The sequence below is a fragment of the Chanodichthys erythropterus genome, chromosome 10 (genome assembly GCF_024489055.1).
Source record: "Chanodichthys erythropterus isolate Z2021 chromosome 10, ASM2448905v1, whole genome shotgun sequence".
NCBI classification, from domain to species: domain Eukaryota; kingdom Metazoa; phylum Chordata; class Actinopteri; order Cypriniformes; family Xenocyprididae; genus Chanodichthys; species Chanodichthys erythropterus.
Window position 1 is genome coordinate 27,130,300 of NC_090230.1, and position 72,089 is coordinate 27,202,388.

Sequence of the window (72,089 nt, forward strand, 5' to 3'; positions counted from 1 at the left end):
TAATCCTGGAATGTTTTCATCAAAAACCTTCATTTCTTTTCGACTGAAGAAAGAAGGACATGAATATCTTGGATGACATGGGGGTGAGTAAATTATCAGGAAACTTTAATTTGAAAGTGAACTAATCCTTTAAGTCATCTGATCGAATAAATCAATTATTATAATAAACATAATTCTAAAAAATATGGAAAACTTCCTAATAGCAATATATTAGTTATATAACATTAAAAAGTATCATTAAATCTGATTTAATTGAAGCTTGACTTTTATTTTGTCGGTCGTCTCCCCACAATCCCATCGCACCGGAAGCAGTCGCTGGCTGTTTGCTGCAGGCGAGGGCAGAAAGAGACGCTGCTGGGCGCCTCCCCTTCCCCAAACCAACACAAAAAACTACACAAAATCACCCGTATCCAGCAGATAACAGCCTGGAAAGCAGCAGAGGGGCTCCCGCGTGACCTCGCGCCTCTCCGCGGACAGAGCAGCTCCTGTTTAACGCGCTCGCGCGGCTCAGAGTGAAGTTTGACTGCAGTTTCACAGGTGAGTCGCGACAAAACCCGAGATTCCCTGGCTGCGTCTCAAACCCTGGAGTGCTGCCTACATAGACAGCATGTGTGGCCTCGATGTGAGCGCGCGAATGCCCTGTGGTGAGGTGCTCGCTGCTGTCTGTGTAGGGAGCGCTCTAGGGTTTGAGACAGACTCTGTTATTATATTCTGCATATGTCTGTGTGTTTATAGCAGCTTCTGCTTCTGGATCAGGTTTCTCTCTGCCTGTGCTGCTTCAGCTTACTGGGGCAAATCCTGTCTGAACATAAACACAACACCAGTGTGTCTGCAATATATAATTATTAAACTGTGCTGATAAAGAGCTGAAGGTTTGAGGAATTCTGGATTGTTGGGATTCAAATATAATAATAAAAAAAAATCATTTAAATAAGATGGTGTTTTATTTGGAAAATTATTGGCATTGTTATTATTTAATAGAATAATTATTAGTAATTTTAGACTGTTAGAATTCATTATTTTCTTTATAATTAAGCAAACTGGTTAAAGAAACAAATTATACTTTTATTTAAATGAAAATTGTTTTACATAACATTATTATTATTTAATAGTAATTTTTAGGACTGTTAATTTATTGTGGCATTATTTTCATGGTAAATAAGTAAATATGGTAAAATGGTTTCCTAAAATTTTTTTAATTGTTTTATATTTTTCCTCGTTTATATTAATTTATTATTATTTAATAGTAATTATTGTTAATAATTATTAATTTTTAGGACTAATTGTGGCATTATTTTCATGGTAAATAAACATAAAAAAGCCTAACATTTTGTATGCAGAACATTAATTTTTATTTTTTCCTCATTTATATTCATTTATTATTATTGTTCATTTTTAAGACAATTATTAATTTATTGTGGCATTATTATTTAAAAAGGTTCTGATGGACCTAAAGTTTCTTTATGCATAGTATAATTTGTTTTCATTCTTATTCATTTAATATTTACTATTTTCAAGCAAACTAATTAAAGAAATAAATTATATTTTTCATAAATTAAAAAAAAAAATGTTTTACATATTATTATTATTTAATATTCATAATTATAAATTTTTAGGACTGTTCATTTATTGTGGCATTATTTTCATGGTAAATAAACATAACATTTTGTATGCAGAACATTAATTGTTTTATTTTTTTCCTTGTTTATATTCATTTATTATTATTTAATAGTAATTATTGTTAATTTTTAGGACAATTATTAATTTATTGTGGCATTATTATTTAAAAATAGTTCTGATGGACCTAAAAAAGTATATATAATTTGTTTTAATTCTTAAGCAAACTGATTGATTAAATAAATAAATTATATTTTGCATAGATTAAACGCTTTTTAAAAGTTGATTTTACATAGTAATAATATTACTATATTATTATATAATTATTAATTAATAATTACAATTTTTCTTTTGTTTTCATAAATATCAAGCATAAAATGGTTAATTAATAAATAGTTAATACATAAATTAATAGTTAATTAATAAACAATTAACTGATGGTCCTAAAAATCTTCTGAAAATTGTTTATGCAAAATATTATTTTCCATTAATATTAATCTATTTTTTTTTTTTTTTTTTTATTATGATGAGTGCAATTTTTTTTTACATTATTTTCCTACGCGTAAAATAATTCTGATGGTCCTAAAATCATCTGAATATTCTTTATATAAAATAAAAAAAATTATTATTCCTTTTAATATTTATTTATTATTTCATATAAAACGGCAGCTCTGCAGAATGTGTTTTTGTGTGTCTGTTGCGTGTGCGTCGCTCATCTCTCCGTTGTGCTTCCCTCTGCTCTTCCAGCTCTAACTCCTCCTTTTCTTTATCTCCACCTGCAAACGTTCCCCCTCAACCCACTCCTCCTTTCTTTCCTCTTCTCCTCCTCCCGGACCATGTGTGATAATGGGGATCTGGAGGACAAGCCGCCCGCTCCGCCCGTGAGGATGAGCAGCACGATCTTCAGCGGCGGCGGGAAGGACCACGCCCTCGCCGCCAATCACAGCTCCAAGCCCCTCCCCTCGGTGCCGGAGGAGCGCAAGCGCAACAAGATCATCTCCATCTTCTCTGGAGCCGAGAAGGGTGCGTATGCAAACATGTCACATCGCACTCACTCAACTGCATTTATATGTCAGAAACGCGCTTGTTGGGCTAAAATAATATGAGAAAGTAACTCAGATGCAAAAAAGTGACTTTTTTTAATTGAATGTTGGAAATAAGTTGATAGACTTATTATTTGTCACCTCTCCAGGGTGCAGTGTGCTTATTTTTTAGTGTTTCCTCTCACATAAACCATTTTTCACATCTGCAATAGAATCTAAGCACTTTCACTTTGACTCAGCGATGTGTTTCATGTCTTACTGTACATGTCGTTGTCTCAGGAGATGCATCACCTCGAGTCACGCTTGGGGTGTTTTAATAGCATTGCATCTCAGAGACGTGTGATCTGATCTGTGTGACTCTCGTTCACTCTGATGTGTGTGTCGCCTGACAGGAGGTCGAAGGAAAGACCGAGATAAAGAGCGGCCGGAGATCTCGCCGCCCTCAGATTTCGAGCACACCATCCACGTGGGATTCGACGCGGTTACTGGCGAGTTTACGGTTGGTAAACATCTATACTGTTATCAGTGCTTTACTAGGAGATAAAGCATAATTAATGATTATAGTAATTGTATTTATTATATTTTTTTATATTTTACTAGTTATACTTACAGGGCTGTTGAATGCTCGAATGTGATTGGTTGACGAACGTTCTAAGGTGTGCAGTTATTTTCAGGGAAACGCACGACTAAAGTAGTTCCAGGCAGGTTTTGACCGCATTACAGTCCCGTATCACTACGCCAAATGATTTGAAAAGATCCTTACAGCCTGCAAAAGAAACATAAACACACAACGACACCAACCAAGCAGATAAATATAGTAGGGCTGGGTAAAAAATATTGATTTTAATCGATTCTCATTTTTATGAACCGATATTGATTCTTAAATCCCAAGAATCGATTAGTCTTGTCTGTTTTCAGTTGATGAATGAGCAGAATATGTAGCGCCTCCCATCCAATAAATCGCAATAATCTTTGTTACTTTTGATATGAAGCAAAGTCTCAGATTTCAAATGACGTCCATCTTATTATGAGATTCAAAAAATAAATACCGTTTTGGCGCTGTTTAATGTGGCGTGACGGATCGCTTTAGCACCTCAGTTAAAGAGAAGCATGTGATCATCCTCTCCTCCGCTTTAATACCAGTTACAGCGAAATAAACATGAACATCTGAAGGTATGTTAAAATATACAGTACAACTTACTGAAATCCGTATCATGTCTCGTGTAATCGCTCAATCAGTGCTTCAACCTCGGAAATACGTCAATAAAACAGCTTCAATGTCACGTGACGTCACATTTACCTCAGAAAAACATATTCAGTGACCATAAACTCATTAGTCAGCTAGAAAAATTAACTCTAGAAAGCAGCGTTCTGATAAATATAGCTATGCACCGTTACAGACATTGGAGATGGTGTGTTATTTTCCCACAGGGAATGCCGGAGCAGTGGGCCAGATTACTGCAGACCTCCAACATCACCAAGTCTGAGCAGAAGAAGAACCCGCAGGCCGTTCTCGACGTCCTCAAGTTCTACGACTCCACGGGCAACGGCCGGCAGAAGTACCTCAGCTTCTCCTCAGGTCTGCTGGAGCTCGAGTGTTTGATGCTGATGTTAGTGTCACGTCGTACTGACCGCTTTTCTCTTCTTTATCTACAGAGAAGGACGGATTTCCCTCTGGTGAACAATCGGTATGTTATTTTACAGTCGTTGAGGTGCTGTTTTAGTTCATTTCATAATTAGTTTTTATTTTTGTGTTAAAGTTTTAGTAACTTAGTTATTTTTGTTATTAGTTCTTACTTTTTTTTCCAGTTTTAGTTCTTTTAGCACGTCAAGTAAGAGAAATATTGCTTACTGAGCAATATTTGGTATATTTTCCGTTTTCGTTGTAGTTATTTTGTGTTTTTTGTCATTTTTATTAAAACTTATTAAGTTATTTTATTTAAATCAACATTTTTTTGTTTTTAGTTTTTGTTTGTTAATACATTTAACCTATTAATTTTAAGTTAATTTCATTTCAAGTAATGTATAGTAAGTTTTTGCATTTCAAAAAAAAAATTATCTATAATTTTTATACGTTTTTATGTCAGTTTTAGTTATTTTAGTACATTAAGCTAAACTATATGATAATAAATGTTGGCAACTGGCTGAAATAAAATATTTTTAAGTTTTTAAAAATATTTTCTGTTAATGTTTATTTTATTTTAAGAAACATTATTTTCTGGTTTAGTTTTAGTTAATAAATTTAACTTATTAATTTTAAGTTAATGTTTATTTTATTTCAAGTAATATATATTAAACTTTTTCATCTTTATAAGTTTTTACTTTTTAAAAAAAAAGTAGTCTAGTTTTATACATTTTTATTTCAGTTTTAGTTATTTTAGTACTTAAAATTTAAACTAAATGATCATGAAATATTGGCAACTAGCTAAAATTTTTACATTGTTTTGTTTCTGTTAACATTTATTTTATTTAAAACAACAAAAATGTATTTTTTTATGGTTTAGTTTTAGTTCATTATAATAACCCTGATATAAACTTTATTTTATTTCAAGTAACGTAATTTATTAGTTTTTTTGTCATTTTTATAAGTTTTTTTTTTTTCAGTTTGTTCTTCTTTTTAGTTAAAGTACATTAAGTTAAACTAAATGATAATGAAACATGTTAGCAACTGGCTGAAATAAAGTATCTCTAAGTTTTTTTTTATATTTTATCTCTGTTAACATTTATTTTAAGAAACGTTTTTTGGGGTTTAGTTTTAGTTTCAGTTAACTGTAATAACCCTGATATAAACTTAAACTTATTTTATTTTACGTTAATGTTTGTTATTTCAAGCAACAAAAATTTTTTTTAGTTTGATTTTAGTTTTAGTTAACTATATCATCCCTGGTATGAATAACAGAAACGCTGACCGAACCAGGTCAAGCTTCTTTCCGTGTCATAACTACGCTGCTTTCCTTCCCTAAAACCTAAGCCTGTGAAAAAAACACCGGAGCCTTCATCCCCAATCAAAACAGTGGATGACGATGATGAGGATGATGATGAGGAGGCGCCACCACCTGTTGTCGCACCCCGACCAGAACACACCAAGAGCGTAATAAGCCATTAGAGTTCATAGTTCACCTAAAATAGTCTATATAAACCAGTGTTATTTTATTATTATTAATCTTTGAGATACCGTTATAGTTTTTATTAACGTTTAGAATTATTTCAGGTATACACTCGACCATCGGTCATCGACCCCCTCCCTCCCCCCGTGACGTCTCCGGACAGCGAGGTCGCGTCGAAGGCCACTGACCGACAGAGACCCAAAAAGGGCAAGATGACCGACGAGGAGATCATGGACAAGCTCAGTACGTCACTTTATATGTAGTTCTTTGTGCAATTTTACTTTTTTGTGAGACTCAAACCTGTCCTCTCTTCGTTCTCCGACAGGAACCATCGTCAGTATTGGAGATCCAAAAAAGAAATACACACGATACGAGAAGATCGGACAAGGGTAGGTCTGACAATTCTGCACAGCATGTTCATGTTGATGGATGAGGATCTATAACTGTGTCTTTCCACAGAGCTTCAGGAACAGTGTTCACCGCCATCGACGTTGCCACTGGACAGGAGGTAATGCAAAAGAGAGGAATGGATTTGATTTTCTTTGTTTTTCCACACTCTCGTCATCGCAGCGTGTTTTTGTCTTTTAGGTGGCCATCAAACAGATCAACCTGCAGAAGCAGCCCAAGAAGGAGCTAATCATTAATGAAATTCTCGTCATGAAGGAGCTGAAAAATCCAAACATTGTCAACTTCTTAGACAGGTAAATGTTGAACTTGGCCTCCAGTCCCTGTCTAAAAGTTTTGGGTTGACGGTAATAATTGAAAAGTTTTTGTTTAACAATAGCTATGTTTCAATCAATGGATTTTATGTGAATTTTGAGATATGCATTAAAAAAAGTGCTGCACAGAAGTGCCAAAACATGCTTAAAATGTGCATAAAAACCCTTTTTATTTGATACAAGACATGCACTTAAACTGCTTTGGAAACGTATTTTTCTCTATGTGCAACAAAAAACTTTTACTTCAACGGTTCATATGAATACATAACCGGACTGACCTCATTGCACACTATTTCAAATATTGTTTTAGTTATTCTGAAATGCCTGAATGCTAGATAACATGACAGTATTTGATGACGTGTTTTTTTTTTTTATTTTATTATTATTATGCTATTGCGTAATTTATTATGTACGAAAAAATTCACGAACCATTCAGAAACGTCTAAAAGTTGTAACTTCTTCCTGAGTCTCTCCATCAGTGTCGACTCCGGTTTGAACAATGTAAGGCTGAACACTTTCCTCATTTTGGCTGCGTGAGATTCTCCAGCTTTGTTGTTGTTGAGCTATTAAAGCTCCACCCTCTTCTGGAAAGTGGAGCTCATTTGCATTTAAAGGGACACACACAAAAATGGCGTGTTTTTGCTCACACCCAAATAGGGGCAAATTTGACAAGCTATAATAAATGATCTGTGGGGGATTTTGAGCTGAAACTTCATTCTGGAGACACCAGAGACTGATATTACATCTTGGAAAAATCGGTCCCATTTTAATATCGCGAGATCTTGTGGCACAAAAGCTCGTCACGCCCCTATTTTCTAAATTCCTTCATGCGTGACAAATACTTTAGTGTCTTTTACCTCAACAGATCATATAATTGAATAACTGCATTTCTAATTGTTTAATTTATTATGTAGGAAACATTATTGTTAATGCGTAATGTATTATGTGGGGAAAATGAGCCACAGAAACTTCCATTTTTATTATTGATACTTTACACCAGTTTCCCAAAGAGTGACCATTTTGAACACATGGGATGGAAACAGTGCTTTATTCGCGAACGTTTTATGCAATATTTCAGTTTTTTTGCACAAATTAAATTCGTAACTTTGGATGGAAACAGCCATGAAGTTTCAAGAGTGTTAATTGTGTCTCTGCTACAGTTTTCTGGTGGGTGAGGAGCTGTTCGTAGTGATGGAGTACTTGGCTGGCGGCTCGCTCACAGATGTCGTAACCGAGACATGCATGGACGAGGCTCAGATTGCCGCTGTGTGCCGAGAGGTGCGTTAAAAATATATATATATATATATAATTTTTTTTTTTTTTTTAGGGGGAAACCCTGATTAATGCACAACTGAACTTTGCTCTAAATTAAGCCTAGTATGTGTTAACAGGAAATAACCAAGTCGCTTAACTAATGAACTTCCTCTTGTCTGTTATCTTACAGTGTTTGCAGGCACTGGAGTTTCTGCACGCTAATCAGGTCATTCATCGAGACATCAAGAGTGACAACGTGCTTCTAGGAATGGATGGTTCTGTCAAGCTCAGTATGTTCTTGGTTCTGCACACTAGCACTTTTTACGAGTAAAAACAGACTTTGCTTTAAGCATGAAGCTCAGTTAGATCACAGAACAAAGAGTTTGATTGTGGTGCCTTCACACCTGGTTCTCCTAGATGCATAAAGCGTCATGTTTGGTTTGCTTTATAGTCACCTAGTTTTGGCTCTACTTTTCACAGCAAGCTGCTAAAGAAACTGCAAACCCTAGACATGCAGTGTGAATCAAACTAGCCCAAAATAAAATCAATAATTGACTTTAGTCAAGGTAGATGGCATTTAGACTCCAGTGAAGGCAAAACTGTGAGTGGGCCTTAATCATGAAACAAGCAAAACAAACTTCTGTTTATAAGTTGGTTATGAAACAAGGGGTCTCATTCATGAAACACGAGCAGAACGAATTTTTGTGTAAATCGTGTGTAAAGTGGTTCTGGCGTAAATTTTCGGATTCATTAAAATGTTCGTATTTTCCAAATGTTAGTTGGTACGAAAGAAATCTACACCTGCTCCCAGCCACGCGTAAATAGTGCGTTTAACATCCGAACGTTTTGCTCATTAATAAGGCTGCATTTTAATTCACCTTAAGGTACATATTTACACAGCATTTTGAAAAAATATTATATACAGTAATTACATACGTTTTTTCTTTTTACTTTTATTGTGAGAGCCAGTAATAGCATCTGCAAATGGAGCACTTTAATCAAATAATGGATAGATTTCAATATGGTTGGGCAAACTAATGGCCCCTTATTTGTTATGGAAATTGTTTCCTATAAAATGTCCAAAATCCTTCGTTTGGTGTCATAATATGATGCCCATATATAGTTGTCAGTCGGATTTAATGGGCGGGATTTATGGTAATTGAGAATGAGCGTGCACGCGCGTCCCATTTACGACTGATTGGAATTCATTAACACACACACATTTCACTATCACTTCTGACGTTTACGAAGTATTTGTGAATCAGGAGGAGAGTTTTCGGGAAAGTCTCTTTACGCGCAAATCACTCGCATATTTACTCGTATATTTACGAATGTTTCATGAATGAGACCCAATATTTTTGTCAATTGTCCCATTTAATTTACATACTTCAGGTTTTCTGAACAATTTGCTCTTGTTTCATAAATGGGGCCAATAGTGTATCTCTTGTGGTCTTGGGGTGCATCTAGTTTCCCCAAGTCCATTGGAATTGTTTTGGAATGAGGTATTTTCGGTGTTGCACCATCTTGATTGATCAGCAACACCAAATGATGCAACCGTATTACTTACTAAACAAGCTGTCCTTCAATCCATCACATCCTTGTTGTCATTGGCGTCAAATATGGCATCTACTGAGACTGAGTACTGAGGTCTATAAGATTCATCTAATAGTACAGTCAAATTTGCGTGCAAAAAAAAAGGTCAATAGCTTAGAGATGTATTAAGCACTGCTTACACTGAAGACATTTTCAAACCAATCAGCTTTCTGTTATTTAGCACTGCAAATTTGTGTATCAACTTGAACATGAACAAAATCTGTGTTTCCCTCACATGAAACTCCTGATTGCATTGATTTCCTATTGGAATGAATGGATTTTGCTCAAGTCCTAAAGTCATCAATGAAATTACACAAACCAGGTCTAGAAATGTCTCTAACGTGATTTTGTCTCCTTCGCAGCGGACTTTGGATTTTGTGCCCAGATCACTCCTGAACAGAGTAAGAGGAGCACTATGGTGGGCACGCCATATTGGATGGCTCCGGAGGTCGTGACGCGCAAAGCCTACGGACCCAAAGTCGACATCTGGTCCCTGGGCATCATGGCCATCGAGATGGTGGAAGGAGAACCACCGTACCTCAATGAGAATCCACTGAGGGTATGTTGGTGTTATCGATTCTCCAACGAGTTCAATTTTAATTGCCAATTTGCGACTTACAGCGTCTGAAATCTTGAACTCTTTCTTCCTCAGGCGCTCTACCTGATTGCCACCAATGGGACTCCAGAGTTGCAGAGTCCTGAAAAGTTGTCGCCCATCTTCCGAGACTTCCTAAGTCGCTGTCTGGAAATGGATGTGGAAAAGAGGGGTGGAAGCAAAGAGCTTTTGCAGGTAAACCAGTCAGCAACTAGTACTAGAGATTAAGGAATAGCATGACTTGTGTGAACTTGTTCATTGATCAAACCTGATGTTGTCTTCAGCATCCCTTCCTGAAGTTGGCCAAACCTCTCTCGAGTCTCACTCCTCTCATTTTGGCTGCCAAGGACGCCATGAAGAACAACCGCTAGCCTCCCGCTCCGAACGAGCTGTGCCCGCGAACGCAGCGGACTGCTGAACACTCTCGAACTCTGTGCCAGGTGTTTTTACCAGTGTGTCAACAACATATCAATGTTGCCAAAACAAAACTCCAAGCATTTCATTTGGGTCTTTGCCTGTTTTTAAACCTGTATTGGCCGCTGTGGTATTGAGGGCAATTAGATGTCCTCCTTGTCCTCATGCACTCATTAGATTCTTGTGGGACTTTGTCTGTGTTTTATGTATGAACTCTTCCACTCTTTGGCTTCTGTAGACCTCGTATGCTCCATAATTGATGACCAAAGTCAATTATGGTGATTTCAGATCCAGCTGGAGACCTTTTGTTAGTCTTTCTGTAGCCAGAATCATGACTGAAAACTGTGTAGCCTACTCCTGTTCTTGACCTGAAGGGAAGAGCACCTTACTGATACACACCAACTGCGAGCAGTGAATGATTTTTGTAGTCACTTGTGCCTTTGTTGTTATTCCAGCAAACACCTTTATACTTTGTCTAAGGCAGATTTTTGCCATTGAACTTCCTCTAACCTGAGACGAAACTTTCATGTGATGAAATGTGTATATGACGTACTTCGAAGAAGCGTAGCATTTCAGTTGTAGTTAACCAAAAGCAGGACACGTAGATTAGATGTGTATGTTTGTGTACATGAACACTTTTCTTGATGTTTTAGTAACTAACAGTTTATTATGAAGTAAATGCAGTTGTCGATAAGTCATGATGTAAGAATTGATAACTATTTTTATGCTTTTCAGTCACTTGTTTTGCAAGTAAAAGCCGGATTCCTGCAGATTCTGTGATCAATACAGTCATTGCAACATTGTGTACATCTCTTGTTCTTCATTAAAAGAGGACTTGAAACTTGAGATTAGAATAAACTCTCTCTAGGGCACTTTTACAGTCTGTTTAAACCTCGTCATGAGTTAACATGGTCATTCCTGTTATACAAAACCATTTGAGCTCTCTAACTTGTACTACTAAATTAATATCCTTGCATGTGTTTAAATTTAAGGATTTTTTTCTTTAAAGAGGCTTAGTTGCCTTTCAGGGATATGTTAATTCATTAGTTCATTTTCATGGGGAATGTCAACTTGAAGCTATTTTTACCTTTTTTTATATATATATATATTTAAAAAATGTTTACGTTGACTTTTCTTTGAATTTGATATATTGATATCTGTAATTTCAACTAACAGGGTGTGGGCTAGTGGGACAAACTAATATCACACATCATAAGGAAGTTGATAAAATCAATACTTCATGTTTGTGCTGTTGTTTTCCCATCATAAAATTACTAAACTTTCTGGAAGTTGATAACATGAAGGGACTTTTGTTAGTTAAAAACATCTGCTCTAAACAAAAACATTTTTAATTCACTTATTAATAAAAAAATATGATTTTCATATACATGAATATTATATTTTATCAATTTATTAAAACATGATAGGGTCATGAAAAGGTACTAAATGACTATATTTGTTAATATTCAATGCCTTTAGGTCACGTGTTTTTTAATATCCATTTTACATTTTCATGTTACTTTTAATATCCATTTTACACTTGCAAGAAATAATAAAATAAAAAGTCAAGTAGTATTATATACAAAAAAAGTAAATCTGGGTTGATTTTGTTGGCGCTACTGTTCAATTTAAATTTCTTTCCCGCCACAAAAATACAAACGTCAACGGTCGCACGCGCAGTCAGGGCCACCAGCAGCATCATCACGACGACTGGCGAAGATGAAAATCATCGATTATTTCTGTATAAAGTTGTCCATTCTTATCTCGAATTGACTCCTGAACGGAACAATAAGGTTATTTAAGTAATTGGTCGTCGAAATCTGCATTTAGTTTGAGATGAAAAATATATGAATAACACGGGCGGCTTGGTGAGTACCTGAAAATGTTTACATTTGTTCGAAAACTAAAGTGGCAAAGTTTTCTTATTAGCTACGGTAGTTAAAGGGGTTTCTGTAAGACAAAGGTTGCTATTCATCTTCATTTAATAAAAAAAAAAAAAACGTCATTCAGTTTTGTTTTAAAGCGATGGTGCGTAGGCAAAAGATGGCCTGTTTAAACATGGTCGTGCCTCGTGACTTATTTTGAATATAATTATTTAGTATCCTTTAATGAGCTCTTGATGTAAATGTAATTGTTTATTTCATTAAGATTTCTTGTGACTGCTCGACAGATCAGATTGAATATACTTTATTACACGTTTCATGATTAAGATTGTCGTTAGATAGATCAATCTCAAAGCAAGTTCTCCCATTAGGCCCACCTTCAACTAGTGAAATAACCACGAATCTCTATTTCTTTTGTTTTTGTTGTTCTTTTATTTTGTTTTTCTTTATGGGTTTTAAACTTATTAGTATTATTCCAAGCCTGTAAGAGCAGCCAAAGTGCAGCTATCATCGTAAATAACGTGTTTTCTTCTATTAAATGTTTTATTTTGCCCTTTTTTTATTATTACAGCAGATTTTCTTGGATAATTGGCATTGTTACACATGTTTAAGTAAAGTTTAATTTTGCTCAGTTGATCAAATTGCAAATATTGATCTCAGTTAAGAACTGAAAGATGTTTATAGCTGTCAAACGTTTGGTCTGTTTGTGAAAGCCATTCACATTAAGTAAAAAAATACTCACTGTTGTCATTTAATGTGAGATCAAAGTATAATAATAACAACCTTAATCCAATAGTTAGTATAATAAGCATTAGAAGTAGACTGTAGCATATAAACCTTTGGTTTGGAGCGCCACCTAATGGTTGATTAATACCAAATTCAGTCCATAAACGTTTCTCTGTAAAGATAGATTGACTTTAGTTTTTCTTAACAGTTTTAACAACTGTTTATAGGTTTGGGACACCATTGTTTAAAGTCAGTAGGCACATAATGCTATTTCTAAGTTTTTCATGTATTATTTCTCTTCTCAAAGGGGAAGCAGCCTGTTGGGACATTGAGACGTCTGTTGGAGGTGAGTATTTTTGGGGTTAGTCCTTTTGTGTAACCGTGTACTGCTGAGATTTATAGTGATGAGTAAATGCTTAATGCACATGCTTACTTGTAATGCAGTACTGATACTGGACAACACAAAACGCTCCGAGCGAAAGATGCTTTCATGCGAGCATTGGTGGTTCAGTGGTAGAATTCTCGCCTGCCACGCGGGAGGCCCGGGTTCGATTCCCGGCCAATGCAGTAGCTCCTTTTGAACATCTTTTACACACATAAAAACGAGTGCTTTTATTTTGTTTAAGCGTGTAGTGTTATGACTTAAAAACAGAGTCCAGATTAAGCTTTTTAGTGTGCCAGTATGTAGGCTTGTTACAGTATACAGTAAAGCTGGCTAGCATGAGGGGCGATATTAGTATGGAAATTTATGTCAGTTTAAAGGAGGGAAAGCATTACTGTGTGCAAATTATGATATTGTGGCCAAGTCAGATTTTATCTGCCTATTTTAAATAAAAACATTTAAACACATTTCAGTTTATTTAAATTTCATTTTATTTTTTGTTTAGAAATAAGGAGTGCTTCAATGTAAGAGATTCATCAGGAGACCTCAAATTAAGAAGTGTTCAAGGTAAGATTTGAGTTAAAACAGTGTTATGTTGTCACTGCAATACTACTAAACCTGTTTGCTGTTTTGTTAATATCAAGCGTTGTATGAAGCAAATGGGCATTGTGATACACAGACCATCACTCCTCGTTAGTATAGTGGTAAGTATCCCCGCCTGTCACGCGGGAGACCGGGGTTCGATTCCCCGACGGGGAGAAGTCACTTTTTTCTCCACGTGTATTAACTGGAGAACTTTCATTTTTAGACTCTCCTTTGTAGATGTAAACCTACGATCACCGCCAAATAACAAATTGTTTAATTCTTAAAATAGACAAAATCTCACTTGTAGATCATTTTATTTAAGAAAAGAAAAAGATCTTTGCTACTCTTTTACTTGACTTATTTTTCAAGGATCTTGAATGTCCCATTTTGTTGTTTTACTGACTTTAAAGACAAAATACTACTTTTTCAAAAACAATTTGGGTATGAGTAGTTAAAATCAGCACTATTGTGTTATTTTTAAACACCGAATTCTTAGCTTGCTCTCCCAGGCCGGTTAGCTCAGTTGGTTAGAGCGTGGTGCTAATAACGCCAAGGTCGCGGGTTCGATCCCCGTACGGGCCAATGCTTTTGTCTCTGCGACCATTTTATTCATATTTTAGCTTCGAAATTCTCATTCACAATAAGAGGAATATTTTAACTGGTTATGTGTGATTTTGCTGGCACCGAGGAAATGGAAATTCGGTAACACTAAAAGGTCTTATTTGTTAACATTAATTAATGCATTAGCTGAACATGAACTAATAATGAGCAATTTTTTTTACATCATTTATATATAGATATTATATTTTCCATTTTAATTTTAGTTCAGGTTAGGTAATTTTGTTGTGTGTTTTTGTCATTTATATAATTTTATATATATATATATATATATATATATATATATATATATATATATATATATATATATATATATATATATATATATATATATATATATATATATATAAAATATATATTTATTAATCCTTATTTTTTTTGTTATTTTAGTTTAATTCATGTACCATTATAGTTTTTATTAATATTTTGATTTGAATTTTAATTTCACTTTTAGACATTTTTTCGATATTTGAATTGAATGAATTATTTACAATTTTGAGAAATGTTGCCTTGGCACCTAGCTGAAATAAAATAAGTTTTATATTATTTTTTTATTTCAAGTAACAAATGTTTTTTTTTGCTTTTTTGCTGATGGTTTTAGGTAAGAGACCCACTAGGTGGCAGTGTTTATCAGTAATCTTGGTATAAAAAAATCCCAATGCTTAAGTAGAAATGTCTGAATTTCACTCTAGTAAGTTTCCATTGACCGGAACATTAAATAACATTAATAAATGTCATTGCTCGTGCAAAATGAAAAATTTTGCCCCGTGTGAGGCTCGAACTCACGACCTTCAGATTATGAGACTGACGCGCTGCCTACTGCGCCAACGAGGCTTGATGTGCATGTGTGCAGTTGCTCATTATGTTACACGAGGTGCTGTTTTTCCAACTCATCAGGTAAGGCTGAGTTTACATTTCAGTAACAGTTGTACTTGATATGTTTGTTTGTGTATCTACTACAATCCCAAAAGCTAGTTTGTGCAAACATGATTGAGCAACAATAGACCAGTTTAAACAATGAGATCCATGCTCTTCCACTAGAGGGAGCCAAGGAGAATGGCCACTTTGAAAGGTGGCCTTGAATAGGTCAGTGTGTTTTTTTGGCCTAAGGTTTGTGTCAAAAAACCCCTTTGATAAGAACACGGCATCTCCGTGTGCCACGTTATCACATGCTTTGAGCAAATACAGTGTTGGTCAGCTCATATCTTTCTTTCTGTTCAGCACAGCTAGCTGTGCACTACACCGTTTGAACATCATGTCAGGGCTTAATGCCTCGCTGGGCTACTTCTTAACTATAGTAGGTGTAAGTGCGGTCGGAAGGGTGCTGTTCGCCCGATGGAGGCCGCGATGGACTTTCCTGACAGAGTTCATCGCCGCCTTTGCACTCGCCGCCTGTAGGCTTGAAGTGGACACCATTGCGGAGGTCGGTCAGTGGGCCGGTGCGCTTGGGCCCGATGTGGCCATCACTATGCTTTTCCTATCCATCACCGTTCATGCTATCGTCATGCAAGGCGTAAGCGGAAATCCATCAGTGACTTTAATGGATCTCCTCCAGAAGGACATCAGCGCCGTGGCAGGCGTCCTCAGTGTCGCCGCGCAGTTACTCGGTGCATACTTTGCGCTCGTAGTTGCCGGTAAGTACTGGGAGATGGAGCTGACCGACATGCACATGATCAAGAATCTGATGATGGCCGAGTGCAGTACGTCGCTGCGGGTCTCGCCACTACAGGGAGTGTTCGCTGAAGCCCTCGGCGCCATGACCTTTCACCTGGTTTACCTCGCCCTGAAGAACCGGTCACAGCTGCTGAGGATTCCCATATTCGCTGTGCTGCTGACGTTCATCGCCTATGCAGGTGGGTCTGCTGTGGACAGTGATTGGCAGAATGAAGTTTACATTTAAAGTGAATACATTAACTACAAATTGTAGATTTAAAAATGCATATATTAAACTAAATTAAAAATTGTAGATTAAAAAATTGAATGTGCATGTTTTACATAAAGATTGTACCTTTAAAATGTATATATTATAAATTGTAAATTTCAAATGCATTTATTAAAAATTGTAGATTTCAAATGCATATATAAAATAAAGAATTTTAGATTTCAAATATATATAGAATAATTACTAATTAAAACGCATATTTTAAACAAGGATTGTAGATTTAAAATGCATTAAGTAAGGATTATGCACTTCAAATGCATATATTGAATAAGGATTATGTATTTCAAATGCACCTATTAAGTTTAAATATTGTAGGTTTCAAATGAATATAATACATTCAAAATCGTAGATTTCAAGTGCATATATCAATGACTGCAATTTAAATGCATATATTAGATAAGGATTGCAGCATTCAAAAAGTATATACATAAAATACAATTTAAATAATGACTTTATAAGGATTGTAGATTTCAAATGCATTTATTTAGGGGTACACTAGCATGTACATGAACTTAATAACATACAAAATAAATAGCATTTTTTGAAATGCAAACTAAAGTTATCTCCTGTAAGGGCTGCACTTTGTTATTCTGGAGAACATCATCACACTTCATTGGCAATTATGTGTTGAAGTATTATTTTTAATGCCTTCATCCTCACAAATTTCTCTGTTGCACTAGGAAACAACTACACATCTGGATATGTGAATCCATCCCTCGCTTATGCGCTAACATTCACCTGTCCTGGACACACTTTCTTAACATATTCTCTCGTCTTCTGGCTCGGGCCTCTTATTGGTAAGTCCTTGTAAATGTCAGAAATATTCATTAATGCCAAGTATTCAAATAATACATCCAAAGTTTAAGTCAATGTATAGAATTGTACTGTTTAAAGAATTACATCATGTATTTTCCAGGCATGAGTCTTGCGCTCTTCCTGTACTTGGGAAACATCCCACTGCTGTTCAGCAGGAATCTACTTTACTCCAAGAAGGCACGTTTCCGGGTGCCCAAAGGGAAAACTTCTGAAGACAAGACAAACTGAGACGACTGACAGACAGTAAAACCAGCACTGATATGGTCTCTTTGTAAAACATATTTTACTGTCACAAAACATATGATTAAATGTTAAATCTGTTCGAATGGGTTAAGCTGCAGCCAGTTGCAACAAACACCTTAAGTTAGGAAAACACTTTGTTCATTATGTCAGGTGTCTACTTAAATCTATCCTGTTACAGAGTAAAAATGTTGAGTTTGTTCTGGTTGTCAAATTTCTACTAACATCTATGAGCCAAAGAATAGACAAGCTGGCTTAAGTTATATATACATTTAATTTAATATATAGCAAATAATATTTAATGAGCAGGTGGCATTATACTCAAGTTGTCAAATTTAGTACCTGATTGGCTGGTTTGCTAATGAAAAAAAGAGAGACAAATGGTAAAAAAGAAATGGCATATAAAATCACAAGTATGAACATTGTGATAGGTTGTGTATAAATGGCACTCATAAAACATTGCGAGTGTGTCACAATGTCACAATAGCTACAATAAAACATTTGTGCATTTTTTAGTCTTCCATAATTGCTGGTCTTCTTCATTCCGGCCTGTTTAGAGAATATAGAATAAACAAAATCGCTTATCAATTAGAAAATGCATTTGCAAAACATGACATTTGTTGAAAGAAAAAAGCTTGTCTACACTTCAGACAACAGTAACCTTTATCACTGTTATGAGTGCAGCCCAGAACAACTGATAAACTAGCACTCTTGATTTATAATTTGTATTACAAAAATAATTGCAAAAATTATTATTCTGTAACTTTGGTGATTTTTAACCAAACGTTTTTTTTAATTAATCATCTGTTGGTAGGTCCATCTTAAAGCCCAAAGTATATTTTTTATGCGTTTTAGTACGTGTGACGCAAATTTTGTCACCAGACCGCGTGCTGCCCGATTTTTGTGCGCTAGCATACGCATAAAAAATTAAGTATACTTTGAGCTTCAATTTTTCTAATAACATTTTAGGTTTTAGTTTCAGTTAACTACTGGCGCTTTTCCAATTTCCAATTCCGAGTCGTTCCAGCCAGTGAAAAAGCGCCTAAGATAACCCTGCTTAAAAGTGATGGTGTAAAGTGTCATCAGAAATGTCTTTTTTTCCCATCCAACATGGTGAGTACTAGTAAATTATTATTTATTGTTTGTAGACTATTTTTAATCAATAAATATGTGGTCAAATAGGTCAAAATGTAATAAATAATTATTTAAATGTACAATAAGTGATTTCTGAGAAACGCTGTTTAAAGTGGATCGGACCAAGCACCAAAACACTTCGACAAAGACGTTTCAGAGACGTTTTCATTCAATACTTTTTGTATTGCTTAATACAGCAATAAAGTTCAATATGACCCAGCATTCTGACATAGAACCCGGAAATGCTGCACTGTGTGTACGTCAACTGTGTAGGAGACTGACATAGAAGAGAAGAAATTGTTGAATGAAGTCAATATTTGTGTTTTGTTTTGCCTAAGATAACCCTGATTAAAAGTGATGGTGTAAAGATGTCCAACATGGTGAGTACTAGTAAATTATTATTTATTGTTAATAGACAATTTTTAATCAATAAATACGTGGTCAAATAGGTCAGAATGTAATAAATAATTATTTAAAGGTACAATAAGTGATTACTGAGAAATGTTGTTTAAAGTGGATCGGACCGAGCACCAAAACACTTGGACTATTTTAACGATGTCTTTAATACCTTTGTGGGCCTTGAGTGGTAATTGTGTTTCAGTCTATTGGAGGCCGGTTCAGTTCTACTGAAACTGTGATCTAATTGGTCGTCTTTGCTCTGGTGGGTGTGGCTACTGTCACTGCACTGTTTTATGACACCAGATCTGGAGGAGTTTAACAAGACAGGAAGTTTCTAATCGAACATGCAGATCGTGAGATCAGTGATTTTGTATTATTATTACACACTTTCTTGGTTCTGGGTCAGTGTGAACAGCAGTAGCACACAGTTAAGCTGCGACATAAAGTCACACGCCTTAGTGTTCTGGTTGGTGTGCAACTTTTGAGTATCAGCTTTTACCATCAGAGAGACGTTAAGAGTTTTAATGCATCAGCATCAATTTGTAGATCTTATGTGTGTATCATTGTGGCCGCTTGGCTCCAAAATCAAGATTTTTTTATTTTATTTATTGAAAAACTTGCATATGTTTGGAAGCCTAATTTTGGCTTTGTAGTCAAAAAGGTTGAGAACCACTGACCTAACCTGTTGCACTAAAAGAATATATATGTATGTGAGATCACTGAATACGAATTTTAATAGACTAAGCGGGATGTTTTGAGTTTTCCATAACCAAATAAGCTCTTATTATTTGAAATATGTCCATTGGACAGACTCGTTCGACTGTGCAAATTAAACTTTTCTGCCCCCTTGTGGTTCATGTCAGTCTGATTTCTCAGTCTTCTGGTCTGGCAGTAAAACACACAATCACACCTTTAGACAACTTAGCATGTGTAATTCACACATCTTTGGATTGATTATGTATTTTTAGACTTTTTTTTCATGTTTATATGTAAAATAAAATAAAAACATTTACAGATACAAAACTCTGTTTGGATTGATGCTGAAATGTACAACCAAATCCTGAACTCATATAAACACTGCTCAGTGTTTATATTTACAGATTAAAACTCCAAGATAAGTCACAATAATTCTGTTATCTGTTTCTCGTCTCCTCTTGTGGATCTGATGTCATAAACCAGAACGCCAACAGTAGCCACGCCCACCAGAGCAGAGACGACCAATCGGATCACAGCTTCAGTAGAACCACAGCTACAGGCGTGGACTTCTGTGGAAAACCAATTAAAGCAATATTATTGCTTTTATAAAACGTTTATCAAACAATACAAATATTAAAGCCAAAAACTGTGTATCAATGCAACTTTCACGAAGTAACATCATTAAAATAGTCCCTGACCGTGAACAGCAACAGAAGTTACATTTATTACACCATTAGATTGTCTTCAAGAGAGAGTCACTCAGTCACAAAGACTTTTATGTATATGACTACTCACCATATACAGAAACATTGAATGTTTTTGATGACAGTTTAGATGCGATGTTCTTTACTTCATACAGTCCAGCATGTTTCATTGTGGTGTTTGTGATGGTCAGAGATCCAGTTTGATTGTCCAGCTTCAGTCTGTCTCTGAATCTCCCATCAGGAATATCATATGTAGACAAGATTCCTACCCCTCTATTGATTTTAGCAATGAGAGACTTTTCAGCTCCATATTTCCACAGTATGTCATCATGTTTATATATTTCAGTAATATCAGTGTGAAGAAGCACAGAATCTCCCTCCATCACTGACACTGACTGTATTTCATTCGTTTCAGCTCCAAACACACCTGAAGAACACAAACAGGAACATATTAAAACATTTGTTGGTTTACAGTTTTGTTTAAATGTGAACTGCTACAAAATGTGAAGAGAATCCGATGAAAAAATGCCGACCTACACATAGGTTGAAACAACCCTGCAAATTCATTATTGTAATTTCTATTATTCACATCTCACAATTGTAATTTTAAGTTTAATTTCGAATTTTATTTACAGTTTTAGAACTGCAAGTGAAAATCATCTTAGCTTGTTACTAATATTAAGATGTGAAAATGTTTTCTAACTTACAGATCAGACGCCGACAGCACAAACAGAACAAAGCAAGCATTTGAAACATTTTCTTCAGTTGTTCATTAAAAATGATCTAATAAGATCATCCGCTGAAAATGATTGGGCTGTTCATCTGATGTGTGTGAATCCTCTCATGAGTTTGACCCTCCTACACACACACACACACACACACACACACACACACTGAACGCATGTAATAGCCTATATATAAATATTATTCAGACTATTATTATATGGAGTTCAGCTTCTGAGAGAAACCGAAACCTGCTGCGGTTTTATTTCCTTAGAAACATGATTCGTTCTATTGGAAAAATATCTTATTCAGAAGAATTACCATATATGCATGTTTGAAGGTCATCATCTTCCTGTTTTTATCAACATCCTGTCCTATTTATGAACCTCACAGTCTGACTTCACAGAACTGAAAAAAACCCATCTCCATCAAAACAAATCGAGTCAATACACCATAAATACTTTTTTTGTTTTACCATGGTTCACTATGGTCGGATAAAACTAGGGTCTTTGGGGTGGTAGTAAGTGTTTCGACCACAAGAAACAGGGTCTAAATAAAGTTCCTCCCCAAAAAAAATCCCCCTCTGAAAGTATCTGCTTGCTAGGTAGTACTTTTTCAATGTTCCAGAACTTTTGGGGGTGGGACTTGGGCACTGAACATGCTGATTGGTTGAGTTCACGCATTATTTGGATTGGTTTTATTTCAACCATCTTTTTTAAAGTCTGTTGCAGTGCGTGCATTAAGAGTTGTTTACTATTCAAATCAACGATGGAGTTTAAAAAATACGACAGATGGACTGATGATGAAGTTCTGGCTTTATTAAGCTTATATGTGGAGGACGAAATCCATTGGGAACTGGATAGTTGTGTGTAGTCCTACGTCACTGGACTATATTCATGGTACTATAGACCGCTATGTTAGTGTTTATATCTTAGACAGAGTCTATCACTTGCCTGTATGTGTCTCGTAATATCCATAAATAGAGAAAAGTTGCTCCTCCTTTGACTGTCTGGTGTGGGAGTGGCAGAGGTTAGTTGTCATCAGAGTTGGGAGCGTTACTTTTCAGATGTATTCTGTTACCGTCACAAATTACTTCATGAAAAAGTATTCAGTAACAAGCACCACAATATGAAAGTAATGTAATCTGATTACTTTTGGATTCCTTCAAGGTCACATACTGTTTATAAATAAAGTCAAATAAAAAGCAATATCATCAAATTACTTTATTTAATATGAATTTAAAATTAAAATTATACAAAATAGATTATTAAAACTAAGTAATCGTGTCTTGTTTCACCAACTAGAGATTACGCTGCCCCGTATATATATATTTTTATTTTTTTATTTCTTTAACATGCAAGGGGAAAAAATATATAGTTTACACACAACATTAAAAAAGTCTACACCATCTACATATTAGTCTATTTCAGAATACATGTTGATCAAGGCCGTGATGTTTATTAACCCTTGACCCTGAGGTGTTAGTGGTGGGAGTTCCCCTTTGTGGAGACGCCCATGTTAATTTTGACATTTTCCTGCATAATATATGCTGTACATCCATGTTTCCTTTTTCCTCTGTAAAAAAAAAAAAAATGACTGAAATTTCCAGACATAAAAGTTTTTTTCCTACAGGAAGCATCGTAATTACTCTGACAGAAATACTTAGACAGAGAGTCAGTCTGGTGAGTAGAGTCACGACTGGCAGCAGAACAGGGATTTGAAATGTTGTAAAAGCGACAGGGAGATGATGGTGTTTTTAGGTGTTTTACTGAACAGATAAATTGCCATAGCTCTCTAACAGAGTTGATTATAAAGCATTAACTGTTGTGAAGCTCATTTCATTATGGTTGCTGTAGATGTGCTGATTTATTTTCAAGGAAGTACCGTGTCTATTAATGGGTAAAGATACATTAACATCTTCAGCTAGTCAGCTTGAGATCCTTTACATCTATATTGGTTATATCTCTGAAGAATAGTAGTGAATGATTTATTAGTACGATAATCATATTCATCTGCATTCAAAACACAAACAAAACAATGTTCTTGAGGGCCAAAAGTTACATAGTGTACCTTTAAATAAAAGTTAGAGGTCAAACTCTGAAGAGAAATATCACCATGTTTACTTTATTGGTCATTAACTTTTAAATGCATCATTATGCAAAGATGAGGAGAGTTCTCTGCATGAAAGACCCATGACTGGAAGATAAACGTGCGACTACATTTCTCTCCGAAACGGTAGGAAATTAAATTGAATAGAATGTGGAGGATTTTAACTGTGACAAGATGATTGACAGGGCAGTTTAAACACTTACAGGTTGCGTAACTAAGCGACAGAACGTCCGTAAAAGACGCAATTATGACGAGGTAGTATGTCCCAAAGCTTGCATACTATTCTGCTACACACTCAAAAGTATGTATTTTTTCTTTACAAAAACAGTACATACTTTTAGGATGTAGTATAAGTAGGCGAATTGGGACGCAGCATCTATTCCTTAGCAAAAGTTTGTCTCAGCAGCTTTGTGAATAGGTTTTAAGAGAAAACTCTTAGCTAAGAACTTTTACTGCCATTTAGCAGAACTCTTAGTGGTAAGATAAAATGTTTCGTGAATACGGCCCCTGGTCTGTTGATCATAATTTAACGCAACCAAATATTCACTCCTCTCACTGCATCTGCACACTGTCATACTGTTTTTCCACCTCAAGATACTCAACATCTCTGTAGTTCTTCCATTGAGTTTGGTTTTAGTTAGTTATTTAATGCTATATGAATGTAACATCATGATTGACAGCAGAAGTATGGGCGGGACATCAGGATCACTACTGCACAACCTGGGCTCTGAATGATGAATCAACCTTTACTGGGATATAATGGGCCTGTCCAAATACCCACATTTGCAATCTTGGCCACAAGAGTGTACATGACATTGCATTCAGTTCTGCATTACCAGCCAGCCACCACTGCTTTGTAGTGATGAGTCATTCATGATGAGTCACTTAACTAAGTGTGGACCAGCTGTTCTGATGCCAAACTGTTCCTCAGTTGTGCTGACTGTTGATGGGAAAAGACTTACTGATCACCCAGTTTAATGCTCATTGGGTTGGGTTATGGTTGAGTCACGGTCGCCACGTACTCTTGTCTACTTTCCAGTGGAGGTGTTTAGCATTTCAAATGATCATGTGATCTCTGACAGGGACACACACCCCTGATACGTAACATCTGAGTCGTCTATAAATGCAGCTCCATTCATTCACAGTAATAAAGCAGGTATGAGAGGAAACATGGAGAAAAAGAAGTTTTTCCTTAGTTTGTTTGCAGTTACTGCATTCTTGCACGGTAAGACATTTGTTTATTTCTCTTCAGGTTGAAACCAAATAAATGAATATATATATATATATATATATATATACTACCAGTCAAAAGTATGGAAACAGTAAGATTTTTAAAAGTGCCCTAGATTCAAAAATTGAATGTACCTCGGCATAGTTGAATAACAAGAGTTCAGTACATGGAAATGACATACAGTGAGTCTCAAACTCCATTGTTTCCTCCTTCTTATATAAATCTCATTTGTTTAAAAGACCTCCGAAGAACAGGCGAATCTCAACATAACACCGACTGCTACGCAGCAGTCGGGATCATTAATATGCACGCCCCCAATATTTGCATATGCCAGCTCATGTTCCCAACATTATGAAAGGCATTAGACAAGGGCAGTCTGGATCTGCACAGCTGAATCAACAGACTAGGTAAGCAAGCAAGAACAATAGTGAAAAATGGCAGATGGAGCAATAATAACCGACATGATCCATGATAACGTGATATTTGTAAATTGTCTTTCTAAATGTTTCGTTAGCATGTTGCTAATGTACTGTTAAATGTGGTTAAAGTTACCATCGTTTCTTACTGTATTCACGGAGACAAGAGTAGAATAGCCGTCGCTATTTTCATTTTTAAACACTTCCTAGGTCTGCCCCAATGCAATCTTGTAAAACAGGTTTGTACCCAGTGTCTTATGTGTTTGTCTCTTATGTCACTGTCCATCCACCTAATATAAACAATTGAGGACATAGTGAATCCCAAGTATCCAAAACAGTGCAAATGTGTTCATGAACCCTTATCCAGAAATCCTGAATTTTTGTACAGGACCAGAGGGCATGAGTTAAGTCTCCATCCTCAGTCTTACATCTCCAGCAATAGGGTGTATCTTTTAACCCAAGCCTGAACAGTCTGGAAGGGGTCCAGTAAAAACGGTGCACTATCTTAAACTGTATAAGGCGTATTTTTGCATCCCTAGACGCCGTTTTGACATTTTTTAAAACTATACCACTCATCATCATCAAATGTTAAATTCAAGTCCCTTTCCCATATTTTCTTAAGAGCTATTAACACTCCCATCACCATGACTTTGAATCAGCCAGGAGTAGTATGTTGATGCTTCATGACCCTTCCCATATGCTGAAATTATCATACAATGAATGTCTGCTATCTTAGGAGGCTGTGTACTAGAACCAAAAGTAGTACAAAGTAAATGTCGTAACTGTAAATACCGAAAAAACTGAGATCTAGATATACCATACTGCTGACGTAAATGTTCAAATGACTTCACACTACCATTTTCATAAAGGTCACGTAATATAATGACACCTTTCTTAATCCATTTCCTCCATAGAAAAGGGGCTTTATAAATACATAGTTTAGGTTTCAACCATATACTTGAACAAACATTTAGGTAAGGGTCAGAGCTACGCAGACAGAAAATCTTTAACCAAACTGTTTGCAAATGTGAAATAATAGTTAATAAATTAACTGATCAAAAAATGAAATACATTTTTTCACCTCGCTATCCAGTTTAATGGACAGACTCTGCAATAATGAAATCGAAGGCAAGACAGATTGTTTAATCTTATACCAATGAGCCAGGTGTCTGAGACTGTAAGCATAATAATAAAATAAAACATTAGGCAGGCCTAAACCACCTTTCTCAACAGGTCTCTGCAACTTATTAGAATGCATCCGAGGACGCTTACCATTCCAAATAAAAACCTTACATATTCTGTCAAACTGTTTAAAATAGTAAAGCGGTATTTGTATAGGGAGAGACTGTAATAAATAATTCAATTTTGGTGTACAACTCATTTTAATTACATTGACTTTTCCAGCCATAGACATATGGAGTGGAGCCCATCTATCCATATGGTAGGAAATCTTCTTCATTAAGGGGTCGAAATTAGCTCTTACTAAGTCATTTAAATTTGGGGGAAGTAGAATTCCTAAATATCTAATAACATGCCAGGGTGAAAAGCTGAGGCAGGGCAAAATGCAGTCAGTGCAAGGGTTTCCGATTTCAGAGACAAATAGTAAAATGTTGTCTGCATAAAGCATAAGCTTGTGTGTTAGTCCCCCTGCTACAATGCCAGGAAAATCCTCGTTTTTTTCTAATTGCAGCAGCTTAAGGTTCCAAAGCATGACAAAACAGCAACAGGGAGAGTGGAGAGCCTTGCCGTGTTCCTCTACCCACTACAAAATACTCTGAAATTAATCCATTGGTTTGTACCGCTGCTAACGGTTGCTTGTACAATAATTTAGGCCCAATCCCAATTCTATTTTATACCCCTTTCCCTTACCCCTATGCCTAGCCCTTCCCCTTGCCCCTTGAAACAGAGTGTCAAGGGGTAGGGCTGAAAATATTCCCCTAAGAATTGGGACACCACTACTAGACCGTTACAAGTCGTCGCTAGCTCCTACGTCATAGATGCGCCGATGTTTATCACACACTTCTAACGGCCAATTCACACCGCACCGACAACACTCATCTGTTGGAGTTTGTTGGATCGGTGTGATACCCCTGTTGGCGTCTGTTGGAGTCGGTTTTCACTCGACTGAACATGTTTAATCGGCGTTTGTCGGGTCGTGGAATGTCTGCGCGGTGTGAACAGTTTTCCAACAGACGGCAACAAACTCACGTAATCTGACCTGGCCACGAACCGTTGCCATGACGATGAGGCAAGTCCCCTGCAAAGACAGCTGTTTGATCGCGCCCGCGCCTCACACACACACAACAAAGCAGTGGAAACCTGACATTGCAGCTTGTTCATTATAAAAAATAAAATACTGTTAAAAAAAATATACAAAAGGTACAATAGTCCATAGTGCAATCCGTGTCATTGAGCAAGAGCAGCTGCTCCACTTCACCAAAAGAGAGAGGTAATGTTAACCACTATGAGAGCAATGTAGGTTTACCTTCAGTTTCGTTTTTAATAATTCGTTTTGGCTTGTTTAGCTACATGGTTGTATATGCTTATGGGTCTCGTTAATAAAGGGTCGCGCTAAAAAAAATGTTTGTTGGTGCGGTGTGAATTGGCCTTTTAAGATGCCATCGATAGCTGTAGTGATCTCTTGCTTGGGCGACAGCTATTTTTTTGCATTTGTCTTCAGTTCTTCGCATAAGACAAAGGAGACGAACCTGCGTGTTTCCTCAGGAGTCCCTGGTTGATACAGAACATACAATACTGATGAATAAGCACGCAAACTGAATGCACTTTTTGTTTATATCATGTAACGTACACGTATTTATGGACGTAACCACAACAAAACAATACATTAATGAGGCATGCGGCAAAAAGACAAGTTAGCTGCCACCGGATTTGAATTTATGTTGTCAAATCAACGCGGGTTTCAATAAAATATAAACAAAATTGTTGTGGAACTATCATAAAGTAAAAAACATTAGCAAACTGTTTTCATAGCGATTTTAACAAATCCTTTTTCAGAGAACATAACCGTATACATGAACACAAGACTAAAGGCAACATAAAACAAGTGATTATTTATTACTAAAATACTGTTTACCGTAAAAAAATACTTACATTTATGGGTCTCTCTGCTTGCTTGGTCGGCCATGTTGGAAATTTATCATACCCCTTCGTCTGAAGTGTGGTCCCGAAAAATCTTCGTTTGAAGGGCTACCTGGCCCTTCCCCCTACCCCTTCCCCACCAACCAAATGAGAATTGGGAAACCCCTACCCCTTCATGTGAACACGCGCAACAAAGGGGAAGGGGAAAGGGGTAAGGGGTAAGGGGCAGAATTGGGATTGGGCCTTAATCTATCTTATAAACGTGGTTAGAATTTTAAAAAGGTACCTCCACTCCATCATGTCAAAAGCCTTCTTGGCATCTAATGAGATGGCTGCAATTGGGGTCTGTTCCTCCCTTACTGACCACATAATGTCAATAAACCGACGAATATTATCAGAAGAGCTACGGCCACTATTGAACCCTACTTGATCCACACGTATAAGTGATGATATAACTTTATTTAAACGATTAGTCAGGATTTTTGGTAAGATTTTCATATCAAGTTGAATCAGTGATATTGGGTGGTAATTTTTACAATCACTTGGATCCTTATCCTTTTTAAGTATAAGACTAATTAGAGCTTGTGACATTGTTGGTGGTAACTCCTCCCTCTGAAATGCCTCCATAAAAACTTCTAGCATTAAAGGAGCAAGGTCTTTAATGTGTTCCTTAAAAAATTCTGCGGGGAAACCATCCGGACCAGGAGCTTTTCCTGTAGGCAATGCTCTGATCACCTCAATCAAGTTATATCGGAGTCAAGAAGTTGCTTCTGCTCATTTGATGGTTTAGGGAGATCTAACGGATCCAGGAATCTGCTAATGTCCTCAGTTGATGATGATGCTGACTTGTAAAGATCTATATAAAATTCTTTAAATGTATTATTTATATCTGTAGCAGTAGTAAATATATCTCCCCTAGAGGACCTAACAGATGGACTAATGGAAGAACACTCCTTGTGCTTGATATAATTAGCTAGAAGTTTTCCTGCTTTATCTCCTGACTCAAAATATTTCTGTCTTGTCCTGAATAGCAAAAATTCGATCTTTTGAGACAGAATGGTGTTATATCTATATGTTACGGTTGCTGGTGTAAAGACGAGGCAAATACGGATCTCCACATTAACAATGGGTCTTTTTAATGAACAACGCAAGGAAACCTGAAGAGGGGTCCAGTTCATTCCCTCATAAACAATGAGAAGCCCCACTGGTACACGGCGGGTCAGGTGCAGTGGGCAGCCTCGGTGGGTCAGGTGTTCTTTGCGGCCCACCCATCTGTATCCCAACCCTGGGTACCTGCCCCCCCCAAAAAAAATACTTGGGGAGGTTAAGGAGGGCCTTCAGAAGACTGCAGAATGGTGTGGTTTTGTGGACAGGAGTGGGCTCATGGGCAGCGGAGCATGGAGCGGCGGGCTCGGCGGCTGAGACTGGAGCGGCGGGCTCGGCGGCTGAGACTGGAGCGGCGGGCTCGGCGGCTGAGACTGGAGCGGAGGGCTCGGCGGCGGCTGGAGCTGTGTGAAGAGGGGTCCAGTTCATTCCCTCATAAACAATGAGAAGCCCCACTGGTACAGGAGCTGGCTCGGTGGAGACTGGTGCAGCTTGCTCGGCGGAGACCGGAGCTGCTTGCTCGGCGGAGATTGGAGCTGCTTGCTCGGCGGAGACCGGAGCTGCTTGCTTGGCGGAGACCGGAGCTGCTTGCTTGGCGGAGACTGGAGCTGCTTGCTCGGCGGTGATTGGAGCTGCTAGCTCGGCGGCTGGCGGCCAGGAGTGGGCAGGACCGTTGAAACGGTATGTGCAGGGCTTTGGGGTAAGGTGAGCTGGTGATGCCCGATAAGCTGCTGATGGGGCTGGACAAGGACTCTGGTTCTCTAGAACTTTATCTACTATGAAACTAGAACCATTTAACAGGAGAATCACATTCAGGGAATCGACTAAGGAGAATTTACAGGCTGGTTCATTATAACGAATAACGTCCTTGTCCAGTCCCATCAGAAAAACAGCATTAAGGCAGGCATCAGTCCAGCTCACCAAATAAGAAACCTCCAAAAACTCCTCCACATACCTCTCCAACGGCCTGCCACTCTGCCGCAGATGGCAAAGTCTTTCGTCCGCCCTGAGAGGTTTTGGAGGCTCGGGAAACAGGAGAAGACCCATTCCTTCAGTGTGGAAATCCAACGGTTCTGGTCTGTCCTTCTGTTACGGTTGCTGGTGTAAAGACGATGCAAATACGGATCTCCACATTAACAATGGGTCTTTTTAATGAACAACGCAAGGAAACACCAAACATACTCAATATAACATTTAGGACAGACAAGGAGTGAAGGGAGTGAGTCCATTATATAGGAGGTGATGATGATAAGGAACAGGTGCAGGTGATCCGTGACGATGAGGAGATGACGAGGGAAGTGAGTGCAGGTGAGGAGACAAGAGGATCATGGGAAATGGAGTTCTGGAGACGAGGGAACTATTCCCAGCAGCTCGCAACTTCGCTTATAGATCTATTAAAAAAATGTTGATCGTCAATGTTAGGCACATAGATATTGGCCAATAATAAATTCTGCCCCTGTATTTCAGCCCATGCAAACCATAATAACTCTTATCTTTCTTATCTTGACTTACCTTTCATTTGTTTAACATATATAAATTGTAAATGCTTTTTTATTAATATTATAACTCCCCTACTATTACTTGACCCTTCACTGCAAAACATATAACCGCCAAATGCCCTGCCAAGTTTTTCAGCTTCCTGCATAGCAAGATGTGTTTCTTGGAGAAATACTATATCCAGTTTGTTACGCTTAAGAGAAGCCACCACCTTCTTCCTTTTAATAGCGTGCCCCGACCCATTCACATTCCATGTGGAAAAAGATAATTTACCTAAGTCAACGAGTGGCATTCTTCAGATGTAAAGACATATGTAGCCAAGTTCACATTCTCTAAACCATATTCAAGCAATAGTGTGACCATAAGACCCCAAACAGCCCAGAGAAAAACAAAAACAAATTACGCTTCAACATGAACATTGCTCATCAACGTTTTAGCTGAAGTCCATCCCACAAAAGTCCAATGGTCCATGACTCGTTCAAGAGAAGTTCCGCGACACTTCGCCACTCAAAACAAAATTAAGGCCGATGAAGTTGGGAAAAAAAATCAAAAACCCGCCTCAATTTTTAAATGTAACCAATAACCAAATAAGTATTCTTAAAGGTCCCGTTCTTCATGATCCCATGTTTCAAACTTTAGTTAGTGTGTAATGTTGTTTTTAGAGTATAAATAAAATCTGTAAAATTTTAAAGCTCAAAGTTCAATGCCAAGCGAGATATTTTATTTAACAGAAGTCGCCTACATTGAACGGCCAGTTTGGACTACATCCCTCTACTTCCTTCTTTAATGACGTCACTAAAACAGTTTTTTGACTAACCTCCGCTCACAGGAATACACAGAAAAGGGGGCGTGGTCTTGTTGCGCTCCCACGGAGAAGAGCAAGAGTTGCGTTTGTAGAGTGTGTTTGTCGCCATGTCGTTGAAACGGTGTTATTTTCATCCTGCAGTCCAATCACCTTTGTTTGGCCTTCCCAGGGACGCTGTACCTAGAGATCAATGGTTACAATTTATGTTTAACTCGGTTCCAGAAAATTATATTCCACATGTAAAAATATGTGCAGCACATTTTGCTGAGGACAGCTTCCTCAATCTCAATCAGTTTAATGCCGGATTCGCACAAAGATTATTCTTGAAAGATGCGCTAAAAGCTGCTGTCGAATCACAACACAGGAACCGCTGGCACAATCAGAACTCGTTACGTATTTCTGAAGGAGGGACTTTATAGAACAAGAAAGTCATCAGCCCGTTTTTATGACAGTGGAAACAGCGGTATACAGATAAGTAAGTTATGTGAAAAATACTGTGTTTTTTTACACGCGAAACATGAACACTATACTATTGCACACTATAAACACAATCAAAGCTTCAAAAAAACACGAAAAACGGGACCTTTAACGTGTATATATTGCATACAGTTACAAAGGATAAAAAAAACAAAAACAAAAAAAAAACAGAGCTTGAGAAAAAGGATATCAAGGCTCACTACATTTTTTCAATGAAGGCAATAACCTCTCGTGGGCAAAAAAAAGTCTTGTGGCCATCCTTAGTTTCGATTCGTAGTTTTGCAGGGTAAAGCAGTGCGAAGCTCACCTTCTTCGAGTGAAGCAATTTCTTGCATTCTTGCATTTTGCTTCTGCTGTGTTGCTCTGGCGAAATCAGGAAAGACCATAATATGATTGTTCTCCCAGCAAAGTTTACTTTTAATTACTTTTAATTGTAGTTCTCTCTCGGCCCCTTCTAGAAACTCCACTCGTTTTTCAACCTCATCCAATCTTGTAATCGGGGCGGATAGTTTAGCCTCCACCGACGCGGTAGTTTTCTGTATCTCCGCAATTCCCTCCATATCACTTGAGATTTTTGTCAGAATAGTATAAATGTTTTGGTTCCCATCAGTGGACTTGGTCTCGGGAACAGCTAACGTTAGCTCCCGGCCATCTTGATCCTGAGTGGCATCGGGCGTATGCGAACGTAAGTGCCTTTTTATTTCCCCACAAGCCGAGGATTTCGACATTTTAGACATTCTTTAATATCAGTATTGCTTAACTGACCGTGTAATTACAGTTTTCACCGGTTCAAGATTATTAACAGGATAATTATAGCAAACTGAAGCGGAGCTCGCTACTAAGCTGCCTCCTCTTGTATCACGTCACATGACTCCCCTGCCAAAGCAAAAAATTAAAACTAGATGTACTTTTCATGTTATTAGATTTTTAACAAAAATTACACTTGTACCAAGAGGCCGTTTTGCCCTACAGGTGCAATTAAATGTCTCCAGTCCGACAAAACCATTTGCTTAATACTTAACAAAAAACAAACAAACAAAAAAATTGAAAATATTCTGAAGATATAATTATATTTTATTTTAAATAACACACTCCCAATCTACAGGCGTGATTTATAATGAACTTTTCACTCTTTCTTCAGGTGTGTCTGCTGTTGGTTCAGTGTCAGTGTCTGTGATGGAGGGAGATTCAGTCACTCTAAAGACTGGAGTTAAAACAGACCAACAAGAGAGAATTCATTGGTATTTTAATGGCAGTCGCATCGCCCGCATCAATGGAGATCTCCGTAATATCTGTACAGATGTTCAGTGTGGTGAAAGTAATGGGATCTTCAAAAACAGACTGAAGCTGGATCATCAGACTGGATCTCTGACAATCATGAACATCAGAAGCACAGACTCTGGAGTTTATAAAGCAGAAATCATCAAAATCAGCGACAAAGAAACAATCTTCCATGTTACTGTTGATGGTGAGTCATTAAGTTTAAAAGCAGGTTATGTTTAAATGATATCAGCATGTTCATCCCAGTGACACTGAGCTGTTTTTCTCATGACCTGTGTTTGTTTTTCTATTGGAGATCCATTCACTTTTAACAGTTAAAATCTTATCTTTTTAAATACATCTGTTATTTCATACTCATAGTTTTAAGTTCGCTGGGGAAGTACAGAAGATTTGTAAAATGTGTGAAGAGCTCATAATAGTTTGTGAGTTTATCTCATTTAATGACTGCAAGTGATTCTTACATTGCCTTATCTTGGAATATCATAAAGCAGAAAGATATATTTCAGTGTAGTAATGCACTGTGTCTAATACATGTGCAGGTCTTTTAAAAAAGACATGTCTGCTATTAACTTGATATTTAGCAGTTTTAAAGTTAATTTTGTTTCTAATGAATGTCTCAGGATCCATTTAATATGCACAATTATTGTCACAGTTAATTCCTCTTATGGAGTTTATTTTCCCTCAAAAGATGGTCCAGCAGCTGTTGGTTTGTGTTTCAGGTGTTCCTGCTCCAGTGTCAGTGAAGAAGGGAGAATCTGTCACTTTTGGTCCTGGTGTGATAAACGACTCAAATGATGTGATGATATGGTGTTTTAGTGGCAGTCCCATCGCTCAGATCACTGGAAATCAGAGCAAGATCTTTACAGTAAAACAGGGTGTTGATGGTGAGAGATTCAGATACAGACTGAACGTGAATCAGACCGGATCTCTGACCATCACAAACAGCAGACCCACCGACTCTGGACGCTATCAACTACAGATCAGCAGCATCAGATTCAGCATCATTAGGAGCTTCTGTGTTTGTGTCACTGGTGAGTCTCATTGATCACTGTAAATTCAGAATTCATCATTTTTAACCGGTCCGTTAACTTTTTATTGACTAAAATATAACATATTAGAGTATCAGCCTATTTAACGTAACAAAAGGTATTACTTGACCAAATCATTAATTCTAAACTATAAATGAACAAAAATGAATGAAAAGTCATGTTTTCCTTTTTATTCCCTTTTAACATTTTTACAAGGTATAATGTTCCTCAAACGTTCTTTCAACTATTTTGATTTAAAATTCAACATTCTAGGAATGTTGATTTGTAACATTCCAAGAACATACAAAATGTCCAGTTTCCTTAATGTTAGTAGAATGTTATTTAAAGGTTAGTTTGATGTTCCTGAAACGTTCTTTCAATCATTCAAACACCTGCTGTGAAAAAAAACTGACAGAAAGATAAATAAAAACTACAACTTTCTTCAGCCACAGCCTTAGATGAACTTAAGATAAAAGAAATGAAATCTCTGAAGATCTGATTAAACAACTCCACAAACAGCATTACCAGCTTCACTTATTACTAACCAGACTGACTTTATTTCTTTCACACGTCTACAGAAGCTCTTTTGGAGAATTAATAGAAGTATATTTAGTTTGAGGTCACCATCATGGGGATCGGTGTTTGCGTTAGTTGAGCTCTTGACCCTTGACTTCTGTTGAGTTGTTTCTTTATCTTTATCAGCAATTGCAGGTGTTTTAAGAAAACAGTTCTGCATTGATAAAACAGATCCACATGTCTGGTTTAGTAGCAGACAAATGCCTGCATTAAAGTGGTTTATGAAAGAGGTTTTTGTAATTGCTGATTTAATAAAACGCTTCTGAGAAATATTGTTGCATTTCAGATGCTGAATGTTAATGTGAGTGTATAAATAACACTATCATTGTTAACTTTGTTCAAATCATGTTTTGTTTTGTTTGTAATTTAAACACTCCTAGACATCAACATTCAGCATATGAAACACAACAATGGTGACCTGCTTCATGCCAGCTTACAAAACACATTCATGGATAAATTATGCAGCTGAATATATATATATATTTTTTTGATTGTCACCATTGTTGAGGTTTGTGTGATGAGTGCTGATGTCTAAGTGTGTCGATTTTAACTTCTAAATAGTTTTGGGCAATCTTACACAAATCACTTCAGTGTTACAAAAGGTTTTTATTACATCATTTGAGTTAATTACTTTTCTCATATAACATTTAAATTTTTTTTAAATTAAAAAAGCAAAACTACAAAAAGCAGTTATTAAAACCACTTTAATGCAGCTATCTGTCTGTTATTAAAATAGACATGTCAATCTGCTTCATCGATGTTTCCCTTGGTTTAAGCATGACCGTAGAGTTGTTAGGCCCGAATTCAAGGCATGCAGGGCTCACAGAGAGTGCCTGCAGATTGCCAACACGTTTAATCGATGCCAATGCAAGTAGCAGAGCGGTTTTAAACGTTAAGGGCTTGAGGCCTGCTAGACTTAATGGCTCAAAAGGAGATCCTTTAAGAGCCTTGAGGACCAAAGACAGGTCCCAGGGGGGAACGGTGAGGGGACGAGGAGGATGCAATCGCCTAGAACCCCTCAGAAACTTAATAATCAAGTCGTTCCGCCCCAAAGATTGTCCAGCAATGGGCGAGTGAAACGCTGCAATGGCTGCTACGTAAACCTTGAGCGTGGAAGGGGCTCGTTCCGAGTCCAGTCGTTCTTGGAGGAAAGTTAGTATGGAAGATACTTCGCATTCCTCTGGGTCTATGCTGCGTGTAGAACACCAGCTAGCAAAGACCGACCACTTCTGGGTGTAGAGACGTCTCGTGGACGGAGCTCTCGCCTGTGAAATGGTATCTAGCACATTCCTGGGGAGGTCAGACGGCTCCCGTCGAGGATCCACAGATGTAGAGCCCAAAGCTCCGGCTGTGGGTGCCAGATTGTTCTGTTCACCTGAGAGAGGAGATCCCGTCTCAGGGGAATTGGCCATGGGGCTTTTGTAGAAAGCCGAAACGGCTCCGAGGTCCAAACCTGGCTCCTCCAGAGTGGGGCCACCAACAGAACTTTGTGTCTGTCCTCTCTGATCCGTCTGACGACCTGAGGGATCAGGGCGATCGGAGGAAAGGCGTAAAGAAGGGTATTGGGCCAGATGTGGGCCAATGCGTCGTCCTTCTTGGAGAAATAAGTTGGGCAATGAGAGTTGTCTCCTGAGGCAAAGAGGTCCACCTCTGCTCTCCTGAAGAACTCCCATATGGTTTGAACAGTCTGGGGGTGGAGTATCCACCCGTCCGAGGGGATTTTGTTCCGAGACAGCATGTCTGCTCCCAGATTGCTTTTCCCAGGTATATGAGTCGCTTTGAGTGAGCGAACACTTGGGGAAGCCCATTCCAGAAGGCATTTCGCCAGGCATTAGTGGCTGGACGAAAGACCCCCCTGGCGATTTATATATGAGACCACTGTCATACTGTCCGATTGGACTAGGATGTGGCGATCTGTCAGACGAGAATGGAAGGCTCGGAAGGCTTGTATCACTGCCAATAATTCGAGGCAGTTGATGTGAAGGTGGCTTTCCTCGTGTGTCCACGAGCCGAAAGCTGGGCTGCCCTTGCACAGGGCGCCCCAACCTGAGTTGGATGCGTCTGTCGAGAGAACCATCCTTCATGTTACTGCCTGTAGGGGTACTCCTAGAGTGAACCAAGTAGGGTTCATCCAAGGTTTCAGAGCCATCAAACAGGCCTGATTGAACTTGAGGCGAAGGCGCCCGTGACGCCAAGAGTAAGGAGGGACCCAGGTTTTCAGCCAGAACTGCAGGGGCCGCATGCGAAGCAGGCCGAGCTGGAGCACTGGGGAGGCAGAAGCCATGAGCACTAGCAACCTCTGGAAGATTGCTTCAGCGCAATCCTGGGCCGGGGTCCCTGGCGTCTCGGGAAGGATGGGCGCTTAGAAGGGCGCGAGCGCTGGCGGTGCTCCTTGGGCGGCACTGCCTGTGAAGCGGAGGGAGCGGGCTTCGTCTGCTGAGCCGGCGCAGGCCTGGGGCGGCTAGAAGCAGAAGCAGAGCTCGAGCGCTTGGGTAAGAAGTGTCTCATGGGACACTGAGACGACTTCTGTGCAGCTGTGAAGCGCTCCGTGAAACCCTCCACTGCTGGCCCAAAGAGTAATTTCCATCAGGTTAAGCCAGAGGTGGCGCTCCAGCACAACGAGGTTGGCCATGGATCTGCCAATGGCCTGGGCCGTGGCTTTCGTGGCCCGCAGGGCTAAATCCGTGGCGATGCGGAGGTCCCGAAAAGCGGGCGCATCAGTGCCGGACTCGTCCAATGAGCGGAGGAGTTTGGCCTGGAATACTTGGAAGATGGCCATGGAGTGTAGCGCTGAAGCGGTTTGGCCCGCTGAGGCGTAGGCCCTTCCTGCCAGGGTGGAGGTCGTCCTGCAGAGTTTGGACGGGAGGGCTCTCTTCGTCTTCCATCCCACAGCCGCGGGAGGACAGAGGTGAGCGGCCACTGCTTCATTCAGGGGCGGCAGATGCTCGTAGCCCTTTTCTTCCGAGCCGTCCATAGAGGTGAGGGCTGAGCGGTGCGAAGTATGCAGGCAGGCAGAGTAAGGGGCGTGCCACGACTTCGTGAGCTCCTCGTGGACTTCTGGGAAGAAGGGAGCGGAGCGCTGGCGAGGGGCCTGACGACGACCTGGGAGGAACCACTTATCCAGGCGGCTCCGCGATGGCTCCTCTGGAGGGGCCCAGTCAAGGTTGAGGTCTTCGACGGCCTTGGACAGGACACGGAAAAGCTCGGCGTCCATGCCCGTGGGCTCTTCGTCGGATCTGCCAAATGAGATGAGGTCGCTCGCATCTGCTGAGGGACGCTGGTCAGGGCGGGAGAACAAGACGGGGGATTGCTCTCTGCTGGGAGAGGGCGAGGCACGCGGGTGCTGAGCCGACGTGGGCCCGCCCATCTCCATGCGCTGAACCGCTCTGCCCCGCGGTCTCTTCCTGTTTGAAGAAGGCGGCCCGTGAGCGCAGAGACGCTAAACTCATAGACTCGCAGTGCGAGCATGAGCCGCCAACGAGCGGTGTTATCCGCGTGATACTTGCCCAGACCTCCCACGCACTCGTTGTGCCCGTCTTCTTCGTGCAGAGGGGCTCTGCACATACCACAGGAGTGGTGTGGCATTTAGAAATGCTATGCGGCGTGAAAACGGCGATTGGGAGGCTCTGACGGCGAGGGCCGGTGCTCGAAGCTGTGAAAACCGCTGGAAATGTGCTCGAGAGCGGTTACTGTAACTGCGGGTAACTGGGTCCGCTTCAGGGCCTTTTCAACAGCGGCGAAGCGTCTTCTCAGGCTGCGAGCTTCTTTCCCGGCGAGCAGGCTTCGGCGAGGATCAGCGAAGAGAAGTTCAGTTGTCGCTGAAGGAGAAAGGACTGATGGCCTATAGCGATTCGCTCGCTTATATAGCACATTACCCCGCCCCTTTTGGCGGGAATGTGTGTGCGCTCTCTTCTCATAGGCCGCGCAGCTGAGCCGCGCCGCCATTGGTTCAACAACTTGTCTATGAGTGAACCAATGACAGTGCAGTTACACTGCGTTATTGAAAAGGCTTCAGTGGCGGGGAAAAAGGGAGACTTTTCCCCCATACGCAGTATGAGTGAAATATCGAAAGGGAACGTTGGTATAGTGGATTCAAATGTATCTGCGTGGGAGAGTGAGGAGACTGAGGAGTCGATGCTGAAGTACGACGACAGAAGTTCAGACATCATTTCCAAACAGATTTTTCTTCATTTAAGTTATGGTGAGTACTGAAATATGTATTTATTAAGTCTTGTTTATGTTAATCCGAGTGCAGGTCTCAATGTTTCAGCATAAAACCGTAAAAACATGGGCATTAATGTTACACTACCACGGCCATTACACTAGCATTGGGTAAGGTTAAACGAATTAACGACTCTCCGAATGTTTTACTTGAGGACATAGTATATTGTAATGTCTGAAAAATGACAGACAAGGGAAGCTCTATTTCCGAACTTGTAATCAGAACAAAAACAGTCTATGAGATGAACACTGTCCCGGCCCTCCGAACTATGCTCCGAACTTAATTTGTTAACCCCATCACTGCCGGTGCAAAACGAACAGCAATTTCACAACTATGAAGAGTCTGTGCGCTACAATATTTTCCATAGCCTACATAACATTGTATTTTGCAGAATAACAGTGAATTCACGCCTTGGTTTCATGATAGCTTTTTATAAACTAATTTAGCCTGATACTTATATCTCATTTACTATTTATTGAACTAAATAATTTTGTCAAACTACATTGTGATTATGTTAAATGTATGAGACACTAGGTATTAGTTATATGTTTCTGTCATAACTTTTTTTTTTTCTCTCAATGTAGCCAAACATCATAGGTCTGACTCAACGGAACGACTAATGTTACGACTTTCACAGTGAGTATTTAAAAGTTTTTATTGCATATTTGTTCATACCATATTCGTGTCAAATACCCTTAGCTCTTATGATATTTAAATTGTGTTAAATTGCTTTATTGAGAGCCGCCATGAGAAGCTTCTAAAATTTGTGACACTGTAATTCAGGCTGCATAATTTACTAAGTGGTTGGCCATTTTGTGTTACATCCGTTTGACACATACTCCGTCTGCAGTGCTTATGTGCTTGTTGCAGTACATGTATGGCAAGCTATAAGGCTCAGAATTACGTAATGTTAATTAAATCACTATTTATTAATAGCAATCTGTTAATTAATCCGCACATCCGCTTGTAGTGTGAAAGCTCTAACCGGTTAACATACGCACTGCAAATGGAGTATGTGTGAAACGGGCATTAGTCTGGGAACCAGTTTTGCCAAACCCCTTGTAATAAGTTCAAGTTCGTAGGGAAGGAAGAGGACAGGGTCGACTTTGACTGCTGACTGAGTTTTTATTTCAATAACAAGATGTCCAAACAAAAGTCTGTGCAACGCACAATAAACAATCCACATCCACAGACGGGCTTCACTCCAGTAGTGCTCTCCAGCTCAGTCCCAGTGTTTCTCAGTCAGCAGTCCCTCTCTCTCTCCCACACTCCTGCTTCTCCTGGTGTTTTATCCTGTCCCCGTGCCAATTACTGGAATTAGAAACAGGTGTTTGTGATTTACAATTAACCCACTCACTTACCAAGCGTCTCCCGACTCTCTCTCCTGCTGCAGACTTCACTGAACCACGCCCTCCCTGCCACACCCCTCACTCAGAAAATCTCTACAAACTTGAACAAATTTTATTTTATATAATTTGACATCTAATTAACTTCATGCTGGTCACACAGTCCACAGTTTGCTATATTTTCCATTAGTTGCTGTACAGACTGCCTGACAACTTTTCCCCATTTAGCTCTATCTTTAGAAAGCTTTTTTTATGCAAAAGTATCATCTTTCAGCTTTGTCATTTATTTATTTTGCAGGTTTAGAAGAAGTCCATGCAGTGCCGCTTCTGCAAGTTTTCATCACCTCACCAAGACCTAATTTTCAAGCACTACAGAACTTGCCATTGGTCAGTTAATGCAACTTCCTTTCCATGTTTACACCTAGAATGTGTTTGCATTTTCAGTCTAATAAGCCTGCTGCTGTCTGTCATGTTAATCAAAGAGAAAAAGACGAATCAAATCACTCTACTCTTGACTGAATAAATTTTGTAAGTGTAAGCATTCATCTGTATTTAATTTTTACAATGAAGACTAACCAGTGTTATTTCACATCTGATTACTTTGATTTATGTAGTATTTCTTAGCTCTCATCTTATTATTGACTTTTTTTATGAAAATGAAATTTTGCAATTTTTGTTTTTGTACATTCTGTCAGTTATATTTCTTAGAAGTCTGTATCAGCTGGTCACACTATATATTTTAAAGTGGGAACTTTTTAATATTTTATTAAATAGTGAGAATATGGGGAATGAAGATGTTCTGTTTTGTTCTGGATTTATTCACTATCAGTATTAATATTGCTATACAGAGTTCAGAGGCATTGGAGCATCACAAAGTTGGAATGAAAATGGTAATTCTTAAGTGGTGAGCAGCAACAGTTCCACTTCGAGATCCCTCTCCGATGTGGTAAATGTTGCAATTGTCCTTGAAGAGGAAGTTGTCCTGGAAAACATTGGAGACTTTGTGATTGCGTTCATTGTCCTCTTTGGCAGGCTCTACGCACTTAACATGGAGTACAACAAGGACTTAAGATATACTTTTGAATTCATTCAGAAGGTCTTTTTGAACATGGGAACTGAGTGCAGCAAAAAAGTGCAAACTCTGATGAGCAAATTATTGGAAAACTAAGTGAAATTTCACTTAACCGTCACGGGAGAAGTACCCTTAAGCTCAAAGTACCTTTTGTGAGAATGTTTTTTGCTGCTTTCTATATATCTGTAAATGTGTTTACATGCTTAATATTTGATGAGTAAGATGCAGTTTCATGAGCTCATATTAAGATGAAATTACACTAAACACAACCCTGAAGTAATTTTTTACTTCAGACTTTTGCAGCGTTTCAAATATTTGTAAATGTTTTACAAACATTTTGATCTCCATATACATTTACATATATTATATATATCTTCCAAGGGTTTTTTTCCCTCCTAGGACTTTTTTCCCAGTGCTAGCACGCCGGGTTTTTCTCCTAGGGGGTTTTTTCCACCCCTGGGAGTCAGCCGACATTGGCTTAATGTAGCACCATCTTGTATATGTTACATATTACCACGCTTGTTTGTACAGTTTATTTTTAACCACTTCCCTTTTTTCTGTGCTTCTAATATGTAAAGCTGCTTTGAAACAATTACCAATTGTAAAAGCGCTATATAAATAAATTTGACTTGACTTGACTTGACAAAAATTCAAGTAAATTTACACTGAATATTTAAAGTAACCATCTCCTGTTACTTGCATTTTATGTTGTGTTGATGTTTTTGCACTTTAGCAAATATTAACATAATATTTTAAATTATTGAAATGTTTAATATTTATATACATAAATGTAGTGCCTAAATACCAAAATGTCAGTGAAATTTCTCTAAACACTGATAATACATGTTTTTTTAAAATAATTGTGGTTTTGTTAATGTAAGATCTAAGGTCTAATGAGTTTTGTGTATCTTGGAATCCTGAATTGAAATGCATGATTTTTATCTACTAAGGTCTACTGTGCAGAAATGTTCAATGTATTTACCATTTAAGGTATTTTCACAATACTGTTGTAGATTTAATAAAATGTATTAAATAAAATGTGGCAGTATGGCTTGAGTGTTATATATATATATATATATATATATATATTCTTTTTCTTTTGGGGCAACGGGGAATAAACAATACAGTGAAGTTGCTTTACTAATATAAATTTACCAAAATACATTTTTAGTTTAGGTAAAACTAAAAAGGGATGCCACTACAATTTAAAATGTATAATTGGGCCAATAACATGGGTTGGTAAACTAATTTCTTTTCAGCTGTTTTAACAGATTATTTCTCATTGAGCCAATGTTAACAGACTATTGCTACAATTGATAAAATTACATTTACAGAATTTCACTTGGGCCAATTGAAAATTTTAGATGTGACCAGTCACTAGAAAATTTTGAGTTGGGAAGATTAGAAATTTTTTACAGTTAAGTGTGAATGAAATAATGTCAATCTGGTTAAAAATAAGTGAATCAGATCTTTTAATCAGATCTCGAGAGTTGATTTTCAGTTGATTTCAATTAAATGGTTTTGGCTGAAGTCAGTTGTAGTTCTCGAGTTTCTCTTTTCTTCAGTGATTCTGCTTGTTAACAGCAGGTGTTCATCATTAATGTTCAATCATCCCTTAATTAATAGCTTAATTATCTCATTAACTTTAACTCTACTTCAGTGTTATTTTAACACTATTTAGAGAGGGATCATATGGACTCAGCAGAGTTGATTTAACTCGGGGGATTTTACTGTGTAGGAGAATCACAGGGAAGAGAAGAAACTCTTCAATAAAGTTGTAATTTGTAAAGTTGTAAGTATTCTCATCACATCAAAACTTTAAGGTTGAACCACTACAGTCACGTCGACTATTTTAATAATGTCTTTAGTGCTTTTCTGGACCTTGAATAATGGTATTTTTGCTGCTTTTAATAGGGGATAAAAAATACACTATACAACATCCTCAATCCTCATTGGTAGATTCTCCCAAACACAAATTATTTTAATTGGCTCTTTTAATGCTCAAAATAATGAAATAGAAAGAAAAATGTTCTGCTTATTTATTTAAGTGATGTACAGGAAATTCCACCAATCAGGGAGAGGAAAGAGCAGAAAGTGGCAAAAGAACTCTTTAGCTCCGCCCCACTTCCAAGAAGCAGTTGGTGTAAAGTTGCATAAATTGATTTTCAAACTGTTTTTGCTCTAAACAAAGTTTGTAATGTTATGTTTATCATAGCTTGATTCATGGATTAAAATTCTTCAACAAATGCTTTTGAAATGAAAAGCATTTGTAGAAATGAATGGAACAATTACTTCCGAAACCAGGTACCCTGAGAAAGTTGGCAGATGCTAATGCGCTGAGCCGTGTGTGATTTTGCTGTGCATTTATTCAGACATCACCATTTAATCATAAGATATAATAGCATTTCTGCTCAAAATCAACAAACCTTTCAGACTAAATCTTGTTCACTGACTGGTCACAGATGTGCTGATTTCTGTAAATGTTACATCTGTTCATTTCTCTCACTTTAACATCCTGTAATATATTGTTTTCTTACAGATGGAGAAAAGTGAGGTGATCTGAGTGGATCTTAACTGGATCAGTGTTTCTGCAACTTTATTCCCATTGACATGATTCACAAAAAAACACACTTAAGCTGGTGCTGATGAAATACTTCACTTACTAATCATAATGCTCGTTTTACATGTTATGGAATTAGTTACCTTCCTGTTACTGGAAGCACATATCCTTTAGGACATTTAGATGAACATTATGTGGTAGTCGCACCTTATGAACCTGGAATGTATTTACATTATCATTTTGCATGTTTATTATAATAAGTGCATTGGTTTATGGTTATGGAAGAGGTTTGTTTTCAGCAGTTTCCTGAAGGTTGAGATGCTCTCAGCAGATCAGATGAAGTCGAATGTTTCTGTCATTGTGATGAACCACTAGATGGCGCTTATTCATTGTTTGCATTCATATATCTAAATCAATTCATAAATCAAATGCTTTGCAGCATTTAACCCTCAGTTAACACTCAGTGACATCATCGACCATGAGTTCTCAGGACAGTCAACATCATTTACGAAATGTATTAAATCGACAAACTGCGTAAACTTTACTGCGCATAGTGAATAATTCATATGTTTTGCTTCAAAACAAACTTTGTATCATTGTGATCCAGCACAGATCTGGTTTGTTTGGTTCATTAGAACTCATTAGAATTTGAAATTCTAAAATAATTACATTAAATTAAAAATTAGAAATTCATTTGAACAAATACTTTTAAAGTATATGAATCTGATTGTAACTTTTGCTCTTTTTTGCATGTTTGTATTGTGAATATATAATTTTACTGTTGCTTTTAATAACAGTGTGAATAAATGTAACACAAGCTGTTTTAAATAAACTGTTTCAGTGTTATAAATCACCTTTTTAAAGCATATTTAGGTACTAATTTTATTGTAATATAATATAATCGTATAGTAGTTATTCATGTTTTAAATTAGTTTTGAATTATTTTATATTTTGCATTGACATCTTAGTTAAAAATTAAGTAATTTTGATTTTGTTGTTTTTCTCATTTTAAAAATAAATGTCTATAGTTTATTGATTTATTATACAGTTTTGGTACTTCAACATAAAATGTTGCCTTGGAAAGTAACCATCACCAAATGCTCTGAGATCCAAGCGCAGCTTTATTGGTGAATCCGGAATAGTAGTCAAATTGCAGGCAAAGGATTCAAAACACACACAATCAATCCAAATCAGCATTCAGACAGGAAACTCTGGGAAAAGGGGAAAAAACACACACAGGAGACATAAACAAGAGTGCCTAGATAAGAAGCATTTGCAAATCCTCAAAGAGAACGACAGAAAAAAAACATGATTTAAACAAAAAAAAAAAAAAAAAACACATGGCTGAGATGAACAATGATGAACAACAGCTGAATTCAATCATTCATGAGGAGCAGGCAAAGGATTAAAGGAACTGAAGTTCATGGCTGAGTGGTCAGGGAATGAGTGCCTTCTAGTGGTCAACCTGGACACACCAGCTGATGACTGTGACAGTAACTGAAATAAATGTATTATTATTTCCACATACACACTGTAAAAAAAAAAAAAAAAAATTAAGTTATAAAATAATTTAGGCAGCAGTGGTTGCCAGAATAATTTTGTAAAAAATACAGAAAAACTGTAAACACATTTACAAACAAGAAAATTTGAATGTAAATTAGTATATTTTGTACCTTTAACATATACTGACACCCACCATAATAATTCAGGTTGTAAAAGAGAAAGCCACATGAAGAATCAGAGTTCATCACAAGAAGCTTTTCCATGAGCTGAAGTATATACTAATATAAAGAAGGTGCACAGAGTCATTGTACTGTGGGATAGAGCTCAACGCATAGTGGTTGATAATTTATTACAAATCTGAGACATCTTGTGTTTGCAAGAGACGCTCTTATCTAAACAGGACTTGAGAGGTCAGATATCGGGTGGCTACGCTGTGGCATAAAAAGTTGGACTGAATTTTATTAAGAATGTTATTAAATATTATTAATGTTTATACCCCTATGCGTGTCAACAAACTGAGGATGATTATTTAAACACACTTGCTTTTATTAGTTCTTTTATTAATGATAATCAATTTGCATGTGTGTTTGTGGTTGGGGATATGAACGCGGATCTTGCATGATCAAGCATATGTTGCATTTTAATGCTGATAATAACTTTATATTATCCAGTCAACTGCTTTTACCTATGGAAACCCAGATAGCAATCAATGATTAGAATAATGTTAAATCAATGTTAATGTGTCAACATTAACTGCGTTGAATCAATATCACTTTTGCAGCCTCAATTACTGTTGAAATTTCAACAAAAATCAATGGTAATGTCACTGAATCAATGTTTGCACTCTCAGAAAATGAATACAACTGTTTTTGTACTTTAAAAGTCAAGATTCAAAATCTTAGAAAAACAATTAGAACATGTTATTCCTGGTATAATTAATGCTGATCAGACAGGCTTCATTAAAGGTCGTCAGTCCTATTATAATACTTTACGTTTATTTCATATTATGTTCTGGCTGCATCTATAATTCAGATTTTTAATCCCCGTATCCGCTTACATATATTTATATATAATCTATTTTTAATCTCTATAATAAAAATGTATAATTCAGATTTTGATCTCCATATCCATTTACATATATTATATATATCTTCCAAGGGTTTTTTTCCCTCCTAGGACTTTTTTTCCCAGTGCTAGCACACTGGGTTTTTCTCCTAGGGTTTTTTTTCCACCCCTGGGAGTCAGCCAACATTGGCTTAATGTAGCACCATCTTGCATATGTTACATATTACCACGCTTGTTTGTACAGCTCATTTTTAACCTCTTCTCTTTTTTCTGTGCTTCTAATACGTAAAGCTGCTTTGAAACAATTACCAATTGTAAAAGCGCTATATAAATAAATTTGACTTGACTTGACTTGACTTGACTTATTATTAGAGAGCCCGAAATTTCTTTGCCAGAAATTATTTAATGCGTTGAACAATTTGGGTCTGTTTCTGGCTATAAAGTTAATTTTCATTAATCAGAAATCATGCCAATTGGATCACATAGTAAACATAAGCCTCTTTATATAGACCCTTTTAGTTGGGCACCCCAAAGTTTAACATACCTGGGCATACAGTATGTATGAATGAATGAATGAATGAATGAATGAGGCATTTATATAGCGCATTCATATGTACTACTGAACACCCGAAGCACTTTACAATCATATCAGGGGTCTCTCCTCATCCACCACCAGTGTGCAGCATCCACTTGGATGATGCGACGGCAGCCACAGTACAACGGCGCCAGTGCGCTCACCACACACCCACCTAAGCTTTCATTACTATATTCACTAAATATTAAACCATTGATAGCACAGGTTAAGAATGACTTGACATGTTGGTCTACTCTTCCTGTTTCTTTATTAGGAAGAATAAATTTAATTAAAATGATTACTCTCCCTAGAATGTTATATCTTTTTTCTATGTCCTTTCTCCAACTGTCTTCAAATGACCTTAAAGTAATAAACAAACTTATATCTAGATTTATATGGGCAGCCCAAGGTTAAGTTGGAAGTTTTACAGCAACCAATAGATAAGGGTGGATGGGAATTGCCTAATTTTAAGTTCTATGCCTGGGCAATACAAGCAAGAATAATTATGGGCTGGATTTATAAACCTCCGGATGCTTCTTTGGTTAAAATAGAAATGGACTTATGCGGAACATCGGAGTTAGTTAATTTTTTCGATGGAAAGATCTCGATTCCTTCTGAATTGAAGAATTTTTCACTTATATTCTCAACTTTGCAAGCTCAACTAAACAACAATTATCTATTCTTTCCTCATTGGTAGATAATCCTAGCCTGTATCCTAAAAAAAATGAGATATTTTTTCTTATGGCAACAAGCTGGTATAAATCATATTTATGATCTTTTTTACAAAGGTGAATTCATGTCATTTGATAAGGTTACATCTCATTTCCATATTACACAAAAATATTTTTATAAATATTTACAAGTTAGATATTATGTTAACTCTAGAAATGGTGGGCTTTCCATTAGAAATCATGATCACTTTTTAGAGACATTTTTTGCTTGATAGCACAGAAACCCAAAAGTTCATATCTAAATTTTACTCAATGTTATATGAACACAGGCAGAATAAGTTCACTAATCTTCATAAATTTTGTATTAAGAATATTGGGTTTGATATTGACTCTATCTCATGGGAAAACATTATTAAGCTTCCTGCCATTATTTATGTCTGCAACAAATTCAGAGAAATGCATGTACACCAGGCTTATGTGTCACCATATAGATATAGTAAATTTAATCAACAGGTGTCCTCTGATGGTATGAAGTGCAAAGATTCTCTTGGTACTTTTTTCCATTGTCTGTGGGAATGTAATAAGATCAAATATTTGTTTTTTTACACTCTGAGGTCTGAGGGTATAATACTCTGTCAATGTTGCACATACAATTAAGAGTTATACACCATTTTAATCTGTTGAATATCTTCTTTTATTTGTGTACACTCAGAGTAAAAACAAAATGCTGGGCTTTTTGTAAAATACAGGAAACTAACATGATGCGTGATCTCTCGTCTCCCTCTGAACAAAGTCCAATCTGATAGTTCTCAGAAAATGAACTGTAACTTTTTGAATACGAATGACAAAAAAATTAAACTTATGTCTAAAGAAACGTTGAAATGTCAGGTTTTACATCGTGCAAGTCAAATCGAAAACAAACATTCTGTGTTTATGTAATCTGTATGAAAAGAGAGCCATGTCAGAAGACTGTGATTCAGCTCATTATCCGCTAATGTGGCCACGCCCACGGAGCCAGCGCTATTCAGACGCAAATTCAGAAGCAATACATGCATACATCGTCTCAATCGTGTATTTATTGTCTTGAAAAGTGTTTATCTGGATGTTAAAGCCAGAAGACATGCAGTTAGTTCCTGGTTCTTCTTCTTCTTTATATGGATTTGTGGCCTAAAGGTGCACAGAGTGGCCTCCGGCTGCAAGTATGAATTGTATCCAGCACTCATAGTGATGATATATATAGAATAAATATTATTCCTCTGTATAGAAATTTGACAGAAACATATAAGAATCCATCAATATTTCTCCAAATGTGCATGCTTTAAGCTAAAAGCCTATATGAAATGCCATAGAGGTAACATAATTATTCAGACACTTTGCATCACAGAAATACATTACATTTTAAAGAATATAATAGAATACCATTATTTTAAATTGAGCTGAGACATGATTACAGAGGGTTTTTTCACACCCTACCTGACTGAAAGGCCTCATTAATATGCAAGTCATTTCAGGTCATTATTATTTGATTCTTTTGTCTTCTCAGGTGTAAATTACCCATTATTCATGATGATTCACACCTCCATGCATACTATGGTTCTTGACAAAAAGTGACTTACAAAAACTAAATCAATATATTGTTTTATATGAAGGAGTAGGCAGCATAATTTTTACATAATTCTGAAGCAAAAACTCTAGTCTACAACCTCCAATACCCAGAAGTCTTATGAACACAGATTTAATATACTTTTGTTGGCCTTATTTCAGTGACTTAAGTTTTTTGTTTTTTTAAAAACCATGCATAAATGTTATTCCTTCAAAAACACAAACATGTACATAAATGTTCCTCACATATTATGGTAGCCTAGCTTGTGTTGAATACAGTGTAATGACACTTGTGCCATTAATGTGTTTATGAACAAATAAAAAAGCACAAATGTCAGGGCATGTCAAAACTTCTCCAGGCCCCAAATCAGCCAAGACTCCAGAGGGTTAATTTGCAAGGCCCTTTCAGACATTTGTAAAGTAACAGTTCAAGCTTCGCCTTCTATGTACTTAGTATCTTACCACCTCCTTTTGAAGAACACAAAGATGTTGTTCACCCCCTGCTGATGTTGGCAAGGAAGGCCATTATGAAAAAATGGGTTGGAGATAGCCCCCCACTGTCACAGACACGTCAGGCTCCAACATCCACCAGTCACAGCGCACTCAATCACTGGAGTACTGATCACCGCCACCTGCACGTCATTATCACACTGATCAGCACCACTACAAAGAGCACTCACACACAGCACTCCATGTCCGGTCTCGTTTGCTATACTTACATGTATGCTTACCTCAAGGACTCCTCTGCCGGTCCGAAACCGTCAGCTCCCCAGAACCAGCCAACGAACCCATGGAAGTAGAAAATTCCCGTCTCACTCCTACTGAGCGCCAACGTCGGCTGAACCTAGTCGTCCTATGGTGAGTGCCATTATTTCTTCTATTTGGAAAATGAAACCACTCACTACTATCGTCAACCTTACTGCTGCTGATATCTCACTTACAGTGGTTGCACTCCTCGACTCAGGGTCAGCCGGCAACTTCATCTCCGGCGCCCTCTGCCGGCAACTCCAACTCAAGACTTCTCCGTCTCCGACTAACTACCAGATCAACTCCATAACTGGCAAACCCCTCAGCCATAAGCAAGTCCGCCGTGTGGTGGGACCCATCAAGCTGCAAGTTGGACTTCTACATCTGGAGGAGATCCATCTGCTGGTTCTGGAGAATTCCACCGCTGATTCTAGGGCACCGCTGGCTGGAGCAGCACAATCCCACCATCTCCTGGAAAACCGGCGAAATCCTGAAGTGGGGAGAAACCTGTTTCTCACATTGCTTCTCTGAACTTCCCATTCCTCGAGCTTCTAACAACAAGCTTTCCATCTGTGCCACGTCCATTGAGAGTCCCGTGGAGAAACGTTCCATCGACATTCCCAAGTGTTACGCCCCCTTCAGTGATCTCTTCTGCCCTCAGAGAGCCTCCAAGCTGCCTCCACACTGGCCATGGGACTGTGCCATCGATCTGCTTCCGGGTGAACCAGTGCCTAAAGGAAAGATTTATCTATTATCCATCCCGGAGGAGAAGGCCATGGAGGAATACATCAAAGAGGCCCTAGATCAAGGTTACATCCGGCCGTCTACTTCCCCTGCTGCTTCAAGTTTCTTCTTTGTGGTGAAAAAGGATGGAGGCTTGAGGCCCTGCATTGATTACTCCAACCATCCATTCAGCCAACATGTCACTTGGCACTGGTCACCCGGGGGTCAATGAAACCCTCTCGTTGCTAAAAGAACGCTTCTGGTGGCCAAACCTCCTTTCCAGTGCGTACTCGGTTACCAACCCCCACTGTTCCCCTGGAACGGGGAACCATTGGACGTACCAGCTGTGGATTACTGGTTCCGAGAGAGCAAGAGGGTCTGGGACCATCAGCACACCCTCCGTTGCAACGAGCCCTGATGACGGCTGACCTTCGTCGCTCCAACACTCCAGTATACCAGCCCGGACAGAAGGTTTGGCTGTCGACACGGTACATCAGACTGCGTCTGCCCTGCAAAAAGCTGAGTCCCAGGTTCATTGGCCCATTTCCCATCATCAAGCAGATCAACCGGGTCACCTACCAGCTCCAACTTCCTCCTGGGTACCGCATTCACCCCACATTCCACGTTTCACTACTCAAACCTCACCACCCTTCTGTTTCTGTCTCCACAGGGCCTGACGTGACAGCCGCCGAACCCCCCCTTCCACTCATCCTGGAAGATGGCGCAGCATACGAGGTTCACTAGATTTTGGACTCCCGGCGCCGTGGTGGTCAGCTGGAGTACCTCGTGGACTGAGAAGGCTATGGCCCTGAAGATCGTTCCTGGGTTCCAAGAAACAACATCCTCGATCCTAACCTGCTTCAAACCTTCCACGACAGCCACCCTGACAGACCTGCCCCGCGTGGAAGAGGACGACCACCACAACGTCGGGGTCCTCGGCCCCTCAGGAGCGGGCCGTGGAGGGGGAGGTACTGTCACAGACACATCAGGCTCCACCATCCACCAATCACAACGCACTCAATCACCGGAGTACTGATCACCGCCATCTGCACGTCATTAACGTACTCATCAGCACCACTACAAAGAGCACTCACACACAGCACTCCATGTCCGGTCTCGTTCACAGATACTTACGTGTATGCTTACCTCAAGGACTCCCCGCTCTCTACTCACCTGTCTCCAGAGTGTCCTGTTCTCCCCATGTGTTCCTACGTTTTATATTTGCACATTTGGACAATAAATTAATGTTTGCGAATTTCAAGCAGCGACATGATATTGACAACCAACGATTGTTAATTTACAACATTTTCACAGTCGATCAAAATAGGCAAGTATTGTTTTAATGGCATATTTACTTGTGAATGTCCACTGAATGTCCAATGTAGTGTGATTAACAAGGCTATTGAATACGAATGGCCGAATGTGCGAATATATAAAACCAATTTTACCCAAGTGTTTAAAGGCTAGATTTTTGGGGTTTTTTGGTTCATATTTTAACAGGCTGGCAATTCAAAAGAGCCATGCAGCTACTCCACAGTATAATAGCTAGCTTTGTGAGTTTATGTGACTAACCTTTGTGGATGCGATGTCTCATAAAATTTGATGATGTTGTTCCGGTGTCTTTAATTGTTTTCCCACATTCTGTACATCTAGCTGATCTCACGTGTTAATAAACTCAAACGACAGAACACATGGCACGGTGGCTACCGTCATGTTTCATGGGACTCATGACATTTCGGAGTTTACGCGCAATAATCAAATTCTATGACAAGAGTCTGATCTACCACGACATGTAAGGAAATATATGAGACGCGGATATTTTAAAACCATTTAAATACAACATAAATTCTTTATTTATTTTATCAGTAGTTAAGGGTAAAAGACTTGAGTCATTTTTAAAATATTCACAAGTCTTTTATGTCGATTCGAGTCAAGTCTGAAATAATTTCAGGTCAAGTCAGAGTCAAGTCTGAAGTCTGTTAAAATGCGACTCGAGTGCGACTCGCGTCTAAGTCACTGACTCAAGTGCCCAATTGCACATTTAGGAGAAACCTTAAGAATAATGGGCGTGTCATCACGTTCAGACACCACTGTATCAGTGTCCAGTTTGCACATATAATTCATTTGAAGAAGACTTGATGAAATATGTGTTCATACACCGTGCTGGTTCATGTTTGGTGCAGGAGAATATGTAAACTATGTCTATAAAAACTTTAAACATGGATACTTTATTCTGTATACGAGCTATAGGATCCACGTGGATAGTGTTGTTAACCCTCTGGAGTCTGAGGCTGATTTGGGGCCTGGAGAAGTTTTGACATGCCCTGACATTTGTGCTTTTTTCAGTTGTTCATAAACATATTAATGGAAAAAGTGTCATTACACTGTATTCAGCACAAACTAGGCTACAATAATATGTGAGGACAGGGGCGTAGTTTGCGGGGGGGATGGGGGGGAGGTAACCCCCCAATATTCAAATCCATCAGTTACAACCCCCCCAATATTTCAACATGAAAATCACAGTAGATCTATACTAACATATGTATATTTCATTTATTTTGTAACAATTTTTTTTCTAATCGAATATGAGTTCGTCATAATAAATTAGTCAAAAACCGATTGGTAACACCCAACCAATGCGTGTCGCACTTTCACCAAAACAACACGAGTGGAGCTCTAATGTTTGAATGGAGAGCACGGGTAGCACCAAAAAATGAAGAGAACCGTTGCTCAGCCGACTATATTAAACTTCTGTTCAAAGAGGGACGTTAAAAAGCATAAAGCATGTACTGAGAAGGAGGTATGAAACCATTGTAATAGCTAGGTAGTACACTCCACAGATATTTTAGCTAGCTAATCCATTGCAATTTAGACATAACTATCAGTGAAACTGTAACCAGTTACCAAAAGAAGAAATAAATTATCCAATAACACTACACATAAAACTGATTTTTTTTTATTAAAAAAAATAATAACAGGCAGCATACCAATGCTCAACCCCAGCAATTTTGAAGCCAAATCTACGCCCTTGTGTGAGGAACATGCATGTACATGTTTGTGTTTTGAAGGAATAACGTTTATGCATGGTTATTGAAAAAACAAAAAGTCACTGAAATAAGTACAAAAAAAGTATATTAAATCTGTGTTCACAAGACTTCTGGGTAATGGAGGTTGTAGACTAGAGTTTTTGCTTCAAAATTAGGTAAAAATTATGCTGCCTACTTCTTCATTTATAACAATATATTGATTTAGTTTTTGTAAGACACTTTTTGTCAAGAAACACAGTATGCGTGGAGGTGTGAATCATCATGAATAATGGGTGATTCTCACCTGAGAAGACAAAAGAATTACATAATAATGACCTGAAATGACTTGCATAATAATGAGCTCTTTCAGTCAGGTAGGCTGTAAAAAACCCTATGTGATCATGTCTCAAGCTCATCATGGTGTAAATCAAACATACAGAAAAAACAGCAATACTATGAAATATTATTACAATTTAAAATAATGGTATTCTATTATATAGTTTAAAATATAATGTATTTCTGTGATGCAAAGTGTCTGAACAATTATGTTACCTCTATGGCATTTCATATAGGCTTTTAGCTTAAAAGCATGCACATTTGAAGAAATATTGATGGATTCTCATATGATTATGTCAATTTTCTATACAGAGGAGTAATATTTATTCAATATTTATTGTCATCACTATGAGCGCTGGATACTGTGTTTTCAATTCATACTTGCAGCCGGAGGGCGCTCTGTGCACCTTTAGTCCACAAATTAATGTATAGAAGAACGGGAACCAGGAACTAACGGCCAGTGTTGCCAAGTCCGCTTATTATAAGCGACTTTGGGCTTGTTTTTCTGTAAAGTCGCTTATAAATATTGGTAGTCGTGGGTCGCGTTTTTTTGGGCTTGTTTTTAAAGTGTAGTCGCTTATTTGGGCTTGATCCCAGCTCCATAATAAGTTAAACGTAGGAGTTTGTCTAGCCTATTCTCTCTCTCCCTACCCTTTCCCCATACACACAGGAGACAGCAGGGTTTTTTTTCCCCACCCAATCCTGCTTCTAATTGGCTCTGACCCAGATGGCAACGAGTACTAGCCAATCAGAGGCAGGGCAGGGCAATCTGTTTAGTTTTTTTTCTGGTTAAAAAAAAATGTTGTCAGTGAGTGACGTAAACTTTAAATTAATGCGCGCAAGTTGCGACTGATGCTGACTGACAAATGCCTGGGACAAAGTGGGCAAAATACGGGAGGAAATATAACAAAGATTGGGAGAAAGAGAAAGGAGTAAAATAATGGATTCAACCCGTTCTGGGGGATGACTCAAAAGCACTGTGCAGAGTATGTAAGTGTGAAATACGTGCACACCATGCAGACCTCGTACAACATGCTAGCACAGAGAAACATAAAAAAATGCAGCACCGTTCTCATCAATGAGGCTTACGGACATTGGGTTCATGGTCTCCAAACAGAATGAGTCAAGACAGAGAGCTAAACTGAAGGTAGCCACCTATGTAGCTTGTCACACATCCATTAAATCAGTCAATCACCTTGGGGAGTTAATGTGCTCAACTTGTGATAAAGACATCAAAATGCACCGGACAAAATGCACGGCATTAATTAACCATGCCATTGCTCTGTGTATGTTCACAGAACTTCAGAGGGATATTGGAGGTGCTGATTACTCACTTGTTATTGATGAGAGCACAGACATTTCATCTGTCAAGCAACTGTGTGTGGTAATCCGCTACTTTAGTATGACACTGAACAAAGTTGTGTCCACCTTTTTGGGTTTAATAAACTTGAAGGGTGAAACAGCAGAGGCTATTGCCTCCACTCTGACCCATTTTCTACAGAGTATTGGACAGGACATAAAAAGGTGCATTGGATTAGGTACAGATGGCTGCAGTGTCATGGTAGGGGAGAGGAATTCACTGTACACTCACCTTCTCCAGAAAAACCCAAATCTCCAGCTGCTCAAGTGTGTGTGTGCCATCACATACAGCTGTGTGTAAGCAAGGCAGTGGAGACCCTTCCATGCAACCTTGAATACTTGGTCTCTTATTCTCACAACTGGTTTTCCCACAGTGCTCTTCGCCGCCGTGAGTATGCAAAAATCTACAGCCTCATCAATCCTGGTGAAATCCTTTTGATGCTTGTACAGATGTCAGGTACCCCATAATTGCACTCACAGGTAACAAAACACTGGGGTCTGTTATGTCAATTGCAAGCAGTTGTTCATCTGATGTGGGGATCATTCCAGGTCTCACCACTCTGGAGATGAGGCAGTGAAAGAAAAGAAGCAGACACTCCAACATTTTGAATGGATTGCCCCTGTCCTGCTGGAACAGCTTGTTGATCCTGTTGAATTCTTGTAGAAAAGGCATTAAAAACAGCAGGTACAGTTTGTTAACAGGATCACTGTACATTTGGTGCAGGATTTCAGCATCATAACATCTCTGGTGGTCTTTGGTTATCTGAAAGTGAAGCTTCAATTCATCCCACTGATTGAGTATGCGCGAACAGCAATCATGGATGGAAAGCCACCGTGTCACCTTCATGATGGAATTGGATGAGGCAAGAATGGAGAGCACGGCTGAGAGAAATATGAAGAGCAGGTGCCGTGACTTCTTGGTGGAAGCGGGCAGACAAGTGCAACAGAGACTCCCAGCTAACATCCAGATATGGAAATCTATGACTGTGTTCAGTCCGACTGTCATCCTGTCACAAACTAAACCACAGCTCAGCTCACTCTCAATGCTGAAGCTCTACTCTGGTGATCTTGCAGCTCTTGAAACACAGTATCAGGCTGTTGCATATCTCCCATGGACAAACAAGGAGGACAGCCAGGCAGAGGCCTTTTGGGTTGAAGTGCTCAATTACAAAGACAGCAGTGGAGACCACACTTTCAAAACCCTTGCCCTCTTTTCTCTGTCATTGCTTGCGATGCCTTTGAGCAATGCTGATGTAGAACGAGTGTTCTCACAGATGAGCCTGGTCAAGTCCAAACTGAGGAACAGAATGGGACAAGAAACTCTCAGCAGCATACTCCACATAAAATACGGACTGAGAAGACAAGGCTTATGCTTCAAGGACTTTACCCCAAGCCAAGAGATGTTCCAGCGTTTCAATAGTCGCATGTACTCTGTGAGTGGAGCATCAGAGAGATGAAGACAGTGAAGATGAATTTTAATTAAGGTAAGCACTGTTACTGTATCTTTTTTATTAAAGCCAGGTTATGATGCTAAGAAGGAAAGTTGTTTTTGATGAATGATGATAATCCTCAAAGTACTGTAATATTTATTAGGATTTAGGGAATCCTAGGTATCCATCTTCTAGTGTTATAGCTAAAGTATAATTTGACCGTATCCCTCAATAGAAAATCTTACCTTTTCTTTCTGCAGCACAAGCTCTGGCCTCTACACATGAAGGAAACAGCAGTGGAGGTATGAAGATACACCTGAAGACATCAGTACAAAGCCATGTTCTACAGAGAGTGAACTGCCTACTCTGTCCCTGTCCTTTGATGTCTTAAGCTCATATGCCACTTTGACATTTGACTTTGATTGGCCCTTTTTGGGTCACCACACTCTCCTCAACTAAACAAGACGATAGTTACATTCTCATTTCACACAAGTTTTTGTTATGTTTGTTTTGATTATTTATATGGTTTTATTATGTTCTTGTTTGAATGTATGCCATCAAGAATGTCTGGATGTAGAACTAAAACATGTTGAATGTTTCAGGATATTTAAGATATTTTCAGATATTTCATAGGTTCAGCTCAGACAAATTGTAATGTTGTTAAATATGTTTAATTTGCACCTTGGTACCTGAAGCAACTTGAGAGATAATGGTAGTGTTATTCTTCATATATATGAGGCTAAAGTGTTATGAGTCTTAATGTTTTAGACTAAGCCTCATCCTCACCTGTTCAAATGGTTTTGACTGGAATGTTTTTTAAACCAGTTTAGTTTATTTAAGTCTTTTCTAACTCACTTGTTTGCTTATCAGAGCAGGAGCCACTTTATTGCTGCACACTAAGATCATCAATAATTTCTCCTGTTTCTGGGTCATAGTTATTTAAAAATGTGATCTTCTGCAGTCCCTGCAATAATAAATAAAGAATTTGTGGATTCAGGATGATATTTATTTGTGTGTGCAAATTTTAATTATCAGATGTTTACTGTGTATATAATGTACTTGGTACATCAGTCTATATTTGATATCTCATCAGTTTTCTAATTTTAAATAATGTTAAAAGGTGGTTTAACTCCCTCTTGTGGTCATTGTCCTGAAGCTAAATAAATAAACTGTACCGTGTGTTGCAGTTTTGTAAAACTGTGCAGTTTACCAATCTGTCCACATGGATGTAAATTGACAATCTGTGCCCACAGTCTAAAATCCATCCCCACAGACTGTAAAACCGTACAAACAGTTGATTTATTTTTCTCTTCCCGGAACCTAGGGGGGCTCCGTAGAAAAAGTCGCTTGTTTTGGGCTTGTTTTCACAGGCCTGGTTGCTTATTTGTCTCGCGAGATCTGGCAACACTGCTAACGGCATGTCTCCTAGAGGTCACTAACCATGGCTTTAACATCCAGATAAACACTTTCAAGACAATAAATACACGATTAAGATGATGTATGCATGCATTGGCTCAGAATTTACGCCTGAATAGTGCTGGCTCTGATAATGAGCTGAATCACAGACTTCTGACATGGCTCTCTTTTAATACAGATTACATAAACACAGAATTTTTGTTTTCGATTTGACTTACACAATTAAGTTTATTTTTTTTGTCATTAGTATTCACTAAGGCCGCATTTACACTGCAAGTCTTAAAGCACAGATCCGATCTTTTGACCATATCCGATTTTTTTGGACGACGTGCTTACATTTCTTTTAGAAGTGACCTGTATCGGATGTCTCCTTTTTACACTGCACTTGACGAAACGTACCAAAAATAGCCTATATGACATCACAAATCAATTTCAATGGTACATTGAGCTTAATTTATTGACATGAATTCATATAGAAACCCTTTTAATGCAATAGTTACATCCCTACATAAAAATAGCCTAATACAAATTAGTATATGTATACGTACGCAGCTCCGCTGGAAGCGTGCGAGTTGAATACTTGGGTACGGGTGGATATTTACAGCTTCATGGGCTCGAATCCGCCATCCTATACTAGTTTTTTTGTCATTAAAACCAATGCGTTCATCATTGATTGTAATATCATATTGCAAGTTTGTGTGCTTTTTATTTTGTGGTTTCAATGGAACGAATAGTCATTGGTCTCCACAACTGGACTGAAGCGCGTGTCTGTACACGAGCCGTCGTCACTGACAACCACGGCAACGAGCACTCAGTGTGATTTCAAGAGCAACATTTCAACGTCAGATCGCCTTTTATTTAACACAAACAAATGAAATTAATAATCTATCAGTCAACTAGAGATGCTCCGTTTGTTATAGGTATGTCTGTACCGCGAAATGTAAAAAAACCCTCACTTTTCAATGACGCAGGAGTCGCATTTACAGGGGAATATCCGATCTGTCCGCTTACACTGCAGGCGCAAACGCCCGTATCCGATTCATATCTGATTTATAACCACATATGAATGAGGCCTGAAACCGATCTGTGAAAATCGGAATCCATGCGCTTTTTTCCTGCTTACACGGTCGTGACTCATATCTGATCTGTGCCACATGGGAGGAAAAAAAATCGGAATTGGGTCACTTGAACCGTGCAGTGTAAATGGGGCCTAAGTTACAGTTCATTTTCTGAGAACTATCAGATTGGACTTCGCTCAGAGGGAGACGAGAGATCATGCATCATGTTAGTTTTCTTTATTTTACAAAAAGCACAAAATTATGTTTTTACTCTGAGTGTACACAAATAAAAGAAGACATTCTACGTGTACGTGTACTGTATGACAGTCTGTGAAAACAAATTTCCCGTTAAGGGACAATAAAAGTTATCTATCTGTTATCTATCTATCTATAGTTTCAATTGATATATTACTTATGTCTCCATGACAAAAAAATGACGGAGTATTTTAAGTCTGTTTTGCTGCAATGTGAAAAAATCCTACAAAACGTGCCGACACGTTAGCCGACTCCAGAGAGTTAAACACATCGCGGAGCTCCGATCATATGCGCGCTCCACATGCATATCATAACAATTGTATTTTTGATGTGTTCGTATTCAAACTCAAACTCTGACCACATTGCGGGCAAAATAAAAACAACACATGTGCTTGCTGTGCTGGGGGAAACATACACACGGCTCGCGTGTCCGAACGCAGAGGTGAATGAACGTTTGTGACATTTGAATTCTTCGCTGTAATCCAATCTTATGCGAACATATTTTTCATTTGTGCCAGTAGATTACAGAAAAACCATCCACATGCACCCAAACTTCTGCTCTGGTCGCATCACAGGACAACACATTTTAGTTTTGTAGCACTGAGGAAACGAACACCAACGATATGTATCTGAATGACAAGAGACCGAGGCGAGAGAATTGTACAGCGAGAGAATAGTGTACAGAATTGTACACTAGGTGAAACAAGACCTCACAATGTGTGTGTGTGTGAGTGAGAATCCTTTATATAGTCCAGGTAAAGAGCTTCAGGAGTATGTGGCAATACGTGATTGGTGGAGTGAGTGCAGGTGATAGGCAAGGAGGATGCTGGGAAGTGTAGTCCAGAACTGACAAGATTCGTGACAGAATGTCCCCCTCCCGGAAGGCGCGTCCTCGCACCGTGGATGGCACAACTGGGCAGGGGGGGTGGGTGCTCTGGAGAGCTACTGGCAGGTGATACTGGATGTGCAGACGGGTATGGAGATCTCCAGGGCAGGTCCAGGAACTCTAGACACCACAGCAGGTCAGGAGTCTCTGGCGGCCACGGCGGGTCAGGAGCCCCAGGTTGTGACGGCGGTTCAGGAGCCTCGGGTGGCCACGGCGGTTCAGGAGCCTCAGGCGGCCATGGCGGGTCAGGAACCCTGGGACGCCAAGGTGGGTCAGGAGCGTCAAGCAACCATTGCAGTTCAGAAGCCCCACCCACAAGTTCCCCACCCACAGGTATATGCCCCCCCCCCCCCCCCTCCAAAAATTTTCTTGGGGAATTCAATGGTGACAATAGCGGGCTTGTGGGTTACAGTGGGGTCTGTAGCGGGCTCATGGGCAAGGAGCTCAGGTGGCGTCGGCAAGGCAGGGAGCTCAGGTGGCGCCGGCAGGGCAAGGAGCTCAGGTACGGAGTCTGGAGCCTCTGGTGTGGAGACTGGAGCGGGCTTGGCGAAGACTGTAGTGGGCTCGGTGGAGGCAGGAGCAGCAATCTTGTCTGTAGACACTGGCAGGGCGGCCATCTTGTCCGTAGACACTGGCGGGCGGCTATCTTGTCTGTAGACACTGGCGGACTTGGACTTGAGTGCGTAGCAACCAGCGGACTTGGACTTGTGTGCACAGCAACCGGCGGACTTGGACTTGAGTGCGTAGCAACCGGTGGACTTGGACTTGGGTGCACAGCAACCAGCGGACTTTGACTTGAGTGCATAGCAACCGGTGGACTTGGACTTGGGTGCAAAGCGGCCGGCGGGCTTGGGTGCGAAGCGGCCGGAGGTTTTGGAAGGCCAGCTGTCAGTCAGTGGAGGATTGACTGGGCTCAGGAAGATGAACTGTGGTTTGAATTGGCTCATGAAGATCAACTGTGACTTGACTTGGCTTATGAAGATGAACTGTGACTTGACTGGGCTCAGGAAGATGAACTGTGGTTTGAATTGGCTCACGAAGATCAACTGTGACTTGACTTTGCTCATGAAGATCAACTGTGACTTGACTTTGCTCATGAAGATCAACTGTGACTTGACTTTGCTCATGAAGATCAACTGTGACTTGACTTTGCTCATGAAGATGAACTGTGACTTGACTTTGCTCATGAAGATGAACTGTGACTTGACTGGGCTCAGGAAGATGAACTGTGGTTTGAATTGGCTCATGAAGATCAACTGTGACTTGACTTTGCTCATGAAGATCAGTTGTGGCTTGACTTTGTGTTGTTGTTGTTGTGGCCGCCATTTTGTAAGTGTTCTCCTTAGCGGCAGCCATTACATAATTCACCGTGGTGCTGCATTTCTCCGCGACACCCACAGTAAATGGAGAGCCAACAGACAATAGAGCATAATCCAGGAAATGAGTGAGGGAGAAACGGGGTCCATTACGAACTAATTGTTCTTTGAGTGGTTGGTTAACACCCTCACAGAAAAAGTCAATGAGTGCACAGTCAGGCAGATTTGAATAATATGCAATGTCCAGGTGTTCGATTATGAAATTCTCAATCAATCGTGTGCCCTGCTTGAGACATACTAGTAAATAAGCAATGTGCATACCGGGCCAATGTTCTCCTGAAAAGCCGCTGGATCCTTGTGTTGGCGAAGTCTTCTGTAACGAGGCGGGACTCAAGGTAAGATCCATCTGCAGGCTTTATTAAACAGAGTTCATAGTTAAATTGGCAGTGGTCAAACAGTGGCAAACAGGTATGGCAGAGAGCAGGCAGAATCGTAGTCGAGGAACAGGCAATGAATAAGGGCAGGCAGATATCCTTCACAAAACCAGGAAACAATAAACAATCCAAAAGTTCCAAAGGGCAGGCGGCAGAGATACGAACATGGGGAACAGACACAGGCAGACAGACAGGGTAAATAACGCTCAGAATTGTACACTGGGTGAAACAAGACCTCACAGTGTGTGTGTGTGTGTGTGAGTGAGAGTCCTTTATAGTCCAGGTAAAGAGCTTCAGGAGTATGTGGCAATAGGTGATTGGTGGAGTGAGTGCAGGTGATAGGCAAGGAGGATGCTGGGAAGTGTAGTCCGGAACTGACAGGATTCGTGACAGTGGTAATGCAATGTTTGTGAACACAATTGTGTATGTCAGGCCATAAATCTCCAAAAACTAAGAATGAGCACTTGCTTTGGTGTTGCCACCCCTCATAGATCTCATGCCAGCCCTTTGCCACCCTATAAATAATTTTCTACATCTGTCCCTGCCTGATGGTAAGCAGATACACATTACATTTTCATTTTTAGGTAAACTATGCATTGGTTTGGGTTGTGGTTGAGCCATGGTCACCACATACTCTCGTCAACTTTCTAGTGGAGGTGCTTGGCAACTTAAATGATCATGTGGTCTCTGACAGTGAAACACACCACTGAGTGACATCTGAGTTGTCTATAAATGCAGCTCCATTCATTCACAGTAATAAAGCAGGTATGAGAGGACACATGGAGACAAAGAAGTTTTTCCTTAGTTTGTTTGCAGTTACTGCATTCTTGCACGGTAAGACATTTGTTTATTTCTCTTCAGGTTGAAACCAAATGAATGAATATATATATATATATATATATATATATATATATATATATATATATATATATATATCATGCCAATTACATTACAGTTAGACAATTAGAACCCAATTCAGAAATAATAAATGCATAGCATCAGTTGAAATGCACATGCACACAGTGGTGGACTAGTGTTTGAAGACACTTGTCCATCACTGTGTGGGGGTCTCTGGCCACAGAAAATCCCACATGATTGCTTTGCAATTAACCTTATATACAGACCAGAACAAAAGGGTTATAAATATTTACTGCACCAACACCTGTTTTGGGAAAAGAGGAGTGGGTTTTCACAAAAGGCACCACCCAAAAAGAGGACAGAATTTTCCTTAGTTTTCAATCTTCTTCATAATACTAGTGACTGCTGTGAAATTGAGACCATTTTACCAATCGCACTGAGACATTTACAATGATACCAAACATAAAAAGGGAAAAACAATAGATACACAAGTTACATTATATGTCTTGAAGAACTTTCAGTGACTTGAATCAGGTGGGAGGGAAGTGGTGTTTGTGTGTGTGTGTGTGTGTGTGTGTGTGGTGGGGGAGGCGTTGTCCTTTTGAGGTTAGGGCAAGGCGTTGTCCTTTGCTACTTCTTTGAGATCTTTTTTTGTCTTTTTTGTCTTTTGACATTTTCTCCCCTTTTTTGCTTTTTACATTTACAGCAAAATCTGAGTAAAGGCAGTTTAGCTTAAAATTAAACTGAATATAATAATGAATCACAAAATTATAATAGGTTGAAAATAATTGTCAGCTGACTGGCTAGCTAACAAACTACCTGATGCTATCTTGAGGTCCAAATATTTTTATTCAACCACTTAGGTTACATTTGATGGAAAAAACAAAGGATTTGATGTTCAGAACAGAGCATCTACAGTAATTATGATGGGAAGCCATGTCTCCTGGGGGCGTTTTACCCCACAGACAAGGTTTGAAAATAATAGTCTTATCATTCTGAAAATATAATTACATTTTCCTTTAAATAATGTGTTCTCCCTATCCACAGGCATGATTTATAATGAACTGTTCACTCTTTCTTCAGGTGTGTCTGCTGTTGGTTCAGTGTCAGTGTCTGTGATGGAGGGAGATTCAGTCACTCTAAAGACTGGAGTTAAAACAGACCAACAAGAGAGAATTCATTGGTATTTTAATGACATTCGTATCGCACATATCAATGGAAATCTCAGTTATATCTGTACAGATGTTCAGTGTGATGAAGGTAATGAGAGATTCAAAGACAGACTGAAGTTGAATAATCAGACTGGATCTATGACCATCATGAACATCAGAAGCACAGACTCTGGAGTTTATAAAGTAGAAATCATCAAAATCAGCGACAATGAAACGATCTTCTATCTTACTGTTTTTGGTGAGTCATTATGTTTAAAAGCAGGTTATATTTAAATCATATCAGCATGTTTATCCCAGTGACACTGAGCTGTTTTTCTCATGACCCACATCACTGAACTTATGTTTTTCTATTGGTGATCAATTTGCACACCTGTTATTTCATACTCTTAGTTTTAAGTTCACTGGGGTAGTACAGAAGATTTGATGTAAAATGTGCAAAGATCTCATAATAGTTTGTGAGTCTGAGATCTCATATAATGACTGCAATAATGTTAACCCTGTAAAACCCAAATATAGAAAAAAGAGCAAACATTTTTTTGACCTCTCAGATATTGTTTTAGAAGGCCTCTGATGTAGAAATTAAAGATTTTTCACATTTTTTACTTTTTAGTAAGTTTTTAGGGAAATGTTGTAATATTCCAATGTTGTGCCTAGATAGGAGCAGAATTTCTGTATTTGTGCTCACTTTGTCTGAACAGATATACAGAGCACTTAATCATTAATTTGCAGGGTTGATTGCTTACATAGCCCCATAACAGTACATATCATAAGTAATAATCACACAACAATCATATTTTTTTATGAACAAGCATTTATTAATAAAAATATTTAAAAACAAATTGTATTTTGTAACTTTTTCTTCTATCACTTTCAATGTGGTTTGAATGAAGTCTGTGTTTTACAGTGATAGTCCCTAAGACTGTCCCTAAGTTCTTTTCATCTGAGAAGCACAGGCGAACATTGCACTTGCTACACAGTGTATTTGTGTATCCATTATTGCAGTGTCTGCAGCGTCCTCTCTCCGTCTTTACTGGGAAATGTGCAATCATGTCATTGCGTACATCCAGTGGGGGGTTTTCCGATGACATCTTGGCATTCTGAAATGGAAAACGTAAAAAAAATTATTGAGTGAATAATAATAATGGGTCTTATATTGTAGATAAACTGAAAGAATACAGGGTGGTAGACCATGTATCGAGGGTAGAGATCTAAGTATATTATGCATCAAAGTATTATAATTTCAATGCAAATGCTAATAAAAATTCCACTGCTACATTCAAACAATACTGTCTGGCTGGCCTATTATGCTCTCTACTTATCATACTAAAGGGACACATGCATCCCCCCAGAGCACTTACAGGTTCATGTTCAAGACCATTCACACCTGTCCCTGAAGAATGCAAAAGGCATCCCCCCAAAATCATTCAGAGCTCCTAATGCCATAAACTGCTACTTGGCCAACACTCAAAAAAAATCTCAGGATCATTTAGAAGTTAAAAAACAAATAAACTACATAGATACAGGGAGTTTTTGAAGCATCTAAAATACATTTTGGTCCAAAAATAACAAAAACTATGACTTTATTCAGCATTTTTTTCAGCATCTTTATTCAAGCTTTTTTTTAGTGTGAGTTTGTGATCTTTGTAACAGTGTTTACCAAAACACATCTCAAAAATTCTCAAAAGGAACTTCTGCTGAGATCTTGAGAGATTTATTGTCTTCTTTTATCTTCAGTTGATTTCAGGCTGTGTGGCTTTAAGTCAGTTGTAGTTGAGTTTCATTTTCTGAGGGTGAAAACATTGATTCAATGCCATTACCATTGATTTTTTTGTTGAAATTTCAACATTTTTTTCAACATTAATTGTGGGTGCAAAAGTGATATTGATTCAATGCGGTTAACAGTGACACATTAACATCGATTTAACATTATTTCGATCATTGCTTGCTATCTGGGATATTACATTGCCTTATCTTGGAGTATTATCAAGCAGAAAGATATATTTCAGTGTAGTAATGCACTGTACTATATATGTATGTGTCTAATACATGTGCGGGTCTATATGAAAAAAAAGACATGTCCACTATTAACTTGATATTAAGCAGTTTTACAGATCATCCAGCAGCTGTTGGTTTGTGTTTCAGGTGTCTCTCCTGCTGATAGAGATGAAATGAAGAGAAAGTCAGTGAAGAAGGGAGAATCTGTCACTTTACATCCTGGTGTGATAAACGGCTCCAATGATGTGGTGATATGGTGTTTTAGATGCAGACCCATCACTCAGATCAGAAATCAGAGCAAGATCTTTACAGTAAAACAGGGTGTTGATGGTGAGAGATTCAGATACAGACTGAACGTGAATCAGACCGGATCTCTGACCATCACAAACAGCAGACCCACCGACTCTGGACGCTATCAACTACAGATCAGCAGCAGCAGATTCAGCATCATTAGGAGCTTCTGTGTTTGTGTCACTGGTGAGTCTCATTGATCACTGGAAATTCAGAATTCATCATTTTTAAACTGACCCATTAACTTTTTATTGACCTATAATACTATAAAACATTAGAGTATTATGCTATTTAATGTAATAAAATGTATTGACCAAATCATTCATTCTAAAATAAATGAACAAAAATGACTGAAAAGCCATGTTTTTCTTTTTATTCTGAGCAGCAGTAGTATTTGTCTGCAAATTTAACATTATAACTGGAAACAGTTATTGTAAATGAGCTGCACACACACTGTTTGAGAATGACTGGAATAATACATTAACCTTTAACTATCAAATCTGAGATTTGTGAAGCATTTTGTGAATCTGGAGGTGAGTTTTCGTAAGTTCTGTTTTATGTACAATTTACAGTGTTCATTGTAGATCAGACGGACACATTGATTAACACCAAAGGCTCAATGACAGCAAGAACGATGTGATGATAACTATATTAGTGTCCACACCAGCGGACGATATTGCTCTGTTTATTCTAAGTGCACTGCAGTCATGCATCATTACTGGCCGATCACACGCATGCGTTGTGCTGCTCACGTGAACCGTGTCGGCTGATACTGAACCGGCATTCGGACGTAAATGGAAGCAAATCATTTTAATTGGCTCTTTTAATGCTCAACATAATTAATGAAATGAAATGAAAAATGTTCTGCTTATTTATTTGAATGCTGTGCAGGAAATTCCACCAATCAGGGAGAGGAAAGAGCAGAAAGTGCTAAAAGAACTCTTTAGCTCCGCCCCACTTCCATGAAGCAGTTGGCGTAAAGTTGCGTAAGTTGATTTTCAAAATGTTTTTTCAACATTTTTTAACATTAATTGCAGGTGCAAAAGTGATATTGATTCAATGCAGTTAACATTGACACATTAACATTGATTTAACATTATTTCAACCATTGCTTGCTATCTGGGATATTTCCATCAAGTTTCCATCAAAATCAATAAACATTTCAGACTAAATCTTGTTCACTGACTGGTAACATTTCTGTAAATGTTACATCTGTTCATTTCTCTCACTTTAACATCCTGTAATATATTGTTTTCTTACAGATGAAAAAAAAAAAAGAAGAAAAGTGACATGATCTGAGCAGATCTTAACTGGATCAGTGTTTCTGCAACTTTATTCCCATTGACATGATTTAAGCTGGTGCTGATGAAATACTTCACTTACTAATCATAAAGCATGTTTTCCATGTTATGGAATTAGTTACCTTCCTGTTACTGGAAGCACATATCATTTATATCATTATCATTATCTGGTACTTGTACCTTATGAACCTGGAATATATTTACATTTATTATTTTGCATGATTATTATAATAAGTGCATTGGTTTATGGTTATGGGAGAGGTTTGTTTGTTGAAGGTTGAGATGCTCTCAGCAGATCAGATGGAGTCGAATTTTTCTGGAGTAAAGCTTCATTGTGATGAACCACTAGATGGCGCTTATTCACTCTATTAATATAATGTATTCAGTTCAACAATAACCTACAGTTAGCATTCATATATCTTGATCAATTCATACATTTGTGATGTTTTGAAATATAGAAACACTCAAACCATCGAATTTTGAGTAACGAAATGTAACTGAATGTGAAGATCTGCACTAAACATGTTGTACTGTCAGATTTTACTTGATTTATCAATTTACTGTATGTGCATATGACAATTCACAGAGTGAATAATTCATATGTTTTGCTTCAGAACAAACTTTGTATCATTGTGATCCTGCAGAGAGCTGGTTTGTTTGGTTCATTAGAACTCATTAGAATTTGAAATCTTTGTGGAGAAAATTAATTTGAACATTTGAACTTTTTATATTAAATGAATCTGATTGTAACTTTTGTTCTTTTTTGCATGTTTGTATTGTGAATATATAATGTTTACTGTTGCTTTTAATAACAGTGTGAATAAATGTAACACAAGCTGTTTCAGTGTAGATGACCTTTTTTAAGCATATTTAGGTACTAATTTTATAGTAATATAATATAATCATATAGTAGTTAATCATATTTTGAATAAGTTTTGAATTATTGTATATTTTGTATTGACATTTTAGTTAAAAATGTAGTCATTTTGATTTTGTTGTTTTTCTAATTATTAAAATAAATGTCTATAGTTAACAATTTATTATACAACATAAAACATAAAATATTGCCTTGGAAAGTAACGTCTCGGTTACAAAGGTAACCCTCGTTCCCTGAAGGAGGGAATGGGGACGTACGTCGGACAGACCGACGAATAGGAATCTCGCTAGAGAGGCCAATCTACTTCGGGTGTAACTAAACGAGCCAATGCACATTGGCATGCAATCATATGCATCAGCTGCTCGCCTCGCAGCGCGGGTATATAATGAGCAGCAGGTGCGTTGCATCTTCAGGTTTTCGCTGAGGAGCCGAACCGGATAGGCGGCAGCATCAGCGGGGTACAGCGACTGTGGCGACGGGACGTACGTCTCCGTTCCCTCCTTCAGGGAACGAGGGTTACCTTTGTAACCGAGACGTTCCCATTCAGTCGGTCACGTTCGACGTACGTCAGACAGACCGACGAATAGGAATCCCTACCAAAGCACCACAGGAGCTGCCCCCTTCCAGCGCTCTGTTGTAAGCCACCTGAACCCCCTTGCCTGAGGATGGTGGGACAGGGCTAACACAGAGAGAGTCTATCACTGCTGTTCCCCAAAACCCATTCAGTGAGACTATTGGATAACGCTGGGAAAGCGTACCCTTTCGCTGGAAAAGGAACGCTGTGGAAGCCACATCCTTCCCCGAAGGAGTTATGTGGAGAAGTACATATGGACTAACCCTGTAGGGCTGTGCTACATATGGAAGAGCTGGGGTGACTCCAACCCGATGAAGGGTAGGTTCGCCCAGAGGGAAAGACTTCGTTTAGGAGCAACCGTGGAACCAACCATATGGGATCCCCGTAGGGTCACACATATGGAACCCAGCCTAAACCCGGTTCTCAAGGATACAACGGAGTATAGGCCTGGCGCCAGACGCTCCGCCACGTCGGCTGCCGAAGGGATATCGGAGGACTCGACAGGGTCTGCCTTGTAGGGACTCTCTGGAGAAAAGAAGCGCATGTAGCTTAGCAAGCTGACACTAAGCCGGGGCCTCTCCGTGCCTCTGACCTGTGGCGAGAACACGGGAGGAGACCGGCTCGACACGAAGGCTATAGTATCTAGCGAACGTGTTAAGTGTCGCCCAGCCCGCAGCTCTACAAATGTCTGTGAGCAAGGCTCCCCGAGCCAGCGCCCAGGAGGATGCGACACCTCTCGTGGAGTGAGCATGCAACCTGAGCGGGCAGGGCACGCCCTGAGCTTGGTAAGCCAGGGCGATGGCATCCACTATCCAGTGGGCCATCCTCTGCTTGGAGACAGCCTTTCCCTTCTGCTGGCCTCCATAACAGACAAAGAGCTGGTCTGAGGTCCTGAGGCTTTGGGTTCTGTCTATGTACAGTCGCAAAGCGCAAACTGGACAGAGCAAAGCCAGGGCTGGGTCTGCCTCCTCCGAGGGCAGCGCTTGCAGGCTCACCACCTGGTCCCTGAAGGGAGTGGTAGGAACCCTGGGCACATAGCCAGGCCGGGGTCTTAGTACTATGTGGCTATCACCCGGCCCGAACTCCAGGCATGATTCGTCGACCGAAAATTACTGCAGGTCCCCTACCCTCTTGACGGAGGCCAATGCCACCAGCAGCAAAGTCTTCATAGACAGAATCTTTAAGTCTGCTGACAGCAAAGGCTCAAAGGGAGCAATCTGAAGTGCTCTCAGCACCAGAGTGAGGTCCCAAGAGGGTATGGAGGGGGGACGAGGAGGATTTAACTCTCTCGCCCCCCTAAGGAACCTTGGTCATGCTGACCAACAGATTTGCCATCTATGTGGTCGTGGTAAGCGGATATAGCAGCAGCATGGACTTTGAGGGTGGAGGGGGACAGCCTACGCTCCAACCCTTGCTGCAAGAAGGAAAGCACGACTCTGATCGAGCATCTTCGGGGGTCTTCCCTGCGAGAAGAGCACCACTCGATGAACAGGTTTTCCTTCGAAGCGTAAGCACGTCTCGTAGACAGTGCACATGCCGAAGTGATGGTGTTAAGTACCTCAGGGGGTAAGTCACCTAGAACCTCCGTGTCCCGTCCAAGGGACCAGACATGGAGTTTCCAGAGGTCTGGACGCGGGTGCCAAAGAGTGCCCCGTCTCTGAGAAAGAAGGTCTTTCCTCAGAGGGATGGGCCAGGGAGGGGCTGTCGCGAGGAGTGAGGGTTCTGGGAACCAGGTCCAGTTGGGCCAGTAAGGCGCAACTAACAAGACCTGCTCCTCGTCCTCCCTGACTTTGCACAGGGTCTGTGCAAGTAGGCTCACTGGGGGAAACGCATATTTGCGTAGGCCCTGGGGCCAGCTGTGAGCCAGTGCATCTGTCCCGAGTGTCCCCTCGGTCAAAGAGTAAAACAACTGGCAGTGGGAGGTTTCTGGTGAGGCAAACAGGTCTACCTGAGCCTCTCCAAATTCTCTCCAGATCAGCTGAACACCTGGGGGTGGAGTCGCCACTCTCCTGGCAGCGCAGCTCGTGATAGCTCGTCGGCCACATGGTTGAGCACACCGGGAACATGAATGGCGTGAAGCGACCTCAGATGCTTCCGACTCCACAGGAGGAGATGGGGGGCGAGTTGCGACATGCGACGGGAGTGTAGACCACCTTGACGGTTGATGTACGCAACGGTCGCAGTGTTGTCCGTACGGACCAGTACATGCTTGTCCCGAAGCAGGCCTTTGAGGCGGCTCAGAGCAAGACGTACTGCCAGCAACTCGAGGCAATTGATGTGCCAATGCAGATGGGGTCCCGTCCAAACCCCTGAGACTGCATGCCCGTTGTACGTGGCACCCCAGCCAGTGGCAGAAGCATCTGTGAAAACCACAGCATGCCGGGACACTTGTTCTAAGGGCACACCTGCCCGGAGAAACAAAGTGTCCGACCACGGACTGAAGGTGTGGCGGCACTCCTGAGTGACTGGCACCCGGAACGTGCCGTGCTGCCACGCCCATCTCGGAACTTGGCCGTGAAGCCAGTGCTGAAGCGGTGTCATATGAAGCAGACCGAGCAGTGTTACAGGACCAAAGGGACCACCGGTGTACCCGCAGCAGGGCAGCGA

The 72,089-nt window shown here is 39.2% G+C and overlaps 2 protein-coding genes and 3 non-coding genes across 6 annotated transcripts; all 5 read left to right on the top strand.

The window, feature by feature from the left end:
- Window positions 1-327: 327 nt before the first annotated feature.
- Window positions 328-11,145, top strand: pak2b (p21 protein (Cdc42/Rac)-activated kinase 2b). Of its 2 annotated transcripts, none has more exons than XM_067396846.1 (15): window positions 328-537; window positions 2,365-2,640; window positions 3,053-3,159; window positions 4,092-4,239; window positions 4,317-4,348; window positions 5,632-5,751; window positions 5,872-6,010; window positions 6,093-6,156; window positions 6,227-6,275; window positions 6,356-6,468; window positions 7,647-7,764; window positions 7,931-8,030; window positions 9,696-9,892; window positions 9,986-10,123; window positions 10,213-11,145. In XM_067396846.1, the coding sequence occupies exons 2-15, from the start codon at window positions 2,454-2,456 to the stop codon at window positions 10,297-10,299; spliced, it is 1,599 nt and encodes a 532-aa protein (XP_067252947.1). In that variant the 5' UTR covers window positions 328-537; window positions 2,365-2,453; the 3' UTR covers window positions 10,300-11,145. The 2 variants fall into 2 exon arrangements, with proteins under 2 accessions (XP_067252947.1, XP_067252948.1); XM_067396847.1 differs by having other exon boundaries at window positions 2,478-2,640.
- Window positions 11,146-13,447: 2,302 nt separating this feature from the next.
- On the top strand, window positions 13,448-13,518 carry trnag-gcc (transfer RNA glycine (anticodon GCC)). The gene has a single exon. It is a non-coding gene; the product is annotated as a tRNA-Gly (tRNA).
- Window positions 13,519-14,020: 502 nt separating this feature from the next.
- Window positions 14,021-14,092, top strand: trnad-guc (transfer RNA aspartic acid (anticodon GUC)). The gene has a single exon. It is a non-coding gene; the product is annotated as a tRNA-Asp (tRNA).
- Window positions 14,093-14,426: 334 nt separating this feature from the next.
- On the top strand, window positions 14,427-14,500 carry trnai-aau (transfer RNA isoleucine (anticodon AAU)). The gene has a single exon. It is a non-coding gene; the product is annotated as a tRNA-Ile (tRNA).
- Window positions 14,501-15,724: 1,224 nt separating this feature from the next.
- Window positions 15,725-18,060, top strand: aqp12 (aquaporin 12). Its single transcript, XM_067398871.1, has 3 exons — window positions 15,725-16,389; window positions 17,159-17,275; window positions 17,395-18,060. The coding sequence occupies exons 1-3, from the start codon at window positions 15,792-15,794 to the stop codon at window positions 17,520-17,522; spliced, it is 843 nt and encodes a 280-aa protein (XP_067254972.1). The 5' UTR covers window positions 15,725-15,791; the 3' UTR covers window positions 17,523-18,060.
- Window positions 18,061-72,089: the final 54,029 nt, after the last annotated feature.

What these genes read in the sequence shown, in the direction of transcription:
- pak2b (XM_067396846.1), top strand. Translation starts at nt 2,454, where the DNA reads ATGTGTGATAATGGGGATCTGGAGGACAAGCCGCCCGCTCCGCCCGTG. An exon ending in GGATGGTTCTGTCAAGCTCA is followed by an intron (nt 8,031 to 9,695) that starts GTATGTTCTTGG and finishes TCTCCTTCGCAG; the next exon opens with CGGACTTTGGATTTTGTGCC. An exon ending in TCAATGAGAATCCACTGAGG is followed by an intron (nt 9,893 to 9,985) that starts GTATGTTGGTGT and finishes TTTCTTCCTCAG; the next exon opens with GCGCTCTACCTGATTGCCAC.
- aqp12 (XM_067398871.1), top strand. Translation starts at nt 15,792, where the DNA reads ATGTCAGGGCTTAATGCCTCGCTGGGCTACTTCTTAACTATAGTAGGT. An exon ending in GACGTTCATCGCCTATGCAG is followed by an intron (nt 16,390 to 17,158) that starts GTGGGTCTGCTG and finishes CTGTTGCACTAG; the next exon opens with GAAACAACTACACATCTGGA. An exon ending in CTGGCTCGGGCCTCTTATTG is followed by an intron (nt 17,276 to 17,394) that starts GTAAGTCCTTGT and finishes TGTATTTTCCAG; the next exon opens with GCATGAGTCTTGCGCTCTTC.